Here is a 71,062-nt window from a genome sequence, read left to right as displayed (position 1 = left end):
ACACACAAATTAAGGGGTCCAGAGAAGTGGCACAGAGGTGCCAACATAACCCGAGTTCTAGTTCCCCGAGCCCACACCCCCTCCCAGCACTGAATCGGGGGACAGGAGGATCTCTGAGCCTTGTTGGCCGCCAGCCTAGCTCCAGATTCATGAGACACCCTGTCCTGAAGGAAAAAGGCAGAGACTGATAGAACAAGACACTTGATGTCCTCCTCTGGCCTGTGCAAATGAACACATGGGTGCACACACTCATGCATGCACATATGCCAACATACACACCAAAAAACTATTAGGAGTTGAGATTAGTGACATATGCCTACGTTCAGATCCCCAGCACACACACAGAAAGCCAGGATTGGTAACATGCTTGTAACCCCAGGGTTGGGCCAGCAGAGACAGAAGCACCCCTAGGGCTTGTGGGTCTAGCTAAACTGGAAAGCTCGGGGACCCTTCCTCAAGAACCATTTGCCAGCGTCCTTCTCTAGGACCGAGGGCTCAGTGATGAGGCTGTGCACGTGTGTGATGAGTGGTGAATCCCAGGGCTCTGCCTGTCTCCACCTTGTCAGTGCCGGAATCTCAAGCATCCTTGTATGTGAGCACTGGGCATGAAGCACAGGCCCTCGAGTTTGTGTAGTAAGCACTTTACCAACTGGTTCATTTACTCAGCTCCCAAGGCTGGATAGACAAGCAGAGGCAAGGGGAGTCTCCAACTTAGAGTTCTTTGTGTTTAATTCCTGCCTTAATGTGAGTCCTGCTCCCGGTTCACACGAGTAGGAATTTGGGAACTCACTTGATGAATACAGAAACTGTTCCAAACCCAGCTCCAATGCTGGGAAGAGTTCCAGAAAGATCCTCAGAGGGCCGCTGAGCTCCAGAAAGGTCCTCAGAGGGCCACTGGCTTCCAGAAAGGTCCTCAGAGGGCCACTGAGCTCCAGAAATGTACCCAGAGGGCCACTGGTGTCCAGGTCAGGAGCCCCAGGTTCTCATTAGAAATTTCTCTCAACTTTCCAGAAGTGAAAATGGTTTTTTTTTTTTTTTTTTTTTTTTTTTTTGGTTGTTTTTTTTGAGACAGGGTTTCTCTGTGTAGCTCTGCCTGTTCTGGAACTCACTCTGTAGACCAGGCTGGCCTCGAACTCAGAAATCCACCTGCCTCTGTCTCCCAAGTGCTGGGATTAAAGGCGTGCACCACCACTGCCCGGGAGAAGTGAAAATCTTGAAGAACCAGGAGTTGTGTGCATACAGGTGGATCTCTAAATTTGAGGCAAGCCTGGTCTACAAGTTCCAGGAAAGTCAGGGCTACAGAGTAAAACCTTTCCAGTCTCAAAAAAGAAAACTTTGAGGGATGGGTGGCCTGGGACATGCTCCAGCAGTGACAAGCCCTTTTGGCTCACCAGGAAGATATAATTACTTCATAAGTCTGACTGGTTCTCTCCACACTGAAAAGAGAGCACTGCCTCTGACAGCCATAGCACACGATGGCATCTTGTGCCTGCACCAAGATGGGCACACATCACATAACACTATAATTATTTTTAAGTTTAAAACCATAGGCCTAGAGGAAGGTCTGTGAGTCTGGGAGGTACCCTCAAGGTGGGCAGTGTGACCCTCACCACAGCTCACCTCTCTTGCCTCACTTCCCTGTGTCCTTGCCACTCATATCCCACCAGGCCATCAGCACTGTGTTACAGCGTTCTTTGAGCTTCTCTCCTAGCTGGCTATGAATGACTTTAGTGAAAAACCTGAGCCTGGGACCCCCACCCTAGTGTCCTCTCCTAACAGTACAAACAGCTGGGTTACTTTTCTACTAGGACTGTTACACACTCATTTCTGCTCCAGATGTTGCTAGGGTTTACCACTAGATGGCACCATCAGAATATTTCTACCTTGCTAACAATGGACTTCAACGTGTTCAAAAAGGTCCCATCTCTAGCCCTAAAATAGCAAGGGTGTCCTGACACACAAGGGACAGCAGTGTGATTAAAATGCCAAGTGCCATGCCTCTAGAATGAATGCTTTAAACACTTGTGTTTTAAAGTGTACAGAAAAGCAGTAATAAAAATCCACTATAAACTGGATGTTGTGGTACACACCTCTAATCCCAGGAGGCAGAGGCAGGTGTAGCTTTACAAGTTCGAGACCAGCCTAGACTACACAGGACAGCCAGGGCTACATAGTAAGACCCTGTCTTTAAAAACACTGGGGGTGGGGTGAGGGGGTGGAGAGATGAGTGAGCCGTTAAGAGCTCTGGCTGCTCTTGCAGACGACCTGAGTGTGAGTCCCACCATCCACACGGTAGCTCACTGCCATCTATTTTAACTCCAGTCTCCAGTTCCAAGGGATCCGACACACTCTTCTAAGTTTCATAGGCACCAGGTGAACATTCATACATATAAAAGGAGAATTATAAAGCCACTGAACACAGCTTAGAAACACATGCTCCTTACTTAGGAACACGGCTTACTTGGTAGAGTACTTGCCTGGCTTAAACAAAGTCCCGAGTTCCATCCCTAGCACTGTGTAAACGAGGCATGGTGAACGCCATGAATCCCAGCAGCTGGGGGGTAGGGTATCAGAGGCTCAAGTCATCCTCAGCTATAAAGCTAGTTCAAGGCTAGCCTGGGCTACATGGAACACCATCTGGAGGAAGAAAAAAGACAAAGGGTATATTCCATGTTACTGTGTGCAACAGGCAGCTCTGGACCACTGTGTTCACTGATCCTTCCCTGGTCCTTTTGTCCCCACTCACCCCAGTAACCACACTAGACAGAGGGTGCTCGAGCATCAGTGGCCAAGAAGGTTCATTGTTCAGCCCAGATCTCTGCAAACATAGGAAGACCTGTCACCTCATCCTGATCAACTTTCTCTTCCCTCTGCTCTCCTTGTTTGTTGTTGTTGCTTGCTGTGTTGGTTTTGGGTGATGCTGGGGACTAGGACACTGTGCATGGTACACACCTGCTCTTCTGGATCACAGAACTCAGATAACTTCCAACACATCTGGCTGTGTTTCACGGGTATGCACGCCTCCAGGCTTGGTTGGGTACTGTGTGGACGTGCTGCACGTGTCTGTTATGGACTGAATATGCTCTTCTGAGTCTTTTCTGTGTGTTTGCATATCAGGCCATGGTGTGTGCATGTATGTGTGTGTGTGTGTGTGTGTGTGTGTGCATGTGAGTGCATGCATATGTGTATGTGCATGCACGTGTGGGTGCATGTATGTGTGTGTGCATGCTTGTGGTGTGTGTGCATGTGGTGTGCATGTGTGTGTGTATGCATCATGCATGGTAGTCAATAACTTCATATCTAGTTGGCTTTGGTAGAAGGTGTGCTTGTTACAGGTCATGTCACTGTGTCTGTGTCTGCTGTGATTGTGTTTCACTAACCAGGCTGTAACAATGGCAGAGGGGTGTCTCTCAACATTTTTGTCAGGTGACAGTGATGTGGATGTTGCAAGTTTAGATGCAGTCTCCTGAGTGTGGTGATGTGCTGGGTATGTGTCGACATTTTGTCTAGTACAATGGTGTGTGTTATACAGGACATGTTTGGTGAGTGTGTGACAGGTTTGTCTTGTGTTTCTGTGTATAGTAGCCATGTGTGTGGGATTAGAACTTGCCTTTTTTTTTTTTTCATCACACCATGACTTGTGTGTATGCATGCTTCAAGGAATTCAGTTTTCATGTGCCAGGTAGCCCATGTGATTCACATGATATGATCTGATTCTTTCACTATGCCTGAAGCGCACGTGTTGTGGGGTGTCTTGTGTCTCATGTCTGTTGGATTTTCTGTGTAACCCCTGCCCCTCATTTGTGTGTTCTGAGGGCTGACAGTCCTCTCTGCATTACTGTGGCTATCTAGACATGTGTGTGGCAGGGTCTGTGTCCCTTGGCTGCATGTGCAGTGCTGTATCACATGTGTCAGAGATGAAGGCCCGTCTCTGTCTAGCAGATGGTGTGGCCTCTGTGTGTTCCAGGGAATTCTGGAGCCATGTGAGTATTTGTCTCTTTTAATTTGGATGCAGTTATATGTAGGGTACATGTTGCTGTGTGTTTGTTCTATGTTTCTGGGCCACTCTGGTTTGTCACACGTGTGTGTTTTGCACTGTGTTGGTATTTCTGTGCATCTAGTGGAAAAGGTATGTGTGCCACAAGACAGCAACTGCTGGTGTGTGTGCACATATGAGTTGTCTGGCACAGCCTGGCCTCTCTGAGCAATGTGTGCCACATCCTGCTGAAACCAGACGGAGCCCAGGCCCCTCTCCAGTCCCCACATTCCTTTGTGCTCTGTGCTACAAAAAATATTTGCGTTTTCCACGACTCATAATTTTTCCTCCTCAATCACTACCAGATGTGAGCTCTGTGGTCCCCGTTCCCATGGCAACAGAGGTTCCAGCAGTCGTGGTTCCCTTTTGTGGCGCCTGCCCTGGGAGCTGGCACTAGTGCAAGCCCAGAGGGGGTGGGGAATACTGGGTGGTAAAAGACATTTAAGGGGAACTCTCCTAGGAACAGGAGGCAGGGCTGGCCAATGATGGGGAACACTGCTCTCTGTCCAGGAGGGGCCCACTGAGAGGCTCCTGCAGGTCAGGCTTCCTAGACAGTGGGAGGAGAGGCCCCAGGCCAGCACTGAGACATTCCTGAACTGCCCAGATCATACCAGTCCAGACTAGGGAAATGGAAGACGACTTGAGTGAGAGGCTATTGTGGCAGAATGGCTTGGTAGGGGCACAGAATGGGCAAGAGTAGGACCTAGCAACACTCCGCTCTATGCTGCCTGTCCTGCCACTTTCTGCCTGATACTGAGCCCGACTCCAGCCCCAGCAGCAGTATGACTTGGTGCCTCAATGGACCAGAGGCCAATCAAACCACAAGGCCACCGCAGGAAGATGCCTTGCTGGCCAAGGGAAAGCATCTGGCACAGAGACAACAGGGCTGCCAGCCGGGCCAGCTTGAGGCACCATGTCCATCCAGCTCTGGATGCCAGCTCCACTCCGGTGGCTGAGTATGGGACCAAAGCTGACCTCAAAGTAGCACCTGGCCAGAGAACAAGGGCCCTGCCAAAGAGAGGCCCTTGAGCTGCCAACAGTGGAGACACTTGAAGCAAGGAAGATGTCAGCGGGATGGAACTGTAAGCTGGGTATGAACAGATAGGAGAGAGTGCTGGAGAGTTGTCACTGCAGCTAATAGCTTTTTTTAAAATTGGATGCCCAACACCCTCGTGACTTCACACTTGGAAAGCTAGGGCAGAAGTTCAAGATCATACTGGGCTGCAATATGAGGCCCTGTCTCAACAACAAGAAAGATACCAAAGACAGGAAGAGTCTGCTAGAGGCTGGGTGCTAGAAGGAACCAGTATAGACGGTTTTCAGAAACTAAGGTCAGTAGGAACCCTGAGGAGCATAGATCCAAGGCTCAGAAGGGCCAGTGAGGAGCCTGCAGGGGTCGGTGAAGGTGCTAGGGTGGGGTGGGCAGATAGAAGTGAAGGCCAAGCAGGCAGCATGTGGAGATGAGGTAGGAAGGGTTTCAATCAGGACAGGGCACCTAAGGCAGCAAGCAGGCTCTGCAGAGGCAGGCTGCTTTGTGAGGCCTGGCTGGAGTCTGGGCCCACTGTCCAGTGTCCCTTGTCCTCACCTCTGTCTCGCCAGCGACAGTTTTGATCTCTGGATCCCCCCAGCTTAGATCCCCACTTCTTCCAAGTGATAGTTCAGGACTGGTGGATTTGGCACACTTTTTACTTCGTTTCTGGAGACCCTTACCGGGAACTCCAAGGTTCCATTTAGCTGGAGGAGTCCAGAAGATGTCACATATAGGTTCTATACGAGGTCATCTTTGCTCCACAACCTCTGGCAGGAAGAAACTAGAGCACTGGAAGTGGGAAGAAGCATTTTATTAAAGAAAGCTTTGGCCTGCCAGGAGCCCATCCTGAAGGCTCCAGATGGGATGGGAGAAGCCCTGTCCGGGGCCTATAAATACATCTAAGGCCACCAGAGAAGCCCCTGGGATTCCCTCGTGGGGTGATAGGAAGCCATCAAAACCAGCTTGATGGCTGAGGGACCAGGGCTGGCGTGGGTGGGAAGGGGACAAACATGGGCTGAGCCCCCTGAGGAGCAGAGACCAGCTCTCCTCCCCAGATTCGGGTCAACCAGATACTCGGGAGCCCAGTTAATGGAAGCAACCTCTGACTATCTTCAAAGAAAAAGACCCTACAGCCATAGGCGCCAGGCCTTGGCAAATGAGAGGCAGCCAAGAGGCAGAAGCTCTGCTGGCGTTGGCCAATGACAAGGTGGCCCAGCCAAGAACACTCTTCTCGGCCAGTAAGAAGTCTGTAGGCTCTCCAAGCCATGGCCAGCGAGACGCAGATTGCTAAAAATGCTCCACAACATTGCTAGTGGGAGCGGGTAGCCAGCTAAGTGTCTGCGAAGCCCGAGATCAGATCCGAGGCGGCGGCTGCTGGAGCCTGGGCCGATCAGACACAGGCTCGGGCGGGCGCTGGGCCCTCGGGCCAGTGAAATGCCTTCACTGCAGCGGTGCGGGGAAAGATGGTGAGAAACGCGGTGGCTCCGGGGGCCGCGAGCCTAGGAAGCTCCGGTGGCCACACCCGCCATGCTCGGCTCCCCCGCCGCCTCCCTGCTCGGCTCCCCCGCCGCCTCCCTGCTCTTCTTCCGAGGAGGTTTCTGGATGGGGGTCTTCTTCCGGGGGGTCTCGGGCACAGAGGCGCTGGCCGCCGCCTTCTCGGTAGCCGAGGCCGCGCGGGCCGTCGAGGCCGCAAGCACGGAGCGCTTGGCCTTCTGCGGCGGCGGCGGCTTCTCGGCGCGGCCCAGGCTGCGAGTCTTGTCGCGCAGCTCGGCTGCCAGCAGAGAGGCGGCCTCGGGCGCGCTGCGCGGGGGACCTCCTGCGTCCGTGGGCTCCGGAAGACCCGGGCCGCGGCCGCGCGCTCGGGCGCGGGGCGGCGTGGGTAAGGCCGGGCCGGGGGCCTCCTCGCTCAGGCCGGGGGGCTGCACCGACGTGTTGCTGGGGGTCCGTTTCCTTCCGCTAGGGCTCGGCGCTGCCTTGCGGCCTGCGGGCGGCGGCGACGGTGCAGCGGCCGCGGCGCCATGCTTGCCGTGGATCCAGGACACCTTAGGCTTAGTGGCAGGGTCGGGTGGCGGCGGCTTCCTGCGCTCGGGCGACGGGGACAGTGACAAGCCCCCAGCTTCACCTCGGGTCCGGGCCGGCCGGGCCTCGCGTCGAGCCACACGCGCGTACAGCGCCCCGCCCGGTCCCTCCACGCTTGAAGCCGAGCGCTCGCTGTCTGAGGATGCAGGGAGGGCCACTGCCTCCTCCCCGGGCGACGAAGTGCCCGTGGGCGCCAGGGACACAGCGGACACCTCAGTGAGAGCTGCAGGAACTTCTGGGTCTCGGCTCTCGGCAGTTGCCTCTAACAAGGGAAGGACAAGCTAATCACGACATCCACTAGTGCTGGTGGAGCCAAACCCCACGAGTGACCCCTCTATTTGTCTCAGTGATGTCATTCAGGCACTCCTGGTACATTCAAAGCATTACCACAAACTTAGTGGGAATCCCCAGGGTGTGGGCTGACTGCTGGGGAATGAGGAATATTTTTTTCAGGGCTCGGACTCCAGACTTTGTGTCCCACCACACCCCATTCTCAGGGGCCACAATCATCAACTTTAAGCGGATTCATGCCCTTTAAGACTTAAGTTTTCTGATGTTGAGGCATTAGTCACTTGCCCAGAGTTACCTAGTGGCACCAAAGTAGGGCAGGCCAGTTCTTTCCCACTACCTTATGTTCTTCCCGTCGCCATTCCCTACCTAGATCTAGTCCCACAAGTTAGTATGACCGACTATTCCAAGTGAGCCCCCCATCCCTCCGTGACTCACCCCACAGAACCTCAGCTTTGTAGCCGCAGGTCTGTGGCCAACAACTCCTAGTTCTTAGCTTCTTGGTGCCCTAATCCCCATGGACACCAACATAGATAGAAGACCATTTCACTGTGCTAGAGGGCTGTTCATGCGGGGCCACACTCACCCTCGTGGGGCACACAGTACACAGGGCCTTCATCTGTGGTGTCAAATGATGAGAAGGAGGCCCTGGAGGACCACGATGGAGAGGGCTGCTCCAGCCCGGAGGGTGGGTCCAGGAAACTGCAGTTGAGCGTGTTGTCTAGGTCATGGTGGGCCACTGGGGTGGGGTGTGGGGGGGATAAGTGAGGCAGGGTGCCAGGGATGCCGCCTTTCCCCAGTCTGTACCCTTAATTAGCTAACCATGAACGAAGTGGTCCTGACCAGCCCCTACAGAAAACTGCAGGTGGGACATGACATTCAACATTAGATCAGGGCTGAAGAATGGGTAGCAAGCAAACCCAGAAAAGGGAAGCATGAAGTGCATGCCTGTAACCCAAGCACTTGAAAGCCTGAGGAAGGAGCATCACTGTGAGCTTGAGGCTAGCCCAGGCTACTCAGCTGAGTTCATGACAGCCTGGCCTACAGTATGAGACCCTGCCTCAAAAAACAAACAAACAGGCTGGAGAAATGGTTATAGCTGTTCTTCTAGAAGCTCTGGATTTGATTCCCAGAACCCCCATGGTAGCTCACAATCATCTGTAACTCCAGTTCCAGGGGACCTCATGTCTTCTGACCTCCACAGACACCAGGCACACAAGTGGTGCACACATACATGAAGGCAAAACACCTACACACTCAAAACGAGTAAGAGTTTTTAAAGATTTTTTTGTTTGTTTTTTTGAGACAGGGTTTCTCTGTGTAGCCCTGGCTCTCCTGGAACTCACTCTGTAGACCAGGCTGGCCTCAAACTCAGAAATATGCCTTCCTCTGCCTCCCAAGTGCTGGGATTAGTGGCGTGCGCCACCACCGCCTGGCTTAAAGATATTTTTAAAATAAGGAATAGCGCAAGCCAAATGCAGTCATCTAGGGAGCTGAAAGAGTAGGCTACGTGTTAAGGAAAGACACAGAGACTCTAGCACATGTGGCCTAGAAAGGCCATCATGTTCTCCAACCACCTCTGGTGTCTGCTTGGTGGGACTTGGGGAACCTTGGAGCACTTCTGCATTCGGATGTTCAGGAGCAGGACGGCTCGGCTCTCCCAGCAGCCTTTGCATCAAGGTCCAGCCCTGACACTTGTTATGCAGCTTACAGGAGCCAGAGCACTGTCAGCTGTGTCCTTTACCTCCTGAGACTGAATGGACCCCACCAATCTTCAGAAAGAAGTTGCCTAAAGGGAGGGACCACCCCCTTGCCTGTCATCACATTGAACTGGAGACTGAAGTGGGGTAGGGACCATCCTTCCCTTTTCTAGGAAAGGCTCTAGTAACTGCTGGGAACCAACCAAACTGTTGGTGTACTCCACTTTAGTGTTCAGCAGACACATACACACGCCACTAGTTCCTCTGCAGCTCTGCATCTCAACAGAGAGACAGGTCAGGTGACCTGCCAGGCAATGTCTCATGTGTCCCCACACCTCCCGCATAGTCCCTAACATCTGCCCGCACATCTAGGACTCCTTCCACTACAGCTTCACCCCTAGCCACATCCTCCCTTCCTTCTTCCAGGCTCACCTCTCCACTCCCACACACATTAAAACTCAAAGTCCCCCACCTTTGCATTGGCCCTTTGTTCCCCTTTACACCGTTTTCTAGAATCCTCTTGTGTCTCCCTCGAGTCCCAGAGCCTACAGTCTTACCTACGACTTTGGGCAGCTTCTGCCTGCGAAGAGGGATTCGGGGCAGCTTCATGCTGATGCGGCTGAAGCTTCCACAAAAGCGGTGAGGTACCTTCTTCCTTCCAAGGGTGAGCTCCCTGCGGGGGCGGGGCCTGAGCGAAGGGGCGGGGCGGGACTGGGAGGAGCGGTTCAAATTGGGTGGGAACTGAAAGGGGAGGCTCTGAGGAAAGAAAGGACTGGGACCTGCCTCAAGAGTGGGGTCTGGGTTCAAGAAGCACACCCAGTCACACAGAGCGGGCTACCTAAACCTAGCGGTAGGTGGGGGCTGGCTAGGGGCCTCACCGGCGCGCCGAGTCCTTGCCCCGGCAGGCACAGCAACAACCGAGCAGCGAGAGCAGCAGGCCGAGGAGCAGCGTGAGCAGCGCGCCCGCGCCCATCACACCTTTGCGCTGATTGGTCTCTGTGGGGAGCAGCGGCTCAGCGCAGGATCACGCACCCCACTTCATTCCCTGGCCCGACGTTCTTCACCCACTCACCCAGGTGGCAGGCACCAGTGACCGGGTCGCATGATTCCTCGTGACAGCTGCAGGCCTGGGCGCAGTCCACGCCGTGAAGCCCGGCCGGGCAAGTTACATTACAGCTGCAAAGTTTGGAAGACCAGAATGCCTCCTTTCCCTGCACGGGCCGCCATGACGGCTGGGCCCGGGTGCCCTAACCAAGGCTCTGACTCCACGCTCTAGAGACTGAAGCCCACCCCCACCTGCGGGCGGGCACTCACTTGATAATCATAGTTTAGAAGTGAATGTGTGTGCTTTCTAGGGGTGTGGGGAGGGTCTAAAGGATGAACCATGATTACAAGGGGCTAATTATTGTGTGAGTGGAAAATGTAGGCAGATCCCAGTCCAGTCCAGACTCATTCTATACCAACCATATCTGTGTCACATACGGATGCCATTTGGTTAGATTACAGTCAGATGGCAGGCTCCAAATCAGATACTGCCCCAAATGTGTCAGTGCTTGCTGACACTCCCTACTGCAGGGTCACTGGGGTCTATATGGAAGCGCCAGTATCGGGCACATATTCCCTATCCCTCCCCAGGTCCCCACTCACTGAGGTCCGTGAACACCAGGGCTGCAAAGGCAGCGCCCGGACTGGAAGTCACAGTGGCCGCTGCCGCAGTCAGAGCACACGAAGGCACAGTCCTCACCATAAGTGCCATTACTGCACTTAGTCTCGCACCTTGGTATCAAGAGAGGAGTCATGAGCTGAAATGTAAGCCAAAGGCCACGAGGCCTACAGAGCCCACCGTGCAGAGACTATGTAGGAGCCAGGCCTAGAGAAGTAGTGGCCTGAGCCGAAGCAGGCACAGCTGCTCACCGGTCGCCGATCCAGCCCGCATTGCAGTGTGTACACTTGCCGGTGACATGGTTGCAGGCATGCCCGTCGCGGCAGGATGGACAGCGGTGGCCACAACCCTCGCCGTAGAAACCGGTGGCGCAGGGTTGATCACATTTGGTTCCATTCCAGCCGGGTTCGCACGTCAGACAGCGGCCTTCGACTACTGTGCACGGCTGCTGGCCTTTGCATTGGCCACACCTACGGAAGGGTCAGGAAACTGGGCCGGATGAAACTTCACTTCGCCCTTCCGCCTTCCCGCCACCAGACCCGCAACACTTACCGACGGCGACAGCCCAGGCCGTAGAAGCCAGCGGGGCATGGCTCGCGACAGTACTTGCCCCGGTAGCCCGGATCGCAGGCGCACGTGCCGTCCACCGGGTGGCAGCGACCACGAAAGCACTGGCAATAGCGATCACAGCGCGCGCCGAACGTGCGCTCGCGACACTGGCAGCGGCCGCTCTGCTGCTCGCAGGGCGACGAGTTGCAGGCGCACTGGTTGTTGCAGCTTCGGCCCCACCAGCCTGCGTGGCACAGGCAAGCGCCTGTCTGTGGATCGCACCGCGAAGTAGCGCTGCAGTAGCACGCGCTAGCGCATTGTGCACCCCACCAGCCTGGCTCACACCTGCACGCGCCGCTCCGCGGGTGGCACGTGCCATGCTGGCACTGGCAAGCATGCTCGCAGCGCACACCCCAGCGGCGCGCGTGACACGTACACTGTCCGGTCACGTCCTCGCACTGTCCGTGCGGGTGGCAACTGCACCTCTCCTTGCAGTCGGGGCCCCAGAACTGGCGCGGGCACTCTGCAAGAACCAGGTGAGAGGTCGAGTCGTTAGTCTGATACATCCCATCCTCAGTTTCACCATACCCAACCCCCAAGGCCAACCCAGTCCAATCTGCCTCCCTGCCTAATTTCTCTAGTTTCCCGCCAAACCGTCCAACACCCAACCCCACCTTGCCCCACGCTCACTAGTGTCGCAGTTGGCACCGAAGTAGCCATGTCGGCAGCGGCACTCGCCTGGCCGCACGCACACCTCATTTTCTGAGCACGTGGAATTGCCTTCACACAGCGCTGCAAATGAGACAGGCTGAGCTGCAGCACACGATCTTCCCACCTCTGCCCTGGACCCGCCTGCCCAGGACCCCAAAATGCCCCACTCACCGATCCCACACTCATCCCCCAGCTGCCTCCAGCCAGCGCAGCACGTGAGCACCTGGGAACTTCAAGCAGAGGAGGGGCATCTGAGCCTGACGCCCTTCCCCCTATACTCCTTCCCCAGCCTTCGGGGCGTCCAGCCTGAGGGAGGTGGTGGATTGCCACGCCTGAAGCCTGCCAGGCAGTGGTAGGTGAGGGGCCTAACGGTGAGTGAGAAAGGCTCAGGTCTCTGGCACCAGAAGTGCATACCTCCTGGTCTGCATACCTGGCGAAAATTGTCATCTACAGGGACTTCAGCTCCTCCATCCATCCCATCAGCCACAGGTTAAGAAAGAGGACGCAGTGAGACAGAAGGAGCAGCGGTGAATCCCCGGGCATGGAGCCGACTGACTCTCATGACCTCTGAGCCGGGTCTAGCACAACTTTTAGGACTAGTGGCCTAGCCAAATGGGTGTCAGGGATCCAAATGGCTGTGACAGCACCACTGCCAGGCAGTACCAAGGGGCACCTTGGATACCCATGGGGTGGGGCTAAAACCTAGGGTGGAAGAGCATCTGAGAAGGATGGGATGGAGCCAAGTGTAGACGCTGCACAGTTCTTCTGGAGGGGTCTCTTGGAGGCAGGCAACTGGAGACCTTTGTAGATTAGGGGAACCACACATGGGAGCCTTACTGGGGCATAAGGAAAGTAAACTGAGGCTCAGTGTCTTCCAGGGGCAGGGAGCGCGGAGCGGCTACTCGTAGTTAACATCTCACTTCATGTCTCTTTGAGCTTACAAGGTCCACGAAATGTCAGTTTCTCAGAAACCTGGAGCTGGACTCCAGGCGGTTTCTCACTGTAGCATTTCAGTGGGGTACAGCCTGGGAAGTCCTCAGGTGTGAAGATCCTCTCAAAACAAATCCAGGGAGGGTGTCTGGGGACTGAGGGAGGGTGGAGGGAGAGTTGCAGGGACCATGGTAAGGTAGATGAAGCTGAAAGGGGACAGTCAGAGAAGCTTCATAAGGTCCAGATATTTGCCTCAGTCCTACAGGAATGTAGCATCTAGTTACATTTTAGAGAAGACATGTGTGCCTTTTCTGGGGTTCTGAACTTAGAACAGAGAGGGGTGGGAGTTGGGCTGAAATAAAAGCCCACATTCGGCCCAGACCGGTTTGGGGTACCGTCATACTATGGATAGGATCAGCTGCCTCACTAAGCTCCCCTTCCCAGTCAGAACTTGGTTCTCCCTCAGATCAAAGTTGGAACCTGGGGGACAGAGCCCATAAAACTTTAAACTAAGGGAACAGCTTTGCATATTTTCCACAATTAAAACTGGAAACCACAGGAAAAAAACCGGCCTGTTTTTTGCTGCCCCCACTGGCCCACCCACCTTGCCCCAGGGATGACAAAGATCCCTTCTCCAGACATCCAAGTGCATCTGCCCATCTCCTTCACTTCCACTTGGTCTGGACTCTTTCATAGTTGTTTCCCTAACCAGGTACCCTGCTGAGAGCCCCAGAAACACTGGTTCCTGTGCTCCCTGGCTGGCCTAGTACAAGGTTCTGTGGTTGGGTGTCTGGTTCTAGGGCCACACTCAATGGTGTTTGATAAGTGGGTCAGCAGAGGTTGGAAAGCAGACTATGCAGTAAACAGTAAACTGTGTGCACCTTAGCTCTTTCCTGCCAAATCCATGGGTCCCATTCTTTAAACAAGTGAACACTTATTTATCCCCTCTGTGGGGGGGGGGAGGGGGAGGGGGAGGGGGAGGGGGGAGGGGGAGGGGGAGGGGGAGGGGGAGGGGGAGGGGGAGGGGGAGGGGGAGGGGGAGGGGGAGGGGGAGGGGGAGGGGAGAGGGAGAGGGAGAGGGAGAGGGAGAGGGAGAGGGAGAGGGAGAGGGAGAGGGAGAGGGAGAGGGAGAGGGAGAGGGAGAGGGAGAGGGAGAGGGAGAGGGAGAGGGAGAGGGAGAGGGAGAGGGAGAGGGAGAGGGAGAAAGAGGAGGGAGGGGGAAGGGGGAGGGGGAGGGAGAGGGAGAGGGGAAAGGAGAGGGAGAGGGAGGGGGGGAGGGGGAGGGGGAGGGAGAGGGGGAGGGAGAGGGGGAGGGAGAGGGAGAGGGAAGAGGAGGGAGAGGGAAAGAACAAATCACTCTCTGCATGTGAGTTTGAGAACAACTTGTGGAAGTCAGTTCTCTCCTCCTGCCATGAGGGCTCTGGCAATTGAACTCAGATCATCAGGTTCTGTGGTAAATTCCTTGACCCACTGAATCAGCTCAACAGCCTCAGGTCCTACTCTTTAGCTAAAGAACCTGCTGCTCAGAGAAGTTAAGTTCCTTGCCTGTACAAGGCAATTTACAGCAAAGGGAGCAGGCTACAGGATGCCTTTGGGAACAGCTGACACTACAAGCAGACCCAAGCTGATTTGTTCACTGAGAACGTCTTGCAAGGACTGATCACCCAGTGATCATGGCAAGCCAAGAAGGCCTGGCGAACTCACTTAAGATGTTGTAAGGTGTTACAAAACAAACATAAATCTACCCAGGCAGGTCCTTGCTCTCTGAGTGAGTGCTACCTTGGGCAATCAGATTCCAACCTCAGTGTGTGCTGCCACAGGCTGATGCTCTGAGGGCAGGATCACTGCTGTGTGGCAGCTCATCTTTCCATCTTAGAGCCCACTCGCTAGCTCTGTGCCTATCCCTGTCACTGTCCCCAGTCACTCCCAGATCCAACCAAGGAGGCTTCTATGCCCACCCCCTTATGTGGGTCCCTGTCTCCTCTTGCCTCCAGACATGGCTCTCCTCTGCCCTAACCATGCCAGTTTCCTCAAGGAGCTCCACCAGGCCCCAGCAGGCAAGCAATGCGTGCAGCTTCCCCCTCACTACTGCACTTGCTACTGCAGCTGCCCACTGGATGACTGCATCAGCACCCCGAGTGCTCTGCCCACTGGATGACAGGATCACAACCCTGAACGCTTAAGAGTGTTAAACAAACAACCTCCTTTGTACCCCTCCATCTCAGGTTGCCCGTCTTCCCATGCTGGGAAATTGAAGCCATGCTCACACTTCATCTGCTGAGAAGCAGACCTGCTTTCTCTTCCAGATTCTATTAATTTGGCCTTCAGAGGTCTCAAAGACCTTCTGCAGTCTCAAAGCCCATCAGGACCTGGTCAGATGTCCCCTCTATGAAAAACAGCCTCACTCTCAGAGCAGAAGGCACACCTCTGGTGGCCCTGGCATCTCTTCAGTATGTCCCCAACCCCACACCTGCAGAAGGGAGTGGGTGTAGGATGAGCTGTGCCCCAAATACCTGCAGGACTATCTCCTTCTCTTCTGTAGGTCTGTGTTCAACATGGCGTATCTCCCCTATTAATGGTAGAGGAAAAGGCACCCCCAACTCCATAACCACTTGTGAGACAGGGCACTGATCTCTGCTGCAGAGTCCTTGCACTAACAGGCCTGGAGGCAGTAGGTGCATGGCCTGGTATACTAGCTGAGCTGGCATCTTTCTCTGCTGGACCTCATGCATGGTAACCAAAAGGATGGCCCAGTCCTCGGGTGAGAACAATCCAGAGATCTTTCTTCCCACAAACTCTCCACACATAGGACATCCACTCCCATCTCCAGCACCAAGAGCCGAGATCCATTGCAACCCTATTTTACAGAGATAGAGACAGACCCAGAAAACCCAAGTATTTGTTCAGATCCAGACAGCGGGGGGCCGCCTGCCGCCAGAGTGTAATGGCAAACCCACCCCGGCTGTGGGTTACAGAGGCAGACTTCCTCCTGAGAGGTCGGCCAGCTGAAATATTGGAGGCCAAGGGCTCCCCAACTCCAGCTCGAATCAGCCTGACCCACCTCCGGAGTCCCGTTCCCCGGCCAGCTCATCGCAGAAGGCCTAGTGTGGGCTGACCGCCCTCCCCAGGCACCGCCCCGCCTGCTTCAGCCGCTGCTGCATTCCTAGGGCCGGAGGGGCCCGGGACGAGGCAGCGACGGCGATGCGAAGCAGATGGCTAGCCAGGCGTCCCCCCCAACCCCCCGCCTCCAAGGCGGGGCTCGTGGCCGGGAGTGGTCTGTGTCGTCTCAACTAGATTTCGGAAACCGTGGGTCAGCTAGCAACCCCTTCTCTACTTTGACTCTCCAAAACCTTAGCTGATGTTAGCTAAAACCCCAGGGGGGCTGTTTGACCCTAGTCTGGAGTCCCAAGACTCCTCAGCACTGGCGGAGGCGTCCCACCACGGGTTCCTCGCCTCTGTGCAAAGATGCCTTGACTGCGTCGTGGCTCTGACCAGCCAGACAGGTCTCTCGGCTTCTGCTCCTACTCGGCGTCACTCTTCACCCTCCACGCAAGCTCCGGGCTCCACTGCTTTCTGGCTGGCCCTGTCCCACATCGGCTTCGCGAGCAAGATCCTCGCAGAGACCCACCTCCTTGCACCCAGTGGCCGCCCCAAGGAGCCAACAGGGGCTCCCACGTCCTCCCCATCGCGCGTCCATAGTTGTCCCCAAGGACTCTGGTTTCTGGTCCACCGTGAGCGTAGGTTTGTCCGTGCTCACTTCGACCACCACCCTCTTCCCACCTAGTGCCCGCTCTACCAAGACAATTCTGTCCTTCCAAGTCTCTACTGTCCCAGTGCTCAGCTCGCCCAGGGGTTGCTCCTTCGCCCTTCTAACCCCGACTCCAGGCTCAAGCCACTGGCTCCTGGAGCCTTTGCACATGCTGTTCCCTCCCTCGGAGTGTCCTTGCTTGGCTTCGGGAGTAGTTCCTTTCTCTTCTTCCCTGACATTTTGGACACCACACAGTACCCCTCTGGGTTCCCCAAAGCACTCCGTTATCTCCTCAGGTGATTTCTGGTCCAGCACACCCTCGGATGCAGCCTGGGGGCCCAGGCTCGGCCTGGAACCGAGCCCAAGACCTGAGGCAGGCCCGAGGGGCTCGCGTGACCAGTTTAGGGAGATCCTGGATGGCCCGGACCGAAATGGGGCGCCGCTACCCCCAGCCCGCTTCGCGCCCACGCCTCGGACAGGCCCAGCTCCTACCCGGGCGTGCGGCACACGTTGCGGCCTCGCGGGTTCAAGTCCTGGGGCGCCGCGAGACCGGGCAGCAGCCAGAGCAGCAGCAGCAGCGGCGGCCCTCGGGCTCCCTGGCGCCGCGCCGGCCCGGCCCCCCGGGACCCTGCGCCCTCCATGAGGCGCGGGGCAGGCGCGGGTGGGCGCGGGTACGGCCGCGGCAAGGGCGGCCGGAAGCGGAGTGCGAGGCCGGGCGGGGGGCGGCAGGAGGGGCGCCGGGCCGGGCAGGAAATTCCACATCGGCTCCCTGATCCTGGGCCAGCGCGGCCGGCCAGGCGGCAGCGCCCGCCCCGCGCGCCAGACCCCACCCTCCGGTCGCGCCTCCGCCCCTTCGCTCGGCCCCGCCCCCACCTGGCCACGCACGAACTCCGTGGCGAACTTGGTGGAAGCCCGCCCCGAGCGCTGCGGGAGGAAAGAGCTGCGGGAGCCCGCGAAGGAATCCTGGTCTGCGCCTTTTCTCCCCCTTGCCAGAAGCCCTGGAGCCTCCAAGCCCGGGAGGAAAGGGGACCTAGGCTAAGGTCACACACTGGCCTTTGGCTGGGGCCAAGAACCCCAAGTTGTCCTATGATGTGCCGTCAGCATCTCCTGCAGTGTGCAAGAGACTATGCAAGATGTAGGCAAAGACCTGTGGGAATGAACTGGAGACCTAGCTCTCCGAGGAAAAAGCTTGGAGAGGTAGGAACAGAAGGAAGCAGCCAAGGTCTCTGATATAACGAGGAGGTAAAGACAGGGAAACGGGACATTGGAGATGAAAACTGAAACCCAGAAGCCCTACTAAGGGGCAGGAAGGAACTGGGTGCCCAGCTTGTGAAGGCTATTGGCTCCTAAGAGGGAAAAGTTCAGAGGATGGAATCAAGGCTGAGAATGGAGACCCCCTACTACATAAGGACAAACAGGGCCACTAAGTAGGTTGCTCTGTCTCTACTGAATCCACTTTTGTTTCCTGAGCACCTCACTCCCTAAACAGCTGTCAAAGTGAGCTTTGTCATGTAAGCAGAACAAGAAAAGTCTTCTGAGTCAGTAAGCTTTCTTTACCAGGAACCTCTGGTCTGATCTTAGTATGACATCAGCAAGCCTGTCAAAGGAGCTGCAGAATAAGCGCCCATCCTAGAGCCAACTTGGACTTGACTAAAGATATCCTTCCCTCAAGTCTCTATAAAAGGAAGAAGGCAAGAAGGTAGCTTGAGGCAAGGGCCCTTTGTTAAGCCTTTACTCTTATGTCAGTAAAGCACTTCTCTCATCACTGCCTTGAGTCACTGGCTTCACCCAGGCATAGCAGAACACAGTACTATGGCTACCACAGCCTAGGTCAGACAGGAGAGGCTTGGAGCTATATAGGTCCAGAAAAGACAAAGCAGGAGAGACCCTGAGGCAGACCGCTCCAGACTCTGAGCAGGAGTTCACACACCCTTGTTGGCAGCCAGGTCTCACCAAGGAGGAGTCTGTGCTTCTGACTTGAGGGAAAAGTTAGACAATATCTTCCAGGGCAGCAAGCAGAAGGCACCTTGAGTATGAGGGACAGATGGTATAGAAAGAGAACCTGAAGGATTGAGTTGGAACTAGAACAATGGACAGGCCCAAGGCCATAGGCATTAGCAGGCTGGAGGGGAGGGTGGGACCTCAGGCCTCTCCTCAGCCCTTTCAGCCTGGTTAGGCTGGTGGTGCAGGGGAGAGGTGGATGGGGTAAAAGGAAGTCTTCCCATGTGGTCACAAGTGCAAACACTTCTCAGCAACAAGTAAATAAGCCAACCACTTCTGGGAAGCTGAGGGTGAGCACAGCCCTGTCTTCAGCAGTGCCCTCCCCAAGGAGGCTCCCAAGGCTGTTAGAGGTTCCTGTAGTTGCATTGTTTGTTTGGCTTGGGCTTTATGAGTACTGACCTTACTGGACCTGAGGGGAAACCTCAGCTGGGCCACGTTCCACTGTGTCAGCTTATCTTCTTCCCATAGACCAATTCCCAGGCTTGATGTCTATGACGGGCGGGCACAACCTAATGCAACCTGACTTCATATCCCTTATATGAGCTCCCCAGTGTCACCTACATACCCTATTTACTCTCTCCCCGAGCTAGGGTAGGCTCCTGCCTGGTATGTGAACATACAAGCTGAGCCTTGCAGGTTCAACTCTTGAGACACTGTGGATGGTGACTTTGAATGTTGTCTTACTTTTCCTGTTGCTGTGACAGTTGCTGACAAAAGCAATATAAGGAAACACGAGTTTAGCTGGCAGAGACAGGAGGATCTTCATGAGTTCGAGGCCAGCCTGTTCTTCCTACCTATAAGCAAGTTCTAATACACCCAGGACTACACAGAGCCCTAGGCCTCTTTGTTTATTGTCTCAAACAAAAGTATTTTTTTTTAAGAGGCATGGGACTATGATGTGGCCAAAGACAGTTGTCCTGAGAGTGCAGTGCAGACACAGCCAGTGTACATGACCAGAAAAACCCATATGACTGCCTAGGGTCCCCCTATCCCTTTTTGCCAAGCAGAACCCTTCCATAAACCTTAGCCACATTTGGCTTGGGTGACAGCAGACTGGCACGTGAAGCAAGTACTTTAAGACCTGAAAAATGGTATTCTTACTAGGAATGGAGAGATGACACTGGAAGATGTGGCCATCTGCCCTTGAAGGAAGTGGCTCACTTCAGGCAGGTGTTAACATTTGGGTGGGGTTTGTCACTCTGAGGCATCTGTGTGTGATGTCATGTCTCTCCAGGGGCTGGAGATCCTGAGACTGAGGCTGCACACGCTGATGTGTCTACTGTGTTCATGGACCCAGCGTGACTGGCCACCTTTCCTCAGTCACCCTCCAGCATGCCACTATGTATTCTCCCCTTCTTTAAAAGGGCACCAGTGGGAAGATTGGGTGCTCACTCTGCCAGCTGCCCACTCTTGGCAGGTCTGTGGCAGTTTCTGTAACTGAAGGAAGACCTTGTAGTAAGCAGCAGTGAAGATGGTCTGAATGCTTGGACCCTGAGCCCAATCATGGTGGGCACAGGCCATGCCAGACATCTCTCAAGGGTGAGGGAGGTGCTGGTAGAGGTGAATAGAGGTCTCACCTGTTATGCTAACATAGCCCCCAAGATGCTTAACCAAGTCAGTCACCTGACAAACTTTTGGGAAATCAGGAGGTGGGAAGATGTCCTGTACAGGTACCTACAATTAGGCCTGTGCCTTGGTTTCCAGTGATGCACTGCCACCCCTCCCCTGGTACCTGAAATCTATTTCCTGACACAGACCAGGACATTACTGTCCTATTCCATATTGCCTTTCTGTTCCCGTGAACAGATCATATTCTAGGCAAGTGGTCTAGCACCGAGTTGCACTGCAGTCCTCAGAGCTTTCTGTCTTAAGACATGCAGTGAGGTGAACCATCTTGGGTTCCCCAAGGATGGGACTGTGTCACTCCTTCAGCACCACAGCTAGGTGCAGGCTGCCCAGGGGCTAGAGTGGATATGAGGCAGCAGGAGCTGGTGAGCCACAGGGCAGACATTCGAGATATCCTGACTGGGAGACAGGCAACTACTTACCACCTCAGTAGGACAGGGCCTGGTCTGTGTGACCAATATTCTTTCCGCTTGGGGAGCTTATCGCATGTCGGAAGCAGGGTAGTAACCCCTGGTATAACGCAGAGCTTCAGTTCCCATGCCAAGCCCATCCCCCAGGGTGGGTGACCTGTACCACCCTAGATGCCACTCAAGGACAGTGAATAGAGAGGAAAGAAAGCCAGACTGTAGCCACATTAGATGCAACACCTTTGCATAATGCTTTATTTCATTTTTCAACAATATTGGGTCAGAAACAGAGCAATGAGGGTATCTCTTCATCCCTAGGACCAGTTTCAGATACACTGTTATCTCTAACAGTTATCAGTAACTGTTATCTCTAACCTTGAGAGTTCCCCAGCTGCACACAGCTGGAGCTGCTCACCAGACAGACCATGGTTCACAGAAAGGGAGCCACAAACTTTGGCTATGGCTAGGAGTGCTCGCCCCAGGACCTCTTGCACAAAGGACCTTACTTAAGCCATCAGGGACCAGACTAAGAAGAGGCCAAATAGGTATCATTCGTTCAGAGTTTATAGAGGATGGGCCTATCATTCCCTCAGATGACAACAGCCTTTCCCCTAGCACTTTTCTTTGTAATGTACTTCACAGCCATAGAGTTTGCAAATGCTGGCAACTGGCTTGTTGTAGAAAGAGTGAAAAAGGGCAGCTGGTAAACCAGGATGGCTTGGGGAAGGGCCCCTCCCCTGAAGCCTAATCCAGGCCTATAGCCTTCATTGCCCATTATCCCTCCTGAACACCCACACACTGGGGAGAGCCCTAGTCCTCGCTAGAGTTGTCAAACTCTTCCCAGTCAGACACACTCATCACCTCAGACGCAAAGTCTGCATCTGCCTGGCTACGGTTAGGGGTCCCTCGGGGCTGCTCATGGAGCAGGGAACGGGGCAAGGTGAGCACACAGGCTGCCAGGCCGGAGATGGAGTTGTTCAGCTGGGGCCCCTCTTCCCAGCTGTCTTTCTCCACGTTGTAGATGTGCACGTAGCCTGTGCGGCTGCCTCGGTTGTGAGAGCGGCCACCCAGCACATATATCCTGTTATCCAGCACAGCAATGCCAGGCTCACCATGACCAGCTGGGAGTGGGCAGACCGATGACCACTGACGAGACGTACAACTGTAGCAAGCCACCTGCAAAGCCAAGACCAGGGTCAACCCAGGCAGCTCCTAGGACAGGTTGCCAGCCCATCCCAGATCACTTCTGCCCATGTTCAAGTCTATAGCAGGCCCACTGGAGGATTCTCACCTGAGGCCATGGACCCCACCTACCAAGGCTTCCTCCTTCACAGCACCCGTGCTCAAACTCATGAATGTGTTATGTTACATGGCACAACTGGCTTTACAGATGGGATTAAAGGTTGTAGGTGGCTATTTTGAGGTGTATTTTCTGGGAAGACCCACTCCATAGTTTTAGTTTGTCTTCAAATTCAGGATCTAGATACATAACACTTGCTGTAGACCAGGTTGGCTTTGAACTTGCAGAGACCTACTTGGCTCTGCTCTGAGCACAGGAATGAACAACCGTGGCCAGTCAGCAGACAGTTAGGGCCTAGGCACGTTTCACTTAAAGTTTTTCAGCTTTTCCCACTGATGGACCTTTTGATAGAAATCATGATTCCCAGTTTGGGCTTGGCCTTTTCATGAGTTAGTCAACACTGTATAATTCTTTTGTGACACTGGGCAGGGAAGGTAAGCAGAAGCCCTTGTCAGCTACTCCATCTTGAGAGTTCCTACAGCACTCCATGTTGTTAAGTGATGACAGCCCTTGGGTCAAGGGTGGCTAAATGCATTTGTATGTGTGTGGAGGTCAAAGGTCAACACCATATGATGGTTCCTCAGGAATCACGTTTTGTTTTTTGGTTTTATTTTTTTGTAGATAGAATCTCTCCCTGAGACCTGGGCTCAGCCTTTGGGTTAGGCCAGTCAGCAAACCCCAGGTACCAGCCTGTCTTCAAGTCCAAGTACTGGGGTTACAAGCAGGCAACACCGTGCTCAGTGTTTTATGTGCATTGTAGGGGAGTCAAACTCTGGCCCTCATGCTTATATAAAAGCATTTATGAACTTAGCCATGCCCATGGCCTGGGTAAATGGACATCTGAGCTGGGATTTTTTTAGCTTGTTATAAGACTATAGATAGACAATCCTATCATGAATGGAGAAACATCTTTAATTATGTAAGTACTCAAAATAAGAAAGGGAAAGGCAGACAGAAGGGATAGGAAGGAAGACTCCACCTGCCCTTGCTGCTTAAAGATGAAGTGGTTACCAGCAGGGAGGGCAGCCAAGGAAGGTTGTTCACAGCTATCCAGTAAACCAGAGTACGTCAGCCTGCTGACTTCTGACTGTGAGAATCAGGTTGAGTTATTTAGGCTTCTGGGGATCAGTGATAGAAACAATGAGAACATTAGACACCAGGTCACCTCTCACCATGGAAGAAGCGTTAACCCGGTGGTCGAGCCCCACTCTCAGAGCTTCCAGATCAACGGTGTGGGGTCTGGGCTGAAACTCGTGAACCTGAGAGAATCGAAAATCCCTGAGGAGCTCTTCAGAACCAGCATCACTCATAATGTAATGTTAAGTAAAGCTTATACCAGCCCAAAGGACTGCCCAGCTACTGCAGTAGGGGCAGGCAGGAGTTATAAAGCTGGTCCACTGGCACAAACCTGTATTTCCAGCTAAAGAGAGTGAAGAAGGATTGCTAGATTAGAGTTCTGACTAGGCTACAAAGCAAGTTCAAGGCCAGCCTGGGCAACTTAGTGAAGCCCTACTTCAAAATAAAAAGTAAGAAGAGATTTGTGGATTAGCTCTGTGGTAGCTCTCTAGCATATGTGAGAGCCTGGGTTTAACTAATTTCCCAATGTACGCACATATGGCATTTGCGCACGCGTGTGCGCGCACACACAGAGTCGGGGGGAGAGGTGGGGGAGAGAGGGGGAGAGAGAGAGAGACAAAGAGACAGAGGGAGAGAGGGGAGAGGAGAGAGAGGGAGAGAGAGAGAGAGAGAGAGAGGGAGAGAGAGAGAGAGAGAGAGAGAGAGAGACTGACCAAGTATGAAATTGGAGAATGGTGAGGACAAATGCTGGTTTTGTTTAATTTCATTTCACTGCATAGCCCAAACTTGTCTCAAACTTGCAATCCTCCAGCATCAGACTTTGAGTGCTGGAGTTACAGGAGTGGACTACCACACTTGCTTGGGATGCTCTTTAGTTATAAGTCACTGACAGACTGAGAACCAATAATACAAGTAGAGGGTATGAGTGCTTCTCATTCTTCTCTGTGCTACAGAGTGGGTTTGGGTATGTTGACTTTTTGATGCAAATATAGCAACTAAAGGCACAAGGGAAACTTTATGGAGGGCATATGTATGCATCATATGGAATGTGCAAAGAATATACTCAGTGGGGAAGCTATGCTTGTATGGAACCTGAAGATACAAGGGAACTTCCTGGACTTCTGCTCAATTTTAAAGTGGGCAGCCTAGGCCCCGCTCACCTGGTGCACATCCCTCCTGTAGCCAGCGTCATTGTTGCTGCCTCCAATCACAAACAGCTTGTCGAGGAGGGCAGCCATGCCATGCCAGGCACGTCGCACAGGCCCATCAGCCAGAGTATGCCACATGTTGCTTCCTGGGTCGTAGCAGTGTGTCTCTTTCAGGTAGTCCTCTCCTCTGCGACCACAGGTAATGTACATCTTCCCCTGCAGCGTGGTGCCTGCATGGGCATATACCTGTTTGAAACCACCAAGAGAGACAGGAAAGGTAAGGAATGGGCAAGAAGGCAGTGAGGAAGGTAGTCAGGCAGTCTCTCTCCACTGAGGCTGCCACTACCCCTCTACCTGCCTGATAACACAGCAGACAAGGCTTCACCATGCAGATGTGCCATCACATACTAGAGAATGCACGGGATTCTATATGAATATACTGTCCTACTTGTTGACCCCTAACCTCTTTCCAACAGGGTATGTTATCTACAGACCTAGAAATTAAATGTTATCTTTGTGTTTCTTTGACTCTAAAAGGAAACATCTGGATGGGGAACAAGAAAGTCAAGGCTCACTTTCCAAGTTGCCAGAGGACGCCAGCAACAAAGACCTGCCCTTGATGGCTTCAACTTTCTATCAGCTAAGCTGTCTGTCTGCAGATTGTTCCCGCACACAGGAAGTAGGCTGTAGGGAAGAAAAGGTTGAGACAAGGCATCAAATATGATTGGCTCTCCATATCCATGGGTTCATGTCTCTAGATTCAACCAAAACAAGGATAAGAAATACTCAAATCAATATACTGGATCTGTACTGACCATGTGCAGAGGTTCAGTCTTCTGTATAAAACAGTTTACATAACATGTATATTGTACCATGCATTATAATACAGGGTGATTGAACACAGAGCTTGCAAACGAAGATGAATGTCCTACCACTGAGGCCAGCATTCTTCTTACTACTGTTGTTGTTATTGTTTTTGGAGACAGAGTCTCCTGAATCCCAGGTTGGTCTAGAACCTGCTGTGTAGCCAAGGATGATCCTGCACCTCTCATCTCCCTGCCTCCACCCCGCAACAGGAGGCACATTACAGGTGTGTGTGTGTGTGTGTGTGTGTGTGTGTGTGTGTGTGTGTGTGTGTGACACCAGGGTTATTTGATGCTGAAGGCTGAACTTAGGGCTTCATGCATGTTAGCCAAGCACTCTACCAACTGACTTATATTCCCAGTTCCTCTCCACTCCCTCCTTTCTTTCATTTATTCTTCTCTCATATATCACATCCCAACCCTAATCCCTCCTTCCTTCCCAACTCCTACCCTACTTTTAGTGATTTCTGAGACAGTCTCACTGTGGAGTTCTGGCTATCTTGGAACTCACTCACAGACAGTGAGTCCCAGCTCTGCTGGGATTAACAGAGTGTAGCACCAAACTAGCAACCCCTACTTCTTTTTACTTTCATATTCCTTAGCCCAGGCTAGCCTTGAACTTCTTATCTTCCTGCCTCTGCCTCCCAAGTAGCTGGGATTACACTTGTGCCAGAGGAGGTGTGGACCTCTAGGTTTTACACAGATATTGTTAGATTTCACTATCCTTTGGGTAGGGCCTCCTAAAACTAACCTAGTTTGGATCACAAAGGACAACTATACAGAGAACACTTCCTCTTCACTGAAGGTGTGTATAAGAGACACTAGGCTGCAACGCTCAAGGATTTTCTGCCCTTACTTTGGCAGCTGTGTCCCTGTGGGCCACCATCTAACCATATGTGCATTCACTGACTCCCTAAGTCTTACTGATAAACACGCAAGGCCGAAATAAGGCTCTGATTGTGTGAGAGAAGGAAGCTCACACGGTGCTAGAGACTCCAGGGCTGGCTGCTAAAGGGGTTGGAGAGGCGCACACAGCAGCCGCAGAGCAGGCAGTCTGCATCTTCTCCATCATAGGGAGCAGTCTATAGAAGTTAATTTTCTTTTCCAATGAATAATTTTGCGATTAGTGGGGTCCCTGCTTCCTTTCAGAAGTTTCTCTAAATAGTGAGGGTTTACATAACTGTACTACATCATCCTAAACAGGATGAAATGGATGTCACCCCACAACACTCTTGTCAGCACTAGCACCCTCCAGGTGCTCTATGAGAGTTGAGCCAAGAGAAAAAAAAACAAAAGATCCTCATGCATATATGCTGACAGTAAGATCCATTATGAGGACTCACTAAAACCAGAAACTCCCGAGAAAGTCACTCCTAAAAGGATATCTCTCCACCCACACACAGTCACAAATCCTGCCCTGAGTCCCTGAAGCCCAAGGAGCTTATTCTCCAACAACTCATGTGTATCTTGTTTTTATCATTGTGCGTGTGCGTGTGTGTGTGTGTGTGTGTGTGTGTGTGTGTGTGTGTGCGTGAAGTCAATTCTCCCTTGCTCTGTGGGATAAAACTTAGGTTGCCAGCATCTTTATCCTCTGAGCAAACACACCAGCCCTGGACTTCTGTCTTCAGAAACTTTCCTTGTCCACTTTGGATACCTGCCTATGATCCACCACAGCACAACTCAGTGACATCGGGGTGGGGAGTGGGGGGCTGGGAGGAGGCAGGGGATATCCTTGCTGTTTCTGAATAAACAAACACTTGGCTTAGAGAATTCATCTCTCTGTTGTTTGGTTTAAGTGGACAATAATCACAACCACTTCTCTCCTGGCTCAAACTCCTATATGGCCACCAATCTTTTCTGTTTCTACAACACTGTCTTTTAAAAAAACACTATACATGAGCCAGGTGGTGCTGGTGCACACCTTCAATCCCAGCACTTGGGAAGCAGATGCAGGTGGCTCTCTGTGAGTTCCAGGCCATCCTGGTCTTCAAAGTGAGTTCTAGGCTAGCCAGGGCTACATAGAGAAATCCTGTCTCAAAAAACAAAAACAAAAACAAATAAAAGAAAACATCATACAGATAAAATAGAATAAAATTCAAAAAGGAGAACTGTTTTGAAATAGGGTCTTTCTATCCTGGGACTTTTTATGTAGACTACACTGGCCTTAAACTCAAAGAGATTCTGCCTCTGCCTCTCAAGTGCTAGGATTAAAAGCATGCGCTATCTCATCTGGTCTGAAAATAAAACCTTTACACCTGGCTTTCTGTCCCTGTCCAGGTTCTCCAATGTCCCCAGTTAGTTCTTTTTCCTTGCTGTGACTCTACCACAGTTTATTTAGCCATTCACCTGTTAGAGGACATCTCATTTATTCAGTTTCTGGCTATTTATCTTAAAAAGTGGCTATTAGTATTTGTGGCAAAGTCTTCATTTCTCCAGGATAAATCCCCAGCATGGCAAGCACTGAGTTGCACAGCAGCTGGAAGATGCTATGCTCTTCCGTGCATTTCCTGTGGTAAACAATGCTATTTCCTGTGGTAAACAATGCTATTTCCTGTGGTAAACAATGCTATTTCCTGTGGTATACAATGCTATTTCCTGTGGTAAACAAGGCTATTTCCTGTGGTATACAAGGCTATTTCCTGTGGTATACAAGGCTATTTCCTGTGGTAAACAATGCTATTTCCTGTGGTATACAATGCTATTTCCTGTGGTAAACAATGCTATTTCCTGTGGTATACAATGCTATTTCCTGTGGTATACAATGCTATTTCCTGTGGTAAACAATGCTATTTCCTGTGGTAAACAATGCTATTTCCTGTGGTATACAATGCTATTTCCTGTGGTATACAATGCTATTTCCTGTGGTATACAATGCTATTTCCTGTGGTATACAATGCTATTTCCTTTTGTGCTCTTCTGTCTTCTCAGAGAAACCTCTTTACCCTTTTGTTCCCTCCCAGTTCCTTCTTTCTTGTTTCCAACCCCCTCAGTCTCTCTTCAGAGCAGCTTCACGCGGGTGATTAAAGGTGCACACCCCAACACTTGTCTTGCCTTCTTCAATACTATGGCTCAGACATCTGATTTGCATCTATGTTCTGCTACTCAGTAACTTCTTTCATAAATTCTTTTTGTAAACAATTGGGGGTGGAGCTTTGAGCTGGCTCTATTCCTAAAAGCACATGCTGCCCACCCGAGGACCCTGGTTTGATCCCTAGGATCCACATGGCAGAATGAGCGAACTAATTCCTGAAGTTGCCCTCTGGGACACTGACAGGCACCTCTGACACAGAAACAATAAATAAGTGCACTTTTAACAAAGAGATCTTTTGCCAGCAAGAGTTTTTGATTTTGAAAAGATCCAATTTATTGGTTTTTTTCTTTTTCATGTCTGAAGTGTTTGACATCAAGTCTAAAAAACTCACCTAGTTTGTATCCTGACCATTTTCTTCTGTTCTCATTTTGTTTTGTCCTTTGGTTAAGGCAGAGACTTGCTTTGTAGTTCTAGAAGTCAAGTTTGTCCCTCTCACAGCAGTCTACATGGGTAGACCAGATGGACCTAAAAATCTGCTGTGACTCTCCTGCATTCTCCTAGTGCTGAGATTACAGGCAAGTGTCACCACATCAGGCTCCTGTTTAGCTTCATTTGTCTAAAAGGTATAGTTTTACATTTCAGTCTATAAACCACTTTGAGTGACCTCCATTTCCCTCTACTTCCATAGTCCTGGCCCAGCCCTACACCAACACAGGTCTCAGCACAGCCTCCTTATGAATATTTTCTTTCAGGCCTTGCTCTGACCCTCACTCAGATACACAGTCCTCAGATAATGCATCTCCACTCAATCCTTCAGAGTCCCGATTTCTCCAGAATGTTTCAGCTTTCATTTCCTTCATCTACTTATTGGAATTGTAATTAGTGTTTTCTTGGGTGGTTAATAAGTCACTGAAGCCCACCTAGTGGAGGACAATTTGCCATTTGTCACCACTGCATGGTAACATGGTAATCACTAATCTCCATGAATGGTACACAGTGATTTGTTAATAGGGGAGGAGATGGCCACATGCATGGAGGAAGGAAGGAAGGAAGGAAGGAAGGAAGGAAGGAAGGAAGGAAGGAAGGAAACTACTAGCTGCCAAAGTAAGTTGAGTGAGGTTCAGGACTGCTCCTCTGTGGCCAAGATGAAGAACTGCAGCTTTGTCCACAGCTTCAGACAGAGAACCTTTCTCAAACTCCATCTCAAGAGGTCTCAGATATTTTCCATGCAAAATCTGTTCCTTTTTCCAGAACTAGGGCAGAGCTTCCTTCCTGCAAAGAAGCTAACGAGCAAGGCTTTGACATGGCTAGGGGCCTGTAGAAAGGATGACAAGAATCAGATCTGCTGTCTGTGACTTGTGCAGACAGATCCTGATCCTAATCCACTGAGGTCAGTCTTAATCCCCAAGGATTTGAGGAAGAGTGAGAGACAAAAAAAAAAAAAAGAAAAAAAAAAAAAAGAAAGAAGGAAGGAAGAAGAAGATGAAGAAAAAGAAAAGAAAAGAAAAAAAAGAAAAAAGGCAGGTAGTAGAGAAAGTCCCACTCCAGAGTTCCTGCCCAGCCCTGACAAGGGCAGAGCTTGTATGTATGCCCACTATACCATCCTGATTCTGGAGGGCCTGGGGATCCCTAAGGTGTCAGCCTGGAGCAGCCCCACACACCTTTCCTCATAGGCTGAGGCTTCAGAGTTTTTGCTATGAGCTCCCACATGGCGAGTGGTTTGGGGCTAGGCCAAAGTGCCTCAGAACTACAAAAAGAATAAGCATTCCCACAGCATCACCTTTGCATAATGTACATAATTTTAAACATCTCTGAACTGAGCTAAGCCAAGGTACTAAGCTATATGTACATAATTATTATTGTCTTTAATAAAAATAGACCTTCCAAAGTATGTTGTGGCTCTGGAAGGTCCTCTGACTGTTTTCCTGTAGGAGAGGAGTCTGTGTAAACACCTGTGAATCAGGCCACCCTTCAGTCTCTCAGAGTCCCTCTATTTTGACATATTTGGAACTCTTTCAGCTTGTGTCAGCAAGAATAGGTAAGAGAAAAAAATTCCATCTATACAGAAGTATAGAGACAAGGTGAATAGCAGTCTCAACACAGGGAACTCCCAAGGGGTATCGGTCTGAAGAATGAGACTGAATGTTTAATGCAAGGCCTCCTGACAGGCCCACCAACACGCTCTATACAGAATCCTAGGATAGACAAGGCCTCCGCTTACCAGGCCTGATTTCCCTGATGTGGGACCAGGACCTTGACACCTGGGCCTCTGAGCATGGTCCATGGAAGGAAACTGCGAAGGCTCCTGTGGTAGGGCTTCCTTACCTCCTTCTTGAGTGGGGCAACATAGTCCCAGGAGTTGGTGGCAGGGTCATAGCGCTCCACAGCACTCAGGTCATTGTGGTAGTCACGGCCTGCCACAGCGTAGATGTACTTGCCCACTACACACACACACAGGTCTGCATGTTCCTGCTGCAAGGACTGGATCTGGAACCAGCGATTGTGCCTTGGGTCATACCTTTGGAGGACATAAGGACAGTATGTCACTGACTAGGAGAGCTACTTCTCTTTCAGGCCTACGCTTCCTACTCCCCCAGTTCTTTGCTGCAGCCTGGCTTGAACATCCACCATCCTGGGTGTTAGAATTTGCTGACCCAGAGCCATTACTGCAGACTCATGGAACACAGCATACTCACAAGGTGGCTTCAAAATGTAGCCAGGGTCTCCCTTTCAGGTACAGCCTCTCTAGGGTTTGTATTTACCCAAATATCCACCACAAGCTGCCCACAGGTGTTTCTATGGCCACCTTCCTCTCACCTGTGTACAAGAAGGCCAAAATTACAGCATCTCACCCAGATAGGTACACCAGCCTCCCCCAACACTGTATCATGTGAGGTCAACAAAGGTCATCTTGTGTACCATCACACCCTTGTTCTTACTGATAGTAATAGGTTCCCCTAAGCCCTCTCATACATCTGAAATAACTACACTGTTCCCTGATTGATAGCTTTCCTGACTTATCCAGCTAGGGAAGTTGTCTCCACTCCCATCCTCTCAGGGTATCCTTGCCAAAGTGGATATGTCAACTCTCACCCTGAACTCTGGTCACCAGAAGTCAGGATTCTGAGCTTCCAGGGACCCCACTAAAGGAAAAAGATGAGGCTGACTACATGAAGCTAGAGGACTCTGTGCAGGACCAGGAAGGCGGCTAGGCTGAGGCTAAGCTGCGGGCAATCACAATGATGAAGTCCCAGACAAGAGGGTCATGGGAAAGAGAGGGTCATGGGAAAGATGAGGCAGGAAAGGAGAAATAGTCACCTTGTTATCCCCTTGCTGAGAGTGGAACTTTCAAGCAATGTTATACTTTTTTGATATCAGGCCACATTATATCATGCACAGAGAAAATACAGTGTCCCCAAGACACAGCTTTGTTTCCCTGACAACTGGTTAAAAAAAGAAAAAAAAAAAATCTAACCCTCAAGTAACAATAATCTAACCTTGCACAGAGCCAGTCCTGCCCAACCTCATTCAGCCCAGGATGTCCCTCCCTCCCTTTCCCATGTCTCGTATCCACTGAACAATCCCCACCCAGTCGCTCTCAGCTACCCAGCATACCAACCGTCACCTATTGGCCTCTACTGTATTTTAGATCTACATGGCTGTTCACTCAACTATCCTCAATAAAGTCCAGCATTTCCCATGTCCTTCTGTTCCCAGCAAAACCCACGCACTCTTATACTCTGACGCCCAAATATCTGAGCCCACACGTGACTCCCTCTACAACCTAAGACCACCCTCATTCCTGTTTCCTTTGCCACTCTAGGGACTGAGAAAATGGCCACTGGATGCTAGGCAAGTGTTCTACTAACAAGTTACATTCCCAGCCCTCCTTTTACCTTAAAATTTTAAAAAAATATTTGTTTATATATTTTATGTATATGAATGTTCTATTTGCATATAAGTCTGTATGCCAGAGAAAAGCATGAGACAGAAGAGGGCATCAGGTCCCATTATAAAAGGTTGTGAGACAACATATAAGTGCTGGGAACCAAACCCAGGACCTTTGGAAGAGCAGTAAGTAAGTTCTCTTAACAGCTGAGTCATCTCTCTAGTCCTACCATTCCAAAATTTTGAACCAGGGTCTTATGAAATTACCCTGGCAGGTTGAGAAACTTGACACCTGGTTAAATGGGGACAACTGCTGCCTTTCCTGCTCACTGACCTTGTTATGTATGTACACTCCCCTCCTCTCTGGTTCAGCCAAGTCAGAAGCTATTTTCCCTACAACAGTGAAATAAGACTTTCCACCCGATTCCTTCTGGTCTTCAACCTTGGTTTCTTAGGCTGAAATTCTTTGGACTTTGTGGCTTCAGGCTTAAGGAAACACACACACAAATATTCCCTGAAGCTATAGATTTATAGATTTTATTCTCTTATCTGTATCTGACCTGTTCTTCCCCTCCCCTCACAAGGTCTTCTTACATAACTAAGGCTGGCCGTAAACTTGCTACGTAGACCACAGGCCTCTAAGCACAAGGACCACAGGTATCCATGACCATGTTTAGCTGACCAAGCTCCTCTTTACTGGAATCATTTTCTAGTTTGTTTTTGTTTGTATTAGTGTGTGTGTGTGTTCATGGCGGGAGAGGGAGGGACAACACATATACCATGGCATGTACGTAAGGTCAGAGACAACTTTGTCAAGTCTATTCTAAACCTGTGTATGGGTACCAGGGATTGAATACAAATCGCCAACATTGCGAGGCAAGTACTTTTACCTACTGAGCCATATCACTGGCCTCTTACAGTTTTCTTTGTTTTTATACAGGGTCTTATAAAACCCTCCTTGTCTCCTCCTCCCAAATATTGGGATTACAGGTGTGTACCATGCAGGTCTGGTAAAATGGTTCAGTGAATAAGGGTGCTTTCTACTAAACCTGATGATTTGAATTCTATCTCTGGCAATATCATGGTGGAAGGAAAGAACAAATTCCTTAAAAGTTGTTCTCTGATCTCATGTGCAATGGCATATGCACACACTAATGTTTTAAAAACTGTTTTGTGTGTGCTGATATGTTCCTGTATGTGCCTGTAGAGGACAAAGGTCAGTATTGAGTGTCTTCTACCATGTTCTACCTTATATTTTGAAATGGAGTCTCTCACCAAACCTGGAGCTCAGTTTTGGCTTCACTGGCTGGGCAGCAGGCCCTCAGGCCCTTCCTGTTTCTACCCCTGCCACAGACTGGAGTACAGATGAGCACCACCACATCTGACTTTTATGTGGGCAATAGGGATTGAATGATCCTCATGGTGGGAAAGCAAGCTCTTTACAGACTAAGCCATCTCTCCAGCCCAAAATTCAGTATTACATGTAATTCGTCTAACACTGCTATGGACTGAATGTCCATGTTCCAAAAACCACCCCTGTGAAATCCCTGACACCACCTTGACAATACTCTGGGATTTACTCAGGTCCTGAGGATGGAGCTCAAGACAAGATTAGAATCTAATAAGAAGAGATGAAAGCCAGACAGTGGTGGCACATACCTTTAATCCCAGCACTTAGGATGCAGAGGCAGGCAGATCTCTGAGTTTAAGACCAGCCTGGTATTCAGAGTGAATTCCAGGTCAGCCAGGGCCTCCCAGAGAAACTGTCTTGAAAACCACTAAAAAGAAGAGGAAGAGGAAGAGAAGGAAGAGGAGGAAGAGGAGGAGAAGGAAGAGGAGGAGAAGGAGAAGGAGGAGGAGACAATGAGACAGTTTCTCTACTACATGAAGACACAGCAAGAAAGGGTCCTCACCAGACTCAATCAGCTGACATTCCCGAACCAAGATTATGAGAAACAGGTGTTTAGTATTAAGCCACTTACTCTGTAGTATTTTTTATAACAGCCAAAGTTTTCTGAGATAATAATTTTAATTCACATATTTGAATTGCCAAACTATTATAAATTGAGAGATAAAATCTATGTTCAAACATGTTCTAGGTCTTTGTCAAATTTAGCAAGTTTTTTTCCTTCTGTATTACATTACTGTTAGTGGTGTGATGGGGTATATACTGAAGAGCCAGGGGTTAAACCTAGAGCTCTGTGCATGCTATCAGAGTTCTAGTACTGAGCTTTGTCATCCCCAGCCCACCACTCTCCTTTTGTTTGAAATAAGGTCTCGCTGTGTAGCCCTGACTGGCCTGGAACTCACAGAGATCTGCCTGTCTCCCAGGACTATGATTATGTGGTAAGAACCACAAAATCTGGCTCCCAGCCTTCTTTCCACTGTTTTGTGACAGTGTCTAACTAAGTTGCCCAGGCTGGATCTTAACTCATTCAGTAGCCCAGGCTGGATCTTAACTCATTCAGTAGCCCAGGCAGATCTTAACTCATTCAGTAGCCCAGGCTGGATCTTAACTCATTCAGTAGCCCAGGCTGGATCTTAACTCATTCAGTAGCCCAGGCAGATCTTAACTCATTCAGTAGCCCAGGCTGGATCTTAACTCATTCAGTAGCCCAGGCTGGATCTTAACTCATTCAGTAGCCCAGGCAGATCTTCAACTGGTAATCTTCCTGCCTCAGCCTCTTAAACAAGAATGTTTTAAAGTCTATTAGAATTTTAAAGGCACATGGAAATACTTAAGCGAAAAACCCAAAATACTACTTTAATTTATCCAGCTACAGCTATGAAAAATGTACAAAAAATGACATGGGTAACTCCTATGGTTTGGATAAATGCCCTCCAAAGGTCTGTGTATAAAGGCCTTGCGTTGCCTAGTTTTATGTCAACACAAGGTAGAGTCATCAGAGAGGAAGCCTCAACTAAAAAAAATGTTTTCATAATAGCCAAGCCCAAAGGCATTTTCTTAATTAGTTACTGATGTGAGAGGACCCAGCTCATTGTGCATAGGGTTGCCCCTGGATTGGTTGTCCTGGCTTCTGTAAGTCAGGCTAAGAAAACCATAGAAGGCAAGCTAGTAAACAGCACCCCTCCATGGCCTCTAAATCACTTCCTGCCTCCAGGTTCCTGCCCTGTTTGAATTCCTGCGCTCACTGCTTTTGATGATCAACTGTTAATATGGAACTATGAGTGAAATAAGCTCTGCTTTCCCAACGTCCTTTGTATATGGTGTTCATCACAGTAACAGTGACCCTAAGATAGGCATGATCCTCGGGTGACTGTTTGGGGAGGTATTGTAGACCTGCTTGGATCACTGATAAACACAGTCAAGGGACAGTGAAACCTATTATACTTGCACAGCCTCCTACTGTAGCATTAGGGAAGTAGAGGCAGAGCATCACTCCAAGTTCAAAGCCAACCTGGTCTATGTAGAGTTCTGTGCCAGCCAGGACTGCAGACAACCAACACCCTACCACCCTACCACCCTACCACCCACCACCCACCCTTTGGAATTTTGAGACAGGGTTTCTTGGTGTACGCCTGGCTGTCCTGGAACTCACTCTGCAGACCAGGATGGCCTCAAATTCAGAGATCTGCTTGCCTCTGCCTCCTGAGTACTGGGATTAAAGGAGTACACCAGTATCACCACTCCACTTTTTCTCGTTTTTTTTTTTTTTTTCTTTCTTTCTTTTGTAAGACCCTGCTTTTAAACAACACTGTGTAGCTCTGAATCCCTGCTCTCCTCCTGTGTCCTGGACCACAGTGTGGCGACAGGCTCAGTGCTCCCTCCCCTACCATCTATCCTCACACAGGACAAGCCAGTGGGCATACCCCGTATATTGCATGAGCGTGGACTTTAAACTTCTCAAAAGTATGCAGTAAATAAACGTTTTCTCTTTATCAACTAGTTGCTTTAGGTATTTCACAGTAGTGATACAAAGCTAATACACTTGTATCTATGAATTCAAGGAAGGAAAATAAAAGGACCAGTGGAAACAAAGATAAAATCAATTTGCTTCACAAGACAATGTCTTACAGTTTCAACATCAGAGTTTTAGGACATACCTGTTATGTCCTCAGATTGCAAAACTTTATCTACTGTAAAATATTGTTTTCTTATAGTCTAAGAGCTTATAGATTTTAAATCTGGTAAAATATGAATAGAAAAAAGAAACAAGCTCAGAAAAATCTACTTTAGAGATTCAGCCACTGTGATTTCCCAGCAATTGGGAGATGAAGGCAGAATGGATATGGATTTAAGGTCATCCTCACTACTCAGCCAGTGCGAGTTTGACCAAAAAAAAAAAGACAAAAATACCCAAGTGCTGGGGTGGACTCCAGGGCCTTATTCAGGCACGGGAAGCATTCAACACTGAGCTGCACACTCCACTTTGCAAAGTTTGAGATGACTGGGAAGTAAATAAAGCTTTCATTCAGCAGAGATGACAGACACCCTAGTCAGCTGGCAGGGAGGACCTGGCCCTACTGGCCACAGCAACCTTGTAAATTCCTGTTCCTTTGATCCCACCTGCTGTGATCCAAGTTCAGCTCCCAGCTGTCAGTGCTCTGGAGAGATCTGCTTTGCAGCTCTGAGTATCTAAGGCAGGGCAGTTTGGCCTTAACCCCACAGCTAGAAGCAAGAAAGAAGCAAGAAAGAAGCTTGCAGGCTTGACCTGAGGGAAGCCAAATTCAGCCATGCTCACTGAAGACAGTATTCAGTCAGGAAGTGAGTCATTTCCTTCTTTCTAAACTCTGCCATTCCAACCATCTAATCATTACGTATTATAGGTAGGTTTAAGTCTCATCAGTTTACCAAAGGTGACTGCTTCCTAAGGCCAGGAGGACAGAAATGACCAAGAAATGTCGGTTTTCCTCTTGGTCAGTATCACCGTGCATGCTTGATTCATGTGGCAGGGCCAGAGCAGAATCTAGCCTCACCCTTATAGCCAAAACCAGAGCTTGTGTATCAGAGAACTACATCAGCACCAGCCTAGAGCTGCTCTCTAAAACATCATCTTAGCTTGTGGTGGGCACCAGGGATGGCAGGGGTTCCCACATACACCACAGTATAATGAAGAGGCCCCTTAAAATCCATTGGTAGCTGTAGACTTAAACTAATGTCTGTTGTTGGGTCCAAAGAAATGGATCTCTGGGATCACAGCTAGAAGCAACCTGCAGATCAAAGCAGTCCATGAAAACCCCTCAAGAAAAACTGCCTTCTCACAGAGTATCTATTGAGTCCATACTCATCTGACTACAGGCCCAAGGGGGAACTTAGTGAGGGTTCAATGGTGCTTACTGGTCCTTCCCACTCCTCTGTACTCAGATGTGGGCTCCAGCAGGCAGCATCTGGAAGACATCCTGGCTGGCAATTTGGAGAAAAAGAGCAGAGAAAACCAGCATGGAAATTGAAAAAAAAAAAAAAAAAAAAAAAAAAAGATACTGAAGAGGCAGACTGAAGATGGCAGGAACAGCTGCCCCAGCCCCTTACTGAGTAATAATGCATGCTCCCTGAGCACAGGCAGCCAGAGTGACCTTCTGTAGACAGCAAGGATAGGTGACTGTGTTTCAGGGTGACTGAGTTTCTGGATAGCAGGGTCAGAGGGCAAGAAAGCAATTCTGATGCCCTTTTCCTTATTTCACTGTGGTCCACTTTGTCTGGATTCATCTGGACTTCATTACATGACACAGGAATACCCAAGAAAAGCTGTAACACTCATATAAAAGGCAGATGCAGGAACCAGGTCTGTCTGTAGTGATGTGCGCCCTTGATAACGTGTCCCCTGAACAGCCCGCATAACCCACAACTCCTGCACCACGGAGCTGTCTAACGGTAAAGGCCATGATGATAAGTGCCCTTTCGTACCTCCAGCATCGGGACTCAGCTCGGAATCCTTGGACATTATTGTCCCCTCCAATTAAGTACACGAAGTTGTTGAGCACTGCAATGCCCTGGTTGGACATTCGGGGCGCCAGAGAGGCAGTGAAGTGTTTCCACTCTCCCAGTAGGGGATTCAGGTACTTGGCCTGGTCACTGAGAATTGTAGACGGTGTGGAGTGAATGCCCCCAAAGCCCACAACACACTGGAAGTCCGAGCGAAGCTCTGTCTGTGGGCTCTGAAGGCTGGGCTGCAGGCTCTCATTCCGGTGGTACATAAGGGCACTGGCCACTGTGTCCCTCAGTGGGCTAGGACCAAGTTTGTCATGCAGCCGCTGGAGGACCTCAGCTTCCATCAGGGGAAAACGCACAGTCTCTAGGAGCTTGGGGGGCTCATGCAGTGAAATCTGGTCAGCCTGCACCTGCTCCAGAGAATAATGGTAGAGCAGGGCCCCTTCGTACACTTCAGTCTCACAGGAAACCTCCAGGCGATTGCTGCTGAGGAGAGAGTAGACCTTCTCCAAGGGAAGCTGGCGGTACTTGTCAGTTCTTGAGAAGGCCACAAAGTTTTTGAGGATGTAGGTATCTAGCTGTTGGGTCAGACGGTTCAAGTCAAAGAGCTCTGCCAGCCGGTAGACATCAAGGATGTTCTCCTCATCTACCCATGACATGAGGAAGTCACAGCAGAAGTGGATAATTTCTGGTATCTGTAAAAAGAAGGATACCCACTCAAGCCTGACTGGAGGACTGCATCTGGGTATGAAAGACAGGATGACAGCACATGTATGATAAGGCATACAGAGCTGGCTGTCCCTGTAGCTGGCCTTCTGGGACTGGGGAAAGCAAAGTGGAATCTTTCCTCAACCGTCCCCAACCTTTTCTGATAGAAAATTGGAACTTCCTGCAGGCTTAGTTTGAAACCTGCCATGGTAACACAGGGCATGTTCTTAACCCTTTAGAGCCTCAATCCCCATTTATAAACAAGGGTAAGGCAGCAAGGAACAGCCTGAGGACCAGCACAAACATCACTCAGCACACGGGATTTCTGGTACATATGATCTGCTTTTAGATCACAAGTCTGAGTGCAAAGGAAGCAGGACATGTCACAGACTGGAAGGGGCCTGTGGCCACTCCGTGCCACTGGCACTCTCTAGAAGAGCCAAGGTGCTGAGACCAATAGTATACCTGGCTCTTTTCTTCTGTCAGAATTCTCTGAACAATCACATTAGCTGGAACTGCAGAGCAGGGCCCGCCATTGCCACTTAATACTACACACAGAACTATCAGCAAGGAGTCTCCAGACATTCACCAGCACCAATGCCAAGACCCAGATTCCGAATTCTTGAAAACCTGTAAAACCATCCTGGGGCCTCTGCCTGAGCTGAGAAACCCACTCTACTCCAGTGGGTACAAGATTCCCAGGTGGCAGCATTACCTGTCCCTAGCTGCATAGCACTGGAGGGAGGGAAGGCAGACCACAGACTGAGGAAGGAGGAAGCTGAGAATCAGGCAACAGAGCTCTGAAGGCTATTCAAAGATAGCCCGGGCTTGACAGGCAAAGCAGGACAAAACAAAGACAAAAGGAAAGCTTCCTGCATAGCAAACTAGGTACAGGTTTTTAAAAAGCCCTTTATTTATTTATTTATTTATTTATTTATTTATTATTTGTATGAGTACACTGCAGCAGTCTTTAGACACACACTAGAAGAGTGCATTGGTTCCCATTACAGATGGTTGCAAGCCACCATGTGGTTGCTGGGAATTAAACTCAGGACCTCTGGCAGAGCAGTCAGTGCTCTTAACCACTGAGCCATCTCTGCAGCCCCAAGTCTTTTTTTAAATAAGACCTTACTAAGTAGCCCAGGCTGGCCTCAAATTCACAGTAGTATGTCTCAGCCTACCAAGTGCTGAGATTAAACACCAATACCACTACATCTAATATATTTTTTGGGAAAACAAGATTTTGGAGTCTCACCAAAAATAAAAATACAGGTGGTGGCTCTCTTTACAGGTGCTACTTCAGAGGGTAAAACTGCCTATAGACTATATATCTACATTTTTGTTTGAAATAAAGTCTGGCTATGTAGATTTCAAGCTGTTCTCAAACTCACTGTATACATCAGCCTAGCCTCAGACTAATTATGTAGATGATTTTTCCAGCCTCCAATCCTGGAGTGCCTGGATTACAAGTGTGCCTTACCACACCAGGTTTTTGTTGTTGTTTTTGAATTTTTGAGATAGGGTCTTACTATGTAGTCCTGTCTGTCCTAGAACTTACTCTGCAGACTGGGCTGACCTTGAACTCATAGATCCCTCCTGTCTCTGCCTCCCAAGTGCTAGGATTAAAAGTGTATTCCTCCATACCCAGCTTTACCACATCCGTTTATATAGGACTGTATAACAACTATTTGTGTAACACTTAATTGATATGGTATTAGAGCAATTTAAGATGATCTAAAGTATTCAAGAAGCATGTAGGTAAGCCACACACCAAATGATACCCTACTTTATAGAAGGCCTATCGACATATGGACTCTGGTATCCACAGAGAACCCTGGGACCAGTTCTCTGAGGGAACCAACTTATGCTCACTTGCCAGATAATACAGCACAGGCTGAATAGACACCTGCAAACAAGCAGAGAAATGCATGCCCATTGCAGGGTTCTCCAGGTTCTCTGTGGTTCCTGGACATCTTCATTTGTCATTGTTTAATTCCCTAGCCAGTTCTTTTAGTCCCCTTCTTTTCCCTAAAATACTACTTCTGGCAAGGGCCTGAGCTTTGAAGACAAGGCAGATTGTAAGAGCCAATGGCCCTGAGTGGGAATGAGCAGTGCCACCCTAGATCCAGCCCCTTGCACCAAGATCCCTTGCAGCGTGGAATCCCAAACAGACACAGCTGAGGCTCATCTAGGATCCCCAACCAGACAGACTTGGAACAGAACACACTTCTCTAGAGCAAGCTGATCAGGCTGCTTTTGCTAGGATCCAGATCCACGTCTCTAGGGGCACTGTGAAGTTCTATTGCAGGATGTAGCAAATGGGGGCAAACCACCAGCCGCAACGACCACACTGGATTTGCAGATTCCAAGTTCTATCAAGTAAAACTCCATACACAGCAATATTGCACATTCAGAACACTGCAGAAATGGCCTCCCTCATCTTCCCCTCCTTCCAGATTGGCCTATCATTGCAATTGATGATAGGGGGCCATTCTTCCTCACCATGCTGGCTTGGTATTAGCTTACTCAATGGGACCTAGCCTCACCTTCCCACTCACAGGGCTTCTGTGGGACTGAGCACTGTGTCCTCCCCCTGAAGAAGCTGTTGGGGCCCTCTCTCTGACCTCTTTGCTGAATCCAGGTGGGGAGACTGGGGTTTCTTCATTAGCTGCTCTCTGCCCTCCAGCTCTAGGCAGCTTCCTGGGGCCACCTCCCTTTCCCTGCTGCTCCCACAGACCTCTTGGCTCTTTAGTTGGAGGGAACCACCAGGGTTCTTCTTCTCTCGTCTTTCCTACTCCTTACAGCTGCTTTCCCGAAAAGTTAGTTCTGAACTTTTTATTTAAGGAAACAAAATGAAAGAAACCTAAAAGTATATATTTTATATATTAGAATTTTTTTTAAAAAGATTTTATTTGTATGGGTGTTTGCTTACAAGAGAACTTAGGCTCAGTTCCCAGGACCCCTTTGGGTTCGCAGCCATCCCTAACTCCAACTCTCTCTGATGAGGTGCACACGTGGTACAGGCAAAACATGCGTACACATAAAATAAGCCTTAAAAAAGGTTTGGGTTTTTTTGTTTGTTTGTTTTTGTTTTAAAAAGATTAGTTACTGTTCTTACAGAGAACCTGGGCTTGATTTTCACCACCCACACGGAAGCTAACAACATTTGTAACACCAGTTCTTGTATCATTTTCTTCTTGTCTCTGCCAGAATCAGACGTGTATGTTCACATACATACATACATACATACATGCAAAGCATAAAACATACAAAAAATAAAAATAAAGAAGAAAGAAAAAAGGGACAATGCACTATGGTGTGTGTATGGTACCAAGTAATCAGGTGGTTGAGGACAGACTGTGAATTTAAGGCTTGTAGGGGTGTGTGTAATACGGAAAGACTATTTATAAAAATAAAATAAGAGTTTTAGAAAAGAGTGGACAAACACAGCTGGTGGGCAGAAAAAGCTTGTGTGTACTGCAGGGTACAGGATTTTCAAAGTCACTAGACATCACAGAACATAGGCCATCATAAACATGAATCTCCAGTTGGACAGCTTGTGACTTGGGAACAGTAAGGAAGGAAAGGACAAGCTAGGACGTTGGTTCATGCCTGTAATCCCAGCACTCTGGAGGCTGAAGCAGGACTGATGCCATGAGACTAGGCATCCTAAACTATATAGACTCTAGGCCAGACTGGTCGACAGTGAGATTGTTTCAAAAACTGGAGAAAAGATGGGGCTAGAGAGATGGCTCAGTGGTTAAGAGCACTGGCTGCTACAGAAGGCTCTAGGTTTGATTCCCAACAACTACATAGCAGATTACAACCATCTGTAACTCCAGTTTCAGGGGACCCAACATCTTCTTCTGGCCTTCACAGGTATTATACACATATGTCACACAGACAGGCAAAATACCCCTATGCATAAAATAAATAAATCTTAAAACAGGGGATGAGGGCTGATGAGATGGTTCCACTTTAAAAGTACATGTTACTCCTGAAGAAGACCTAGTTCAAATCCCAGCACCCACACGATGGCTCACAATCATCCATATCTCCAGTTCCGTTAGATCCGATGCCCTCTTTTAACATGGCTCATATACATCTAATGATGTGGCGCACATACATACATGCAGGCAAAATGCTCATACATATAAAATAAAAAAATCATTTTTTTTTTTTTTTACGCAAGGGCAGAAGAAGAGGGAAGGCTAGGAAATTTAGGGGCACTATGCTTCAGTTCCCAAGGCTCAGCAGCAAAGCGCCCTTCCTGGGCCATACTGTCCCTTATTACTCAGTGTTCCTGCCCTCCTGACCTAACGTACACCAGCAGTCATCACAGGTGAGCCCCTCCAGAGGTCTGAGTCTTCTTGATTAAGAGGCAACTCTCACCTGAAGTTGGCAGGCAGCAACCAGAGTCTCCTGAACATTGCTCAGGCTGAGTTCTAGTTCAGAAGTGTATATAAAGTGTAGGATTTGGCACATGGCGTTGTAAGACACACCGTGGATCAAGACCTCTTCCTGCTCCATCTCCTTCAATCCCCCAGCAAACATTCCTCTGTAAGACAAAGAGACAATGCACTGAGAGTTACTCAAGTCAGGATTTGAATGTGAGCCACAAAAAGCATTCAGAAGGAACCAAGAGTCAGTGGTGGGGCTGGCCGGACAACAGTCTGCAAAGGGGAGTGAGCCTATGGAAGGAGCCTGACCAAGCTGGGCACCCCTCCTGGAAATCACTTGGCTCCCTTTCCATGGTCCCAGGAACTCTACATGCACTTTCTGGGAGCAGGCCAGTACTTAGTTTGCTTGTTGCATCATCTATTGGTACTGTTCTCAGGTCAGACAGCAATAATTAAAGTTTGGAAAGAATGTGCTGATGGCATATAAGTAATAAATGAGAATCACTGCATTCCATATATTTAATGAGTGCTTACCACATGTTGACTATCAAAGCAAAACAGAAAGAAAGAAGTAAGGGGATACAGAAAGGAGAAAAGCCCTCCACATGAGATCTAGCTCACGTTTCTTGTTGGCAGTCAAGAAGCTTCAATATAACTGGTAAGGGAAAATTGTATACAGAGGTATTATATATTTCCCTAAAGACATCACAAAGAAAGATATTAAAAACAACAAATAAGCCAGGTGTATTGGTACACACCTTTAGTCCCAGCACTTAGAGAGAGGCACAGGCAGATAGAATGAGTTTGAGGCCAGACTGGTCTATATAATAAGTTCCAGGACAGTCAGAGCTATATAGAAGAAGCTTGTCTCAAAAACAAAACAAAACACAAATAATAGGGCTGGAGAGATGGCTCTGTGGTTAAGAGCACTGGCTGCTCTTCCAGAGGTCCTGAGTTCAATTCCCAGCAACTGCATGGTGGCTCACAACCATCTATAGTGTAATCTGATGCCCTCTTCTGGTATGCAGGTGTACATGCAGATCAAGAGAATGCATACATTAAAAACAAACAGTAAATGAATTATGCATGCTTAAGACTGGATTATTTGAAACCTTGAGTTTAACCAGCTAAGGCCTGCTGACAGACTGATTCTAGGAGGACATAAGGCCCTTTGCTGCGCAAAGCAGCTGGGCAGATAAAGAAAACTTCAGTAGGAACTGGTTTAAACAAAACAGTTGGGAGTCCTGCCATGTCACATTAAGGCACTCAAGTAGAGATGCTGATCAGGTATTACAAGAGGCAAATGACCAGGACCAAACATGTTTTTATTACTGCACGGTAAAAGTTCTGAGCCTACTTACAGGTTTAAAAATCTACTAAAACTCCACCAATCCCTGAGCACAAAGTTCCACCAATACCTAGGCTTGGCTGGAAATTGCACCAGCCCCCACCCTGGAGAACTACCACACATACCAGAAACCCTACAATGCCTGCCTCCTGCTCAGTTCCCTGCTGATTCGCCCCAAGCAGATGCAGCCACCTTCTTGTATCTTTCCAATAAATCTCTTGTGTGGGGTTTGTTGTGCATTGTGGCTTTGTGGTATTTCTTGGTTCAGAACTGCCAGGATACTTTTCCCTTCAGAGCAGTGACACTTAAAATTATTATCACCATCATTTTATTATTTTGTGTTGCTAGAGTAGGACAGGAGTTATCACAAGTTTCCTACTACTGAGCTACACCTCCATCCCTAAGGTGGAAGACTAAGTATCTCAACCAGCAACTTTGAGAATGACTTTGACCTTTCACCTATATTTTAACAATGTAACAAATATAGCTACAGACTTAAAGATTTAAGACATGATAATATTGCTCTGCTACAATGTGTTTCCAACTAGAAATGGTCAAAGACAGAAGTTTGAGATTGCCTGGGTGTGGTGGTGCACACTTTTAATCCCAGCACTTGGTAGAAGAAGCAGATAGTTCTCTGAATGGTGGGACCAGCCTAGTCTACAGATGGAGTTCCAAGACAGCCAGGGCTACAAAGAGAAACCCTGTCTTGGAAAAACAAAACCCAAAACTGAGAAATTGAGATGGCAATGATATATATATTTAAAGGTATCTTTTGCACACTAGTGGTGGTGGAGGAGTCAAGGCACACCTTTAGTCCCAGAACTTGGAAGGCAGAGGCAAGGAGGATCTCTGAGTTCTCTGAGTTTGAAAGCCTGCTTGGTCTATAGAGCAAGTTTCATGACATCCAAAGAAATCCTGTCTTGAAAGAAAAAAAACACAACAAAACCAAAACCAAACAAAAGAAGGTATCTTCTGCTGGGTGCACAGTCTGAAATATTTATTAATATTGTTTAGTGGCCCTTGTGTTATTATATCATGTGACAATAAAGTCTGGTTTTTTTTTTTTTAAAGATCTGAGCCAAGTATGGTAGTACATGCCTTTGATCCCAGTACTTGGGAGGCAGCCTGGTTTACATTCCACTTCTAGGCTGGTCAAGTGACTCTAGTCCCCCAAATTAATTAACTAACTAATTAATTAATTAAAATCTATAAAAAGTTGTGGTGAAATCTCTCTAGTACTTGTCTCCTAGCCTAAGACTACCTTGTACTTCCAAACCCCTAAGGTCACCCCAGGGGCAGGAGGACTCTGCATTTTACTTTGCTTTTATTTCAGACGCATCTATGTAAGCTTAGCTTTTTCAAATCCTACTTTTAATATGGGTTCTTGAATGCTTTAACCTCTCTTCTAGCCCATCACCCACCAGAAGTAGTGGAAAAGAAAGGTTATTAGGATATGGGGGAAGTGGACCTGTTTAGAAATTGTTCTCTGGAGCAAATTTAGTCTGCTTTGTCAGGAAATCAGTTCAGTTCACAGGATTTAGCAGCAACAGCTCGATCCACTCACAAACACTTCATGAATATACCAGCAGTCCAGTTTAGTAGTGTCAGGGTAACAAACACGAATCAGCATGACCTAGCAGAAACAGCTAGGCTGCCAAATCGACACGAGTCAGCAGGAGCAACCAGGCCCCATAGGGACACCAGGAGAAGTTCTCTTTCTATGCCTCTCTCGACGAAGTGATGATTAGCAAAAGCGAGTCAGCTGCAAAGCTAGCTATGCAAGCCAGCCTCGTCACTGTCTGTGGAGTCCTATTTATATCACGTGTCTTTCATGAGTCTTACCTCACCCCATGTCTTGCCTCAACACACGAGTCTGCATCAGCTGACATCACTCTGCCACTCCGCTCGAGGCTGAGGAAGCCACCAGAACACAAGAAGTTTTTTTGATGCATTTCCCTTTATGAAGTCACGGCAGATGGAGCTCAGTTACACAGTGTAAGGTGAACCAATGCATGCATGCAGTTAGCAAAGAATCCTTCTTTACATGCCCTTCATGTGCTTGCTTTAGCAAAACATCCTTTACCTGCGTGTGCTTCAGGAAAACACCCCTTCACATGTTTGCATCAGCAAAACACCATCTGACAAAACTGACTTTCCAAAGAAACCATAAGTTTCCACTTCACATCTGGGAAATCAATTCTTTTTTGTTGTTGTTGTTGTTTTTGTTTTGTTTTAAGAGCTATTTATTTGTTTTATGTAAGTATACTGTTGCCATCTCCAGACACAGCAGAAGAGGGCCTCAGATCCCATTACAGATGATTGTGAGCCACCATGTGGTTGCTGGGAATTGAACTCAGGACCTCTGGAAGAGCAGTCAGTGCTTTTAACTGCTAAGCCATCTTTCCAGCCCTGGGAAATTAATTCTTAAATATCATTGTCTAGCAAAGTAGTTTTCAACCTTCCTAATGTTACATGTGACCCTTTAATACCATTCCTTGGGTTGTGGTGACCCACAACCATAAAATTATTTTCAATGCTACTTCATAACTATAATTTTGCTACTATTTTGAATCACAAGTGTCTGATATGCAGGGTGGTCTTAGATGACCCCTTATAAAAGGATTGTTCAACCCCAAGTGGGTCAGGACCCACATGTTGAGAATGATCTACCAGAATAGAAACAGCCCTTCCAGGAGGGTGAGAAGGCTCTTGCAAGATTCTCCACCGCACCTCCCCCAGCTTTTAGAGGCAGTAAACAAGGGCTTCCCAAGGAGACTCTGACAGATTGGCCTTTAAGAGAGGACACTGCTGGACTACTGGAGCAGCCTGTAAAGTTGTTCAGAGTTCAGGACTGCAGCTTCGGGAGCAATCACCCATGCTGGGGTGGGCTTTTCAGTGATGCAGCAGCAACTGAGTCATCCTCCCTCCCTGTAAGGTCTGCCATCAGTCGTTTAGCCAACTCCAACTTAAGTCCATTTAGGTTTATTTCACACAACAGATATGGCTCCACTCCCATGTAACACTGTATCTGACAGGTTTGATTTTCACAAATGTGGATGCTGGGCCCCAAAATTAATATAGATTCACAATTGAATAGTCCCATCCATCTGATCTTTTTACATCACCCTCCTACTGGAATCAGGAGCCTTGCCCCCACACCATCTACAAGTATACTAAGAGCTAGGAAATACTTTAATTCTACACCAGGAGAAGAAATGTTTTTATAAATGGAATAGAAAAATCTTATCACATTTTTGAAAGCCATTCCAATAGTCCTTCTGAACCTAGAATTATGCTAGTTTTCTATTATAAACTCTTTTATCTATTAGAAGAAATGGGTCCTTTCAGGAATGAGTTAAACTTTTACCCAGCCTTTAATGAAGATTTGAACATGCAGACATTTGGCAGGTTTTTGTTTTGTTCTGTTGGTGGGGATTTGCTTTTGTTTTAGTCAAGATCTCTTTATGTAGCTCAGGCTATGTTGGAATTCACTCTGTAGACCATGCTGTCCTTGAAGTCACAGAGATCTGCCTGCCTCTGCCGCCTGCGTGCTGGGTTTAAAGGCATGCACCACCATGCTTGGCTGTGAAATTTGTGGGGTGTTGTTGTTCTGCTCTGTTTTGTTTATGCCAACTTAAACTATGTAGTCCAGGTGAATGCTGGGACTACAGGTTGTGCAATACCATGTCTAGCTGTCTATTTTAAATGAATTTCAATTCTTGTCATTGTATTTTATGTCAAACTTTAGAATAACTTTTTCCTTCTGAGTTTATATTAGAAAATACTTCTCTGAATCAGGTTTGAAGGCTAGAGAGATGGTGTAGTGGCATCCCTGCCATCCCAGTGATATAAAACAGAGCCAGAAGAACCCCTGGGGCTCACTGGTCAGGTAGTCTGGCCTGTCAGAGAGTTTTAGGTTCAGTAAGAGACTATTTAACAAATGGAAATAAGATAAAGAGCAATGAAAAAAATGGCCCTGGGGCTCTACATGGGTGGTAGATTCACACACACGCCCCCTACAGGAGACTGGTGGTGTAGCCTCTGACAGAGCGACTGTTTAGCATGTGCCAAGACTGCTGGGTTTGATTCTTAGCACAGCAGTACAAAAACTGTTCATCACTCGGCATGAATGACAGTGAGGTAGATAGATATAGCAAGGGTCTAACATTGTTCTTCCAGTGGCAACGGTGATATCTATTGCCCCTCCCATATCAAATTTGATATAATTTACCATATCATTTTTGTCACATACAGAGTTTCTGATATATTTATGATATTTCTAAACCTCCTGACTTTTTCTATATTTCCTTCTCTTTCACTAACAGAATATTTCAAATCCTGCACATTCGTATTACAGCTAATATAGGACAGGGCTAATCTCTTTGCATTACTGTTGCTGTCAACAATTTCTTGATCATTGCTTGCTTTTTCTTTTCAACTTTATAACCAGTTTGTGCAATTTACCCCCAAATCATCTCTCATGGATGCTATGGTGTGTCACAGTGTGACCCACAGTACACCCTTTTGCCCACACATCTTCCAATAAGGCCTCTTGGAAATATAGTAAACATTCAGATTAATACAGAGAGAACTAGCTCTTTGCAAGGAACACAACAGCCTTCTTTATGTTCAGCTCTGTTTAGTTTCTCTTTAGAGGCCTTGCCAGCTTCCAAAGTCCTACAGACTAAGCACAAGTTAAACTTATTTCTAGATACTCCACATTTAGCCAGCCTTTTGCCATCTCTCTTTGCATTTTGTACTCTGGACTTTGCAGGGCTGCTGCTATACAGACTTCCCTTGTTGACTTCTCTGCCCAGACCTCCAAGGTGCTGGTAAAAGCAGAACTGGAAGCACCGTGAGCACTGTGGGCATGGCTCGTACATACCCATAACCCCAGCTCTCCAAAACCACAAGCTGGAGAAATGCTGACAGCTTTAGGCTATCCTGGTCCACCAGAAGAATTCTAAGTCAACTAAGACTACATAAAAAGACCCTTTGTCCAAAAACAAACAAACAAAATAAACAAAATTAAAAACCCAGGCCAGGGCTATGAATGATAGCACACACCTCTAATCCCAGCATTCAGATAGAAGCAAAAAGAATCTCAGAGCAGTCAAAGCTAAATAGTGACACCCAAGTATAGTGGCTTAAATAGGTTTGGGCCCCATGGACTCATGTGTTTGAATGCTTGGCCATAAGGAGTGGCACTATTAGGAGGTGTGGCCTTGCAGGAAGAAGTATGTCACTGTGGCAGTGGGCGCTGAGGTTTCCTATGCTCAAACTATTCCCAGTGTGGCTGGCACACAGTCTTCTCTCTGCTGCCTTTGGATTAAGATGTAGAACTCTAGGCTCTTTCTCCAGCACCATGTCTGTCTGCACTTGCACTCTGCCATGTTTCCTGCCATAATGATAATGGAACCTCTGAAATTGTAAGCCAGCCCAAATTAAATGGTTTCCTTTATAAGAGTTGCTGTGATCTCATGGTGTCTCTTAACAGCAATAAAACCCAAACTAAGACACCAAGTCTAACACATGAACCAAACAAAAGCAGCAGATGTGGTGATTCACATTTGTAATCCCAGCACAAGTTTGAGAATCTGAGCTACACAGTGAGTGTAAAGCTATTAGAGCTAAATGCCTAAAGACCCTATCACAAAAAAAAAAAAAACAAAAACAAAAACCCGACTAACTAACTAAGTAAAGCCAAATATGGTGATGCATGCCTGAAATCCCAGAATGAGGTCATGGAGGCACAATTAAGGAATTCAAGGCCAGCTTGGGCTACATGAGATCCTATCCTTCAGAGGAAAAGAGAAAGGATCCCCCAAATGGTCCTTAAATGGACCCAGAATAGGTGTCGTGAAAGAAGGCTATGGTGTTCTGAATGCTTCAAAGACTCTAGCAAATGAAATCATACAGTTCAGCTTAACCTTAACCTCCTCACCCCCCTTTTGGAAACAGAATCTCCAGTAACCCAGGTTGACCTAAAACCTAATAAGTAATTGAAAATGGCCTGATCCTCCTGCTTCCACTACCCACCCAAGTACCAGCATGCCCAGTTTACACGATACTAAGGATCAAACTCAGGGCTTCATGCTTGCTAGGCAAATACTCCACCAAGTTATACCTAGCCTAGCTAAATTTTCTTAGGCTGAAAATGGTATTATAGATATGTGAAAATAACCTTAGGCATACTGGAGTATTTAAAGATAAAAATATCGGGATCAAGCCAGGTGTAGATAGTGTATACCTTTAGACCCAGCACTCATCAGGCAGAAGGTAAGCAGAAGGATACCCTGGTCTATATAGCAAGTTCCAGGATAGCCAGAGCTACATAGTAAAACCCTGTCTCCAAAAAACAAAACAAAAGTTTTGATGTCTGGCAGTTCCTGAGAGAAATTTTAAACAATGTTCATAAATGATAGAACCAGGCTGATGGCAAAGAACTTGTCTTTCAGCTACTATACACAAACAACATATTTCAAAAATTAAACATCAATAGAAAAAAATCCCCAAAGAAGAAGAATATACATATCTTTTTTGTTTTGTTTTTACTTTTGGCAAAAATCAACAATTAAAAAAAATATCTGGGGGCCTGGAGAGATGGCTCAGCAGTTAAGAGCATTGAATTCTCTTCCAAAGGTTCTTTCTGAGTTTAATTCCCAGCATCCACATGGTGGCTCACAACCATCTGTAATGGAATCTGATGCCCTCTTCTGGTGTGTCTGAAGAAAGCTATAGCGTACACATATACATAAAATAAACAAATAAATAATTCTTTTAAAAAATATGTTTGTTTTATGAAGCATCTCCCTCTATAGCACAGACTAGCCTCAAACTCATAATCCTCCTGCCTCTGCCTTCTGAGTGCTGGTATTACACAGACAGGTACCACCATACTAGGCTCAGAACTAAACATTTAATTCTTTTCTTTAGGGTTTCTCTGTGTAGCTCTGGCTGTCCTGGAACTCACTCCGTAGACCAAGCTCGTCTCAAACCCAGAAATCCGCCTGCCTCTGCCTCCCAAGTGCTGGGATTAAAGGCGTGCGCCACCACCGCCCGGCACATTTAATTCTTTACTTATATACTTAACCACTTCCATATAACTCAATTTATGGCAAAATATAATTTAAAAGAAGGAACTAGGGATATAATTCAGTGATGTCATGTTGGCCTAGCATGTATGAAGTTCTGGGTTCATTTTCTAATATGGCAAAAAGCAAGCATGAAAGCAAACAAACAAATTAACTACAAAACTTAAAAGGGCCTGGTGGTGATGGCACATATCTGAAATCCCAGCACTTGGGAAGCAGAGGCAGGGGGATCTCTGAATTCAAGGCTAGCTTAGTCTACAGAGCGAGTTCCAAGGACAGACAGTGCTACACAGAAAAACACTGTTGAGAGAGAGAGAGAGAGAGAGAGAGAGAGAGAGAGAGAGAGAGAGAGAGAGAGAAGGAAGGAGGGAAGGAAGGAAGGAAGGAAGGAAGGAAGGAAGGAGAGAGAAAGAAAGATCCCAGCACTTAGGAGGCTGAGGAAACTGGATCTTTCTGAATTCAAGGCGTTAATCTGGTGCTTGAGAAATGGCTCATAGGTCAAGAGTAATGGCTGCTCTTCCAGAGGACCTGGGTTTGATTTCCCAGCACCCACATGGCAGCTCACAACTGCCCCTAACTCCAGTTCCAGGGATCCAATGTTCTCTTCTGACCTCCTCTCCAGGCACCACCAAGCACACATGTAGTTCACAGACTTACATAGAGGCAAAACATTCATGGGCATAAAATAAAAATTAAAAAAAGAAAACAGAAGAATTGGATTTGCAATGGTGTAAATTCCACACCCTAGCTGGAGGTGTACCCTCCTTTGAGCCTCATTTCTCAAACTTTGTAAAGGTGGAAGTTCAAAGCTATACAGTAAATGGGGGAAGTGAAATACTTCCAAGTCAGATGTATTGACAGGAGGCTGGTACTTGCTTATAATCTCAGCCCTCAGAATGTAGAAGCAGTTAGATCTTAAGTTTGAGGGCATCCTGGGCAACATAACAAGACCCCATCTCAAAAATCAAACATCTCAGCACTTAGGAAGCTGAGGCCCTAAATTCAAGGCCAATCTGGATTACAAAGTAAGTTCTAGACCAGAAAGGTTACAGTGAGACCACGTCTCATAGTTGGTTAAATGCTTGCTACATAAGCATGAAGACCTTAGGTAGGCTATCATGTAAAAAGCCAGTCATGGTGGCATGTGCCAGTAATCCAGTATTAGGGAAGCAGAAACAAGAGTCCTGGGGTTTGGTGGCAAGGCAGTCTAGCTGAATTAGGGAACCCCAGGCTCAGCAAGAGACTATCAAAACTCCAGTGCAAAAGAATCAAAGAAGATATCTAATATCAGTCACACATACATACACACACGTGCATACACAACAACAAAACATATAGGGGGAAAAGCCATAGCTATTAAGTATCTGTGTAATAATGATTATGGTGGTTAATTTTAGCTTTTGCTTGTTTGACTTTTTAAATTTTTGAGACATGAACTCACTATGTAATTCTAGTTGTCCTGGAGCTCACTAAGTAAACCAGGCTAGCCTTGAACTCAGAGATCTCCCTGCTTCTGCCTCCACCATGCTCAGCCCATGCTGACTAACCTGAGGTGTCAACGTGACTAGATTAAGGATACCTACAGCAGCACCTATTCCCAGCAGAGACTGGTATGAAAGTCAGTGGACTAAATAGGGAAGACCCCATCTTATGAACTATGGAGAACTCAGGCTCTCTGGCCCTTGTACTTACACCAAACTCCCTGAGGTTCTCAAGCCTTGAGTCTTTCACTGAGAATTACACAGTCAGCATTCAGATTTACCCTGAGCCACACTATTAGGATCCCAAGACCTTCAGCTATTAGACTGTCTATCATGTGATTTCTCAGTCTCTACAGGTATGAGTCAGCTTTCCTACTCTTCTCCTATATACCTGCTTCATGTTCATTCTGTCTCTCTAGAGAATGCTGACTAATACAAGTTAGAAACTATGATAAGAATGAGTGACAAATTCCACGTCTACGGTGTGAGACAGACAAACCCCCATGTGACCATGCAAGAAGCCAAGGAAAACACTGAAAGGATTATAAAGCCTATTAGACAGGCCAAAGGTTAACACCTGGTGATGGGAGGACATTGTGAGTGACTTTCTTTCAAACAAGGCCCATCTTGGAGTATTCAGCTGAACCTCATGGTAAAAAGATGATTTAAGTTGGGCTTGTTGACTGTTTACATCCCCATGGAGGGCTGGGGACAATCATGAGATCCCCACCTGAATACCCAACACTCCCTACCACTCACTATATGCAACACTGCCTATTTGCACATGGTTCCAGGAATACTAATTAGGCTGAGGAAGACTAGGGAAAGGGGACTCCATCTATGTAGCTATAAGGAAGCCGTCATCTCTGCTAGGTAAAGGGTTTTCAGGTGCTGACAGTTGGGGGAGGAGCACCACATCCCTGTAAGTAACCCCTCATCTACGCTCTATCAGAAAATCTAATAAACTCATTGGTTCCCTTGAGTGAAGTTTGGTGGAATCATGCCCTGATTTGTTGTTGGGACTTTAGGAGGAGGGGCGGATATTGCTCACATCTCCTGGGAAGGATTTTTTAGGAACAGGGGTTATAAGACAGACAGTAATTGGCCAGGGAAAAGGTGACTTTAAGCATCATGTAGATGTGTGAATAATCTCTATACAGTAATAATATTTTAGCTTTGGGCCTTAGCTTTCAGAGGTATCAGAGGAGTGACTATGGCTTATGGAAACTTCTTAGATGGCATTATAACTGGGTGAGGGGTAAGGTGTCATAACATCTTAAAAGCAGGTATATGTAAAGAGACTGAAAGCAAGGTGGCAAAATGTTGGCAATTATTATAATTACACACTATCCTTTGAACATCTGTGGGTTTTCAATCCACAAAAAAAAAAAAAAAAAATCACCAAATATTGTGTTTGCAGTTGAATACTTATTTATAAAACACAACATTGTCAAGCAAGCCAGTCACGGTCCAGTTCTGAAAATGAGAACATGCCCAACAGAGAGACAAACTGAGAGATAAACTCTTAAGACCTCTTCTGTGCTAGGCTGGTTGATGGAGCCTCCACAGCAGACTGTGGGAGAGACTAAGGCAGAGAAGACCCAGACACCGTCAGTGCCAGCACTCTGACTCGGTAAAGCCAGGACTACCTGTTAGTAGCCCCATAGAAACAGTTACAGAAAAGGCCCCTTCCTCCTTGAGGATTTATAGACAGTTACTCAATGAGCTGAGGGAGGGTAAGCTATTTTCCTAAGTAATATAGCCACTGGAAAGGTACTCAATTCACTAAATAAATTTCTCAGTCAACTCTCCTGTCAAAGGCCCTAATATATTTAGTGGATCACCAAAGACAAAACAAGCAAAAATGCAGAAGGAGAGCTAGCAGGGGAAAAGGGAGTCTTTGGGAGTGCAAGACAGTGTTAAGGTGAGTATGACCAAAACATATTATATATATGTATCAGAATGCCCTAATGAAACCCATTATTGTATATATAGTTAATATACGGTAATAAAAACATTGAAAACATGAGCATAAGCTGGGCATGGGAGTGCATGCCTTTAATCCCAGCACTTGGGAGACAGGCAGGCACTCTTTGTTCCATACCAGTGTGGTCTACAAAGTGAGCTCCAGGATAGCCAGAACTACATAGAGAAATCTTGTCTCGAAAAAAACAAAAAGAAAAAAGAAAAAGTAACTACAGGTAGCTTACCTGAAGTAGTCACATGATGCAGCCAGCAGAATCCGATGGGCCTCAATGTGCTTCCCCTCCACCACCAGGACAACGTCAAAGAGGATCCCACTGTCTCGCAAAGCAAGCAAGCCCCGGAGCAGGGCCTGGGAGTGCTGTGTGCTTCGATAGGTATTGTTGACACAGTGTGAGTGGGAGGGCTGTGTGGGCAGTCTGCACAGCTGGGCAAAGTCCTGCTCCTCAGCCATCGTGACAGCCACAGCAGCCCTCACTGCTGGAGTCAGCTGCAAGACAGACGGACAAGGAGTGAGCAGGTAGGTAGGTGGCACAGTGCCACACAGGCTGACAGCACTGCATCTGTGGCGCCTGCTGCAGTGACTTCCCTGTTTTCTGCCAGCCCTGGTCCTGCTTGGCCTTCTCTCTTAGAACCTGGTCTCTTCATCTCACTGTGCCACCTTCAGCACTGCAGTGAGCCAGAAGTGTTCTGAGGCTGCCATGATGACTCACCAATGTTATCCCCACTACCTGGAAGGCTGAGACTGCAAGATCACAACCTCAGGAGCAGCCCAGAAACTTAAGAGACCTGTCTCAAAATAGAATTAAAAAGAGGATAGGGGTGCGATTCAGTAAAGCACTATCAGGTCTAACACTTGATCCCCAGAATTGGAAAAAAAAAAAAAAAAGAGTTTGGAAGACTTGAGGCAGGAGAGAAAGACAGGGAAAATTAAGAGAATACGGGCATGCTGGGTATGGTGTCACACGCCTTTAATCCAAGCACTCAGGAGGTAGAGGCAGATGGATCTCTGTGAATTGGAGTCCATCCTGGTCTACAAAGGGAGTTCTAGAATAGCCAGGGCTGTCACACAGAGAAATCCTGTCTTGACAAACAAAGGAGTAAGCCAGGCAGTGGTGGCGCACGCCTTTAATCCCAGCACTTGGGAGGCAGAGGCTCGAGGCCAGCCTGGTCTACAGAGTGAGTGCCAGGACAGCCAGGGCTACACAGAGAAACCCTGTCTCGAAAAACCAAAAAAAAAAAGAAAAACAAAGTAAATAAATAAGTAAGTAAATAAATAAGCCCCCACACCTCCATATGTGTGAAAGTGCGCAGCTGGAGTGATGGATCAGCGTTTAAGAGCATGTACTGCTTTTCTACAGGACCAGAATTCTATTCTGAACAGAACAGACTCTGTTCAATTGCCATCACATTGTCGAGAATCCCATAGCTGCCTGTAATTCCAGCTCTACAGGGATCTGATGTCTCTAGTCTCTTTGGGTACATGCACTCACTTGCACACAGATATAAACATGCACATATACAACTAATACACATTTAAAAAAATTCTAGGCCATCCTTATCTACAGTGGTAGTTTGAGGCAAACCTGAGCTATAAGTCATAGAGGTCTGTGGCCTGTGGCCAACCATATATTCTTTTAGCACACACAGGTCAGCCATTTAGAAGGCCGTGAACCCTCGCCACTTCATGCTGCCCTACGTACACTTCTGAGCTCCCTACCATATCTTTAAAAGTAAAAAATGAAAGCCAGACTCAGTGGGTAAAGACATTTGCCCTGTAAGTCTGGCAACCTGAATCCAATGCCTGGAACCCACATAGATGGAAGGAAAGACTGAACTCCACAAAATTGCCTTCTGACTTCCCCTCAAACACTGTGGTACATACATGCACACAAAAAGTAACAATAAGTAGGTAAAGTTTAAAGATTAATTTTACTTATATGCAGTATGTGTGTCGGGGAGCCCTCAGAGGCCAGAAGAGAATGTCAGATCCTCTGGAAGGAGCCATTGACCGAGGTGGCGAACAAAACCCAAGTCCTCTGCAAGAGCGGTAAGCAGTCAAACTACGGAACCGTTTCACCAGCTCCCAAATATGTATATTTTAAAATGAAAAATAGACATTAAGGGAAAACTAGCCCAAAAACCTTCTTACTACTGAAGGAGCACATTTCTCCCCACCCCCACCTCGTCTTTGGGACCTATGTGCTCTCAAGCCTCTCCTGCCTCCCATCACACACGCTCCCTTCTCTTCCATCTGTCTCCTGGATGTAGGGCCTCTACTGGCTTACCCACACCTTCCTTCCTTCTCACAAGGCCCTAGAGATGGTTAGAGCTGTATGTCTTGCCAACTATTTCTGGATTAGGATCTCTCTAGCCTGGAACTCTGCCTTAGAATAATTCCTCCTCTCCTGACCTCTTCCCTTCCTTCAATCCATCCATCCCCCAGGACATGCATTCCCAACGGTATTTTCAGCCAGACTCCCTTCTAACTGGTCTGTCTTTGTCAGTTGCACACGACATTTTCATCTGAAACCTCCTAGTCTCAGTGATCTCTTTTCCTTCTTAAGCCTATGTTTTGTAAGATCCTTTTGTCTTGATTCTTCTCCTATATCTTGCATAGTCATCCCCTTATTTTTTCCAAGGGCCACTATTTGAAGGAATGTTGCTCCAAAGGATTCCCCTAACTCTCACCTCATCATCGCCAGTTTCTTCTGAACAAGGGGCCAAACACTCCTGTGATTGTATATGGTTACTTACCTAGTGCTATCTCCCTGCTTCATACTTGGGGGCTCCCTGTGACTTGGCTCAAAAACCTTACTTCCTTCTCCTGCCTGCCCCACAGGGACACCTGTAATCCTCTGAGTAGGACCATGTTCGTTTCTCATAGTCCTGTTCTGGCCACGATTCTAGCTGATCACATCTACCTTCATATAATCTCAAAAACCATGCTCTGGTAGTGAACCTATCTTCTCTACCCTCGACAGTTTGTCTCACAAACAACTCAGGGTTAGTTTCTATGGCAATACTGCTAGCCAAACTCTGGATGCTACCTCCAAACCTCAGTGTCCTGGAAAGCTTCCCCATCTGTGGATGACTAATTGCCCTAACAGATACGGACCATCCCCCACCATGCACATGTGATGGTGGTCCCCCACAGTTGTCAGCTGAGCAGCCTGTCTGCCCGCTTGGAAGGGAATGAATATCATCTACTTTCTAAATGGCCACCACAAAAACAAGTAGAGTAAATCAGGCTGGCTACTCCTTTGGACAGGCAGAGAACATTTACTAAGCTCAAGAAAAGAAATTCAGTACAGTTAAGAGTGCAACAGCATCCAGGATCTCTGATATAGCCAGACACAGTGGTAACAGATCTGGAACTCCAGCAGTCAGGAGTGCCGATACAAAACGATCACAAAGTTGGAAGCCAGTCTAGAATATGTAGACTTGTCATAAATAGATAAGGAAGAGGTGGGGTTAGAGCACATAACGCAAAAGTATTTGAGCAGAGAACTGGAGTTTGGTTCCCAGCACTGACATCGGGTCGAGGCGCCCCCTGCTGGTCTCTAGAGCACCTTCACTCAGGTACACATACAGACACTTCGCTTTACACATACAGACTTTGGCTGTCCTGGAACTCTCTTTGTTGATCAGGCTGGCCTCGAACTCACAGAGTTCCGCCTGCCTCTGCCACCAGAGTGCTGGGATTAAAGGCAGGCGCCACCATAACTGGCTTCACCTTTTTTTTTTCCGACAAACCATTAAGGAGACTCTTGTGTCTGCAGATCCACAATATTCCTCTACGCTTTCATATATATATATATATATATATATATATATATATATATATATATATATATATATAATCTCATGCCCCTCTCACACGTATAAACACGTTTTATTTAAAGGCTCCTAGTCAAGATATCTGGGTTTTCTACCATTGTTTGCGACTACAAACAGCTGTGCACTGGAAACATATTTTAGAGGAATCTTCAACTAATTATTTACTGGAAAGGCATCCGCAACCTTCTGTAGGGGCTCCCATTCAGCATCTGTCCTCAACATATCTGTATCACAACGCAAGATGTGCAACAACAACAACAACAACAAAAACCAGTAGCTTGGAAAGAGCAGAAGAGTAAATGGGTCCTTATTTCCACGGGGGCGGGAGGGAGTCTCCAAGAGGTGCTGACGTGCTCTGTGGCTGTTCCCCAGAGCACTGACTAGGAGCATCTCGGAGATCCGGCCTTACCCTAGCAAGCAGCCGCGGGCAGAAGGTGGCCCCGCTGCGCCCGGACAGGTCCGTTCGATCGGCCTGTACAGGATCTAAACTAGTATAACCCTGAGATTTTGCACTGACAGCCCGAGCTCTCCGGCTTCTCTTAACAACCGCAGCCGCGGATGAAGAGTTTGAGGTCGCGCCGGGAGCGGCAGCCAGGCCCGCCCGCCGCCTGTTGCAATTCCTGCTCGAATAGCTTCGAGGGACAGGGACAGGCCAGAGGCCACACTCGGACCCACGGCTGGCGACAGAGCCTGGCTGACCCGGCTGCGAGGGCCACGGCCCGCCTTAGCCACGCGCAGGCCTCGGCGGGCCCGCGCCACGGCGCCAGGCCTGGCGCCGGACGCCCGGGGGTCGCTCGGCCAAGCCCCCGCCACGTCAGGCAGTGGCCCGCGGCCGCCCCAGGCGCCCGTGGTGCTTGGCCCAGATCCCCACGCCCGCCGCCATCCCCGCTCCCTCTCCCATCCCCGCGTGCAGCGCAAGCTCGGCAACGAAGGCCTGCCGGGCCCACACGGGTACATGCCTCGCAGCTGACCTGATGCTGCCGCAAGCTGTGGCCGCTCTCGCAGCAGGCGGGAGGCTGGAGGTGGGGGCGGAGCCTCGCCGTCACGTGGGATGCCGCGCAGGCGCAAGTGGACTATGGAGGGGGGGTCGCTGCTGGGCGGGGCGGGGCGGGGCGAGGCTGAAGGGTCTGATGGGGGCTGAACTGTTGTAGGATCGCTGGTCCGAGCGCCACCCTTGAGATGCCCTTTGGAGGTGCAAATCTGTGCTCTCCTTTCCCTTTCTCCTTGCCACATTCTTACCCTCACTCATCCTCTCATTCATAGCTTCTTTGCTCGCTTGTCTCTGCACACCCATTCACTCACCATCTTCCTCATTGCCTCTTTCCTTCCCTCACTTTCCCGTTTCCTCCCCCATTCATTTCCTTGTTTCTCCCTGCATTCCCTTCTCCATCGCATATTCATTGCTTTACTCATTGCCTGACTCGTCGCCTCCTTTTCGCTTCTTCCCTGCTCCCTCTCTAGGTCGCTCCCACCCTCTCTCGTTCATTCTGTCTTCCTTTCCCTCATCCCCTTATTTACATTCTGAGTTCTCCCCTCTTATTTCCTCGTTTCCTTATTCACTGGCCCAGGCATTCGCTCTCTTGTTTCTTCTCTCATTGTACTTTAGACTTTAGAAGGTCCCTCGCCTGGTGCTTGCTGTGGAGAGTGAAAACAAGCAAAGGCTTTATGAACAAGTGTTGATTTTTCTCTTTTCTGAGACTCTAGAGTAAATCTAGTTCCCAATCCCAAAACTCACCTGCCCCTAGCTGTCCTGGGGACACCCATTTTTCTCTGCCTCACCTCCAAAAGGACCACACTCGGAGAGGCACATACCTATAGCAGAATCCAAGAGTAGAGCTGTAGGGCCTTCTTACAGATGGATGGGAGGAAATTGTAGTTTCGATATGTAGAATGAAAGATAGAGGAAAGATGTCTCTGAGGAAGCCTCCTCATGAAAAAAGGGGAGAGAAGAAGGAAGAAGAAAATGAATAAAAGAAAGGCTGTTGTAGGTGAACCCTAATTGCTGTCTGGAGGCCTAGATATGGACCCAGAAGAAAAGACCCAGCCTCTAGAAAAAGAGGCACCCAATATAAGTGGATCTACCCATCAGGGCTCCCTGGAGCAAATGACTCCAGCTGTGTTGCTGGAGACTTTTAGACCATGATAAAAGTATTCTAGCAAGGGATACCATCCGCAAATATATGGACATGAGATCCAACAAAAATAGAAGAAGAAAACACTCCCTTGTCACTTCTGACTATCTGAAACAGGTCACCCACTAGAAAGCTCTAGAGATAGAGAATAGCAGAATAGGGAGAGATCTCAAAATCTAGTTTATATAGTATAAAGCTCTTCCCATCCCCCAAACCTAAGCCTACTTTTATCTCTGGATTTCCCTAAGATTGGATCGTTCCATTCTTCAGGAAAACTCCTTAAGCAGGAAGGGTGAAGAAAAAAAAAAAAAAAAAAAAAAAAAAAACCTCAAAATAGTTTCAGGAAGTCCTTGAAACTGACTAAATTCACTAGATCCCTCCCTGGCAGAGAATTAATAAAAGCTGAGAGTCCCTCTCAGACAGGTGTAACTGAGCTGCACAAAAGACTCTCAGAGGAGAAAAGCTGCAGAGTTGACTCAGACCAGACAGCTGCCTTAACAAAACAGAAAGCAGCTGGGTTGGCTGGAAGAGGTTTAGACCAACCAAGACACCTAGAAAGGACATTCTCCAGCTTCCTCACCTGCCTGCAGGCTGTGCAGTGTGCTCCAGGTTCCCAGCCTGGCATGCTGTCACTCATGTTGGTTGGTGAGCAGCTGTCTTTGAGTCATTTCTGCTCCTGTAAGTAACCCCTAACCTATATTCCTATAAGTAACCTCTATAAACTTCTTGGTTCACCAAGTTGAACTTCTGGCTGTTGTGGGTTCCTTATCTGGGATGAGTGTGATCCGTCTCCCCAGGAAGAGTTTTGTCAAACTCTTCCAGACCCAGTTATGGCTTCCCCTGGCCATAACAGTCTCTCTCTCCTCTTCTTTTCCCAGCTCCTCTTCAGACATGGGCCTGCAGTCCCCTGCAGGGCCCCCTCTCCTAATAAAGCTCTTCTGAAGGGTGATGTGTACCCATTCTTTCTCGTGAACCTTCTAATGACAGACCAAAGTAAGGGTCCCACTGAAGTCCATATTTATGATCTGAAGAGTTTATTGGATGTAAGGAGCAGGCCCTTAACAGAGCTGATTTCATATTGTAATAGGAAAGAAAACAAGTCTGGACAAGTCTTGAAGTTGTGATAACCAGATATTACTTTGAAACCTTATGAATCAAAATGTGCGCACATATAAATAAGTTATAATAAGTAAGATAACCACCTGCAATGAAGTCATAGCCCAGAGATAACCAGACACGACTGGTTGTCTGCCATGCACATCAGAAGAAACCCCAATTCAAGCATAAAAGAGGAGCCCCCGGCCGGAGCACTTTATCACACTGGTAGCCATGACTGGCTAGTGTGATCCTCCATTCAGGCCTCCTCTCCAGCCAAGAGACAGAGCACTCTGCTGCACCTGATCATCAAAGCAACAACTGCAGAACGCCCTATCTTCGTGGTCAAGCACTCTCCAGACCTGAGCTGCTGGAAACTGCAGTCATAAGGACTCGGGTCGCATAATTCATGAATAATGATGTACTTATTACTATGCTTATTTCTTTGATAATTAGCAATTTATTATTTGTGTTAACTGTGCTGACATTGATAGAAGCAATGCACAGGAAATGTGGCAATACCTCATTGTGGCAGTAGCCTTAGCTTTGGTGATAATATATTGTTTGCTATGCATTATTAAAGAGCAATTGAATGCCAAACCCTCTGTCTCTAACGTACTCTCTCTCCTCTCTCATGAAACTGACCATCTCACAGCAATCCAGTATACCACCCCTGAGTGCAGAGGACCTGTCGCTCCTCTCCCCGAGGGGATACTTAAGCCCTATCACAACCTGCTCAGGACAGATAAGATACTGGGCTCGAGACAGCTGGCTTAGTCCGGCAGGACTGACTGATGAGAAGATTTCTCAGTAAGAGAGTGGAGAGACAGGCCAATAAGAGGCTAGAGGAGTTAATGAAAAGTAAGGGACTCAGTAATTTCCAGTGGTATATTAGAGAAAAGGAAATTAAGCTTCTGTATTGGCTGGCGGATCTTCTATATTAAACATGAAAGCGCTTGCTAAAAAATTTAAAAGGCTCAAAATACACCCTGTTACTGGCAGAGAGCCACAAACGGAAGAAGAATTGAAATGGAAGGATGCAGCACAGGCAGTAAAGGCCAAAATTGGCATGAAACCTGTCGATATAAAACATCCTCTGACTAATTCTGAACAGTTCAAATAGCAGCAGAACAAGCCAAAAAAGACCAGGTATCAGCAGTCATTATGAAAACCATGCAAGACATAGATAAAGACAGATTGATGGGCAAAAGGCTAGCCATGAGTGTTGCCAAATCCAGAGAACACCCTCCAAGGACAGGCAGTTTCCCTCCAGATAACAACAATACATAAAAAGACTCCTAAATTTGATCTGAAAACCCCTCAGAAAAGAGGAGGAAGTGGTCAGTTCCCACCACCCCCAAATTTAGACGGGATGAAAATGGAGGAGTCAAGATTCCTTTACACAGACTGAACTTTTGGATTTAAGAAAACAATATGCCCAAAATGGCGCAAAAGATGCCACATATATAGTCAGATTATGGGAACAAGGAGCCGATACAGTCTTGTTACATGAAAGAGAAATGAGACAGATTAGGAATATTATTGAGAACCCTGCCATATTCGAAGCCCTTGAACAAGTACCGGAAGTAGGTAGAGGAGAAACAAAACCTCTCCTAGATTGGATGACATCTGCATGGAGATATGCCTTCTCTACCCTAGACCTAGCACAGTTCGAAGAAGCAGGCAAATGGGCAACCTACCAAGATGCAATTTCCCTGGCCGGGAAATTAGGCTTCCTATATTTCATCTACAATGAGGTAGACACCTCACAGCAGCACCCATGCTACCTGGATTTGCCAAAATAATACTGAAAGGAGCACCAGAGTAAGCCTAGCAGGACCAATACATTCAGTAAAGACCATAGCAGCCCTCATTGAATTATTTAAGGGATTCTGAAACATGGAATCAGACAAGGTAATAAGCCTACCTGTCCAGAGAAAACAAGGACCCATAAAGCGTCAATCTAAAAATTAGACAAAAATCCCCATAATGCCTGGCATCATTGGATTTATCAGATATGTTCTTTGGCATACCCCTACACACCAATTCTCAGGAATATACAACCTTCACTTGGCAAGGAAAGCAATACAAATCCCTTAGACTACCACAGGGATACTTAAATAGCTCAATTATAGCCCACTCTACCCTAGTGACCACCCTGAAGGACTTCCAACCTATAGAAGACACCAAATATGACTCATATATAGACGATGTCATAATATATGGTGACAATAAAACAGTGGTTGAGCAGACCCTTACCAACCTCATAACTCACATAAGATCACATGGTTGAACTATTAACCCTGATAAGGTACAACCAGTAGGTACTAAAGTTAAATTCCTTGGAGTAGAATGGTCAGTCACAGGCCCCACTATACCACCATCAGTTATACATAAGATACAGGCAGTAGAAACCCCCAAACGAAAACTCAGGCACAACATCCCATACCTGCAATTAATTTTACAGCCAATGTATAAGGTCATTAAGAAATCAGAAACATTTGAATGGGGTAAGGAGCAGGAAGAAGCATTCAAAATAGCAATACAGTATATTCAGGAATACCAACAACTCACATTAAACAACATGATGTAATATACTTAGAAATATTATACTTAAAAGGCTATGGTAACTGGAACGCATTCTCAGAGCATAATGGAATCCATAACCCCATTGGATTCTGCTGTAAGCGTTTTCCATAGAGTACTCATTATTAGAATGAACAATCTGGACTACTTATGAGGCATTAAGAACCATTCATAGCCTCATAAAACAAAACAAATTAATTATCAGAACAGAATTGCCAATAAAGGATTGGATTACAGCACCTGGGGAATCCTGGGCAGGACTCCCCATGGAGCCCAAAGTACTCCAATGGAAGTGATATCTGGCACAGTTCACAGAACAATTACAGATAACTTGTAGCTGCCTGCAGCCACGAGTAACCGGGTTACTCCGGCTGGGCAAGGAGGTAGCAGTCCGGAAGGTGTCAAGGCTAGCTCAGCAGGCAGTCCATTCTTCTTAGCTCAGGTAGCAGGCTCCAAGGCGCCAAGGCTGGCAATGAAGTGTATCTCCTAGGTCCTACTGTTGCTTGGTCTATTGTGGTAAATGACTTTGCAGGCCTGCTCAGGCCTGGGAGAAGGGCACAGTTCCCCCCTTAATTTTTTAAGATGGCAGTGCCAATATCTGGATGGGGCACAATTTCATTCCGTCTAGGGTCTCAAGTGGCTGGGTGACCGTGCCTGGCTTAGGTTGGTGTTTATATTACTCCTATATTACCTGTCATTGAGGAAATCATACATAGCATATTGATGTATGCCTCTGTCTTAGGTTTATAGGAGCTCAAAACACTATTACCCATCTTTGACTAACCGGCCATCATTGGCTCACTCTTTAGATCAAGACCACATTCAGACCAAAGGACCTGTGGGCATGCACTAGATGCAGTTCTTCTCAGCCATGTCTAACTGCCATGATGAATAGCTGAGCTTGTTGAGAGCGATCCCGTGTGAGGGCAACCAATCTGCTTAAAATACAAGATTCAAAGGTTAAAAGCAACATGATTACCCAAGCAATGTAGAAAATAAGGTTGGAAGTGGAAGTGTTTCAGTATCTAATCCAACTGCTAATTAGCAGGGATCAGACACAAGTCTAGCCACCAGGTATATAGTGGGTGGCTTTAAGTAATGATAAAAAAAAACCACTCTCCAGTAAGAGTGGAGATTATATATCAAGTTAAATCAGTTGATTGATAAAGATTTTGAGCCATCTTTATCATTAGAATCATAATTATTAGGCTCAAGATCTGTGGCCACTTGAGGACCAGTCTTTTAGACAACCATCAGGCTCCAATTTCTTTTTCTGAAAAATGTAGACTGACCCATGACCCCAAATTAAAACAGGATCAGGACCACACCAAGTATTAGTTAAGGGGTCTCTCCACAAGACCCTGGCAAATGAGCTAGAAGTAACTGGATGCCAGTGGCAATCCACTGCAGACTGACCTTTAGCATCAGTTTGCAGAAAATTTAAAACAAGACAAAAGCAAGGTGTGCTTTTGGTGACCTTGTGGGGTATAATTCCCCCTTTCTAGTTTAAAAAAGCCATTTTTTTAGAATTATTTGTAAAACCAGGGAAGAAGCACCATTAGCTGCTTTTTCCACACTCAGAGAGTTATGAAGATATTATTTTAAAGTTTCATAATCTCTCTTTTACAATTTCTTGTCCTTGAGAATAATAAGGAAATATCAATAATATTAAATTGTCAACAAACATCTCAAATGTTTGACTGTAGCCAAATAACTGTAATAGTCAGTTCCATTATCTATCTTAGTCTGATATGGAACACCAAGCACAGGAAAATAATATAGGCAATAACTAATTATATTTTTAGTTGCTCTCTTGTTAAAGTAGTTGCAACTAAAAAGGTCTAAAAGACATCAAGTCACATGTACATATTTTAATTTTTAAATAAAAAATCAGTAACATTTATTTGCCAAAATTGATTATGTATAAGTCCTCAAGGCTTAACACCATTATGAAAAAATTGAAAATATTAAGAACAAGTTTTTGCAATTTAACTTGCACACTTTCTAGAAATGACAAATTGTTGTCTTAAGCTATTATTATTTTGATGTTGTAAAGAATAAGATTGTATGGCCAATTATTTTTGAAAGGCCTAGAATATGTCTAGTATACAAATCTGCTCTGGCACTGTCCTGGGGTTCAGGCAATCCAAAGAGCTTTTGAATGTCTTATAAAGTTAAGAAACAGTACATGTTTCATAAATTAAGCTGTATTTTTATAAATAAAATTTGAGAATTAGCTATAGCTAAAAAAAGGAACAATTTAAAGCAATTATAAATCATGAGCCATATACTGGCTATGAGTATATAAATTGAAAGCTTGATTTCTCAGCATTTTAAACAGTGGCTACAACACATAATTTAACTATTTGTGTTGAAGCAGGGGAAACTCAAGAAAATATACATATGATTTAATTACATATACTGTCTTCTCAATAGATGAGACATCTGTAAATATAGTAAATATAGCAAACATCTTTTCTATGGGCTGCATGCGTAGTAAATTTTAGGAAATATAAAAGCATGCATAGAGAAAAAGCGTAACAAATGATTATCAAATTTGTTTTAAAAGTTTGTCATGTAATAGGCCAAATTTAATAATTCAATAACCAATTTAATTGTTATTTGGAATAAGGAATAAACCTTTTTATCCAAAATGCTTTTAGGATTTTATCATATAATCTTGTATTAACACAATTATAATTTTATAATAGGATGTTTAAACTCTATTTGTAGATATAGAAAAATAAATCCACATTAATGCTTTTTTTTTTCCAAAGGGCTGCTGTGGACATATGAGTAGTAACAACACAAACAGCCAACAATTTTTCAGTCTATATAATCTATCTGTTGATAACTAATAGCTTACTCTATTTTCAGCAAAGCTATCTCTCCTTTATAGTTAATTGTCAAGGGGAATTAGGACTTGCATCCCTTTGAAAATATCAAACAGAGGTTTAAGTCCTCCTATGGTAAGCTTAAGATAAGATTTTAGCCAATTAATATCTCTTAACAACTTTTAAAAATCACTAAACGCAAATCAAGATTAAAAGTAAACCATTTTCTTTTTGCATGTACATGTACAAGCCAGAAGATGGCGCTAGATCCCCACCACAAATGGTTGTGAGCCACCATGTGGTTGCTGGGAATACAACTTTTATATTTTTAATTATAAGTCTAGCCTTTAACGGCTGAGCCATCTCTCTAACCCCAACTATCTTTTTTTCATTAGAATTTTCTCTGTCACAATCTGCTTAGGATATAACTGAGGTCTCAAATATTGAAAAGATATGGTCTTTGAATCCTTTCTGGAGCAACAAGTACTCCAAAAATTTTTAAATCTCGTTATATTGGAGCAAAGGCTTGCAGAAAAACTTCTTTAGAGAAATCTGCTAACAAAGTATCACACAATGAATAATATACACTAAAAGATTTAAACTCTTAATTTCTAGTAATATATATATTAATATATATAATATTATATAATATTATATTTTAAATATATACAAATATATATATATTATATTATATTATATTATATTAAAGCAATTAACCATTGTTAGTTCTTTTAAGAAGTCTGACTGCAGCTCAGAACAGACCACTCCAGACCATATGGTTCCAAGGGGGAGGAGGTTTATTCAGGAGATGGGGCAAAGGTGGGGAGAAGAAGGTAGAAGGATAAGAGAGAAGAGAAGTAGAGGCCAGCCATGACCATGTTGAGGGGGGGGAGGGGACAGAGAAGCAAGAGGGTAAGAGAGAGAGTAAGAGAGTAAGGGATTAAGAGTAAGAGAGTAAGAGAGTGAGGAGGGGGCAAGCAGCCCCTTTTATAGTGGATCAGGCCTACCTGGCAGTTGCCAGGTAACTGTGCGGAGGAGCATACCTGGCTTTTGCCAGGTAACTGTGGAGGCAGAGTTTAGACAGAATACTAACAACCATTCTTTGAAGCAATCATTTCTAACAATATAGCTTCATGGGCTCTTAAAATTACGAATAAATTTATTGAATGGTATAAAAGGAATGGTATAAAATCATCTTTTATATCTATAAGCATTTACTGGAATGGCAGCTGGAATAGGCGAATTATGCTGTAATGCCCCATTAGTATCATAAATCTTAAGTTTGAACTTTGTACTTTGTTTTGGATTAATTTAATAACCAATCTTTTTTAGCTGAGTGAGAATATCAGATAAAGGCCAACCTTATCCTCTAATAATTGTTACATACATTAGAGGAACCAAAAGCATATTGAACAATATTTTTGTCAGCAGGTACAGTTATAACTCATGGAAGGAAGTAGGCATAATTTTAATGTCTCCAGCATAATTATAACTCACAGACTGTTGTAAGCTTCTTTGGGTCTTAGAATTACCCCTCCTCTCCTGCAAGAAACACCTTGCTGGTCAAGATCCAGGACAAAAGGAATGCTTGGCACCTGAGCTGCAGAGCTTGGTCTTCATCGTCTTAATTCAAATGTAAATGTTCTTAATCTCAGGCCTGTTCTCTGAGGCCTGGCTAGGCCAGTACTACTGCAATTTAAAAAAAAAAAAAAAAAACTTTAAATTTAAACTTTAAACTTTAAAAGATACGTGTTGCATCTTTTTTCTATAAGTTTGAGAGTTTCAAAAAATCTCGAACTCACGATTGAACTACCAACTGTAGCCAATGGAATATTGGCAGTTTAACTATGTTTTTACGCCTCTTTTGCAACATTAGCATATAACCATAATTTTGAGAAATAAAACCAATTTTTAACAAGGTAAGCAATCTATTTTCTCTAAAATCAACACCAAGTAGATTACCTTTATGTTACAAAGTTTTGCTGCCAATTTTTATATATGAATGCATGATAGTGCAGCTTTTAATATCTCACTAAAGAGACATTGTTCTTAAATCTTATCTTTATACATCTGGTTTCTGAATGACTCTAACCCTGAGTTACCAGTCTTAAGCCAACTTTTGTTATCAAGGTTGTAAATTTTTTTCATACCCAATAACTTTAGGCCAATAATTTATAACCAAGACATGTAGAACATATTTATACCTTAAAACCAATCAGAAACAAAAATGAAGTGACAACACATCGTATATATTTAGACCAAACAAAATTTCTTGCTTTTTCTAGCTGTAATTTCAAGATAAAAGCACCTTATCACAGAGATTTTTCTAGGACAAACAACTCTTAGCTTCCTTATTGAATCCAAAAAACCTGCTGGTCCCTTTAAAAGTAGCTTATAAGGACAATCAACTGTTACAAAGGCTTTCCACCTCAGCTCAACTCTTAGCTACAGGTGTTAAGCAAACTTATCAGCCACTGCTCTACATATTAAAACTGCCTTTGAAAACCAAGTTAAACTAGACCAAGGGTTGGATCAAGCAATTTTAACGATCTTTTGAACATTAAACATAAAACACCACAAAACAGACTACCAGTCATTCACACAATGAGACACGTGGACAGAAAACACAATGAAACACATGGACAAAAAACACAATGAGACACATGGACATTGGTGCACCAAGGGACAAACAAAGAAGGCAGAATTATGGATACTACTCAGTGCTCTGCCCTTTTTTGTTTTTCAAATTCATTTAAACCCAGTTCCTCTTGTCTAAGGCCGCCTCTCTTGGGCCTATAAATACTCTCCTTTCCCCAACTCACTGTCACCCCCTAGATGAGTTTAGCATCGGGTCAATGCTCACTCAATTCTAGACCCGTATCCACCTTATTTGCACTTCCTATAAACACAGCCCTAACTTAGCTAGCATCCATGGCATTCCTTGTTTACCTAGTGCTCCGGATACTCTACTTTTTCTGCCATTTTCCGTGGAGCTCCACCAAGACAGTGTTTCCCTCTACTGGTCTTCCCTTCTCAGGTTCCATGGGTGGGCGCCATTCTGTAGCTGCCTGCAGCCACGAGTAACCAGGTTCTCCTGAGAGGAAGCCTAGGAATGAACAGGAATGGAGGGCGAGAGAAACGTGGGGCCAAGACAAAGTATTCTGATCAAGGCCCGAAGTTTAATAATTTGCTTTCACATATAAAGGGGAAGCCCCACCCCCAGAGTCTCTTCTCAGTTCAGCCCAGGGGCTGGGAAAGGAGGTAGCAGTCCGGAAGGTGTCAAGGCTAGCTCAGTAGGCAGTCCATTCTTCTTAGCTCAGGTAGCAGGCTCCAAGGCGCCAAGGCTGGCAATGAAGTGTATCTCCTAGGTCCTACTGTTGCTTGGTCTATTGTGGTAAATGACTTTGCAGGCCTGCTCAGGCCTGGGAGAAGGGCACAATAACTTATACTACTAAAATGACAGAAACCTCTATGAATGCTCTTAGGACACAAGTACAGTTTCTGGACATCATATCCAAACCAGAAATAGAGCAGATTCCATGACCAATAGGCAAGTGGTACACAGGGAACTATGAACCCTCCCTGAAGAATGC

The 71,062-nt window shown here is 47.1% G+C and overlaps 2 protein-coding genes across 8 annotated transcripts; both read right to left on the bottom strand.

The window, feature by feature from the left end:
• Positions 1 to 5,862: 5,862 nt before the first annotated feature.
• On the bottom strand, positions 5,863 to 17,514 carry Scarf2 (scavenger receptor class F member 2). Of its 7 annotated transcripts, XM_076942594.1 has the most exons (12): positions 17,227 to 17,514; positions 12,228 to 12,286; positions 12,036 to 12,137; positions 11,782 to 11,868; positions 11,349 to 11,589; positions 11,048 to 11,266; positions 10,781 to 10,909; positions 10,206 to 10,309; positions 10,012 to 10,129; positions 9,691 to 9,821; positions 8,020 to 8,172; positions 5,863 to 7,407 (listed from the first exon to the last, which is right to left on the bottom strand). In XM_076942594.1, exons 1-12 carry the CDS (start codon positions 17,373 to 17,375, stop codon positions 6,566 to 6,568), a joined length of 2,334 nt encoding a protein of 777 aa, XP_076798709.1. In that variant the 5' UTR covers positions 17,376 to 17,514; the 3' UTR covers positions 5,863 to 6,565. The 7 variants fall into 7 exon arrangements, with proteins under 7 accessions (XP_076798709.1, XP_076798706.1, XP_034371065.1 ...); XM_076942591.1 differs by having other exon boundaries at positions 11,349 to 11,868; XM_034515174.2 differs by having other exon boundaries at positions 9,691 to 9,806; positions 11,349 to 11,868; positions 17,227 to 17,513.
• Positions 17,515 to 20,995: 3,481 nt separating this feature from the next.
• Positions 20,996 to 59,873, bottom strand: Klhl22 (kelch like family member 22). The gene is made up of 7 exons (XM_034515407.2): positions 59,794 to 59,873; positions 55,210 to 55,472; positions 43,066 to 43,231; positions 37,942 to 38,660; positions 30,513 to 30,705; positions 24,306 to 24,539; positions 20,996 to 21,944 (listed from the first exon to the last, which is right to left on the bottom strand). The coding sequence occupies exons 2-7, from the start codon at positions 55,434 to 55,436 to the stop codon at positions 21,579 to 21,581; spliced, it is 1,905 nt and encodes a 634-aa protein (XP_034371298.1). The 5' UTR covers positions 55,437 to 55,472; positions 59,794 to 59,873; the 3' UTR covers positions 20,996 to 21,578.
• Positions 59,874 to 71,062: the final 11,189 nt, after the last annotated feature.

This window comes from Arvicanthis niloticus, chromosome 12, assembly GCF_011762505.2.
Source record: "Arvicanthis niloticus isolate mArvNil1 chromosome 12, mArvNil1.pat.X, whole genome shotgun sequence".
NCBI classification, from domain to species: Eukaryota; Metazoa; Chordata; class Mammalia; order Rodentia; family Muridae; genus Arvicanthis; species Arvicanthis niloticus.
This window is presented reverse-complemented; position numbering and strand designations above follow the sequence as displayed.

Coding starts and splice junctions, on each gene's coding strand:
- Klhl22 (XM_034515407.2), bottom strand. CDS start 55,436: ATGGCTGAGGAGCAGGACTTTGCCCAGCTGTGCAGACTGCCCACACAG. Junction 38,661..43,065: donor TTGCTGCCTGCCAACTTCAG/GTGAGAGTTGCC, acceptor TTCTTTTTACAG/ATACCAGAAATTATCCACTT. Junction 30,706..37,941: donor GCTGAGTCCCGATGCTGGAG/GTACGAAAGGGC, acceptor TGTCCTCCAAAG/GTATGACCCAAGGCACAATC.
- Scarf2 (XM_076942589.1), bottom strand. CDS start 12,503: ATGACAATTTTCGCCAGGTATGCAGACCAGGAGGTATGCACTTCTGGT. Junction 10,910..11,047: donor GCGGGCTGGATCGGCGACCG/GTGAGCAGCTGT, acceptor CTTGATACCAAG/GTGCGAGACTAAGTGCAGTA. Junction 10,130..10,205: donor CACTGGTGCCTGCCACCTGG/GTGAGTGGGTGA, acceptor TGCTCCCCACAG/AGACCAATCAGCGCAAAGGT.